The sequence below is a fragment of the Podarcis cretensis genome (genome assembly GCF_951804945.1).
Source record: "Podarcis cretensis genome assembly, chromosome: 10".
Lineage (NCBI taxonomy): Eukaryota > Metazoa > Chordata > Lepidosauria > Squamata > Lacertidae > Podarcis > Podarcis cretensis.
This window is the reverse complement of record NC_137179.1, coordinates 63,978,272-64,050,360: the sequence shown is the minus strand read 5'-3', so window position 1 is coordinate 64,050,360 and position 72,089 is coordinate 63,978,272. Positions and strand designations below refer to the sequence as shown.

General features: G+C 43.7%; 2 long non-coding RNA genes across 3 annotated transcripts in view; one reads left to right on the top strand and one right to left on the bottom strand.

The window, feature by feature from the left end:
* Positions 1–4,726, bottom strand: part of LOC307226065 — a 6,393-nt gene extending 1,667 nt beyond the window's left edge. The window contains exon 1 of the long non-coding RNA XR_013843309.1: positions 3,866–4,726. This is a non-coding gene — a long non-coding RNA (uncharacterized lncRNA). The remainder of the gene's footprint in view (positions 1–3,865) is intronic.
* Positions 4,727–18,770: 14,044 nt separating this feature from the next.
* LOC307226044 lies at positions 18,771–57,027 on the top strand. 2 transcript variants are annotated; one of them, XR_013843288.1, is made up of 4 exons: positions 18,771–19,007; positions 30,890–30,995; positions 31,941–31,988; positions 34,348–34,445. It is a non-coding gene; the product is annotated as an uncharacterized lncRNA (long non-coding RNA). The 2 variants fall into 2 exon arrangements; XR_013843287.1 differs by lacking the exons at positions 31,941–31,988; positions 34,348–34,445 and adding an exon at positions 56,962–57,027.
* The last annotated feature ends 15,062 nt before the right edge of the window (positions 57,028–72,089 follow it).

Below are 72,089 nucleotides of genomic sequence, written 5' to 3'. Positions count from 1 at the left end.
CCATCAGCCACCAGCCCAGTCCCCCTTGCCAAGCAGGAAACATCATTAGAGCACATATGGTTGTCAGGCCTTTGTTTTAAAGACCTTCAAGAGAAGGAGATCTTTCAATAATGATGTGAACTCAAGATCCTTGACATCTGTTTAAGATAAAAATTTAAGATTAAACCATCTGTTTTCGAGGGCAATAGGGCAAGGTGAGCTGGTAATTACGGTTCCTTGTTGAGACATATGTAAGATATATTACTACTTATTTGTCATTTATAGATAGAAGAATATATAGCTTTTTGATTCCCATAAAAGGGCAAGAGGAAATGGGTGTATCTTTTGTGATTGGTTCTAGCAAACAGCCAATAGGAATTTCAACCAGGCTGATTGGACAGAGGCAGCCACAGGAGGAGCAAGGGGGCTGGATTAAGGAAATATAAGTGCTGGCCAGAATGGCAGGAGGCCAGGCCAGAGCTTGGTAACCATATACCACTGTGCCTCATATTTATTTGTCTGACAAATAAATTATTATTTTAATTTCTCTATTGCTGCGTTGAATATTTCATTCCAGCTAAGCGTTAACCACAAGCAGGGTGCTACAATAGGACCACAGGAAGCATACTCTCCAACATTTCTCCAATGAAAATAGGGCTGTCCTATCCAACAACAACAGCAACATTTATATTTATACCCCACCCATTAGACTGGGTTGCCCCCAGCCACTCTGGGCGACTTCCAACATTTATTAAAACATAATAAAACATTAAACATTTAAAAACTTCCCTATACAGAGCTGCCTTCAGATGTCCTCTAAAGGCTGTATAGTTACTTATTTGCCTGGCTCACATAACTCCATACCCTCCAGCATTGTCCTAATGAAAAGTGAGATATTCCAGGATCAGATCCGAAACTAGGATGGCTTCTGTAAATCCAGTACTGTCCCTATAAAATAGGGAAAGTTAGAGGGTCTGCTTGTAGCTTTGTATTGTCTATATCAGGGGTCAGCAAACTTTTTCAGCAGGGGGCCGTTCCACTGTCCCTCAGACCTTGTGGGGGGCCGGACTATATTTTGGAAAAAAAAATATGAACGGTTTTCGCCCACCTGCAAAGAGGCCTGAAGATGCTTCGCTTTACCTGTCCCAGTTGTTGTCCCAGTAGCCACAGTTGGGCTTCTCCAGCCAGCCAGCTGCCGTGGCAGGGTAGGAGGCTGTGTTGGCCAGTGAAGACAGAAGCAGCAGCGCCGGTGGAGGAGCCGCGGATGGAGGTAGGGGAACCGGGGTGTCACCGGAGCTTTTACCCACTACCTGCTGCTGCTGCTTCCTGAGAGGCACCGTGGAGAAGAAGACAGAGCCGCCCGCCAACCTGCAAGCGGCTACCTTGGCCTCCGCAACAACCCACCTGAATGTCATGGGAGGAATGAAGGAAGGAGGGAGGGAGGCGGGCAGTGACGAAGGAAGTGTGCAAGGAAGCGGTGCAGGAAACAGGCACGGAGAAGGAAGGAAGGGCGGACTGAGGGAGAGGGAGGAGCAGGAAGAAAATGCAGCAGCAGTTGGCAGCCGACGTCACATGCCCCCTTCACGGTGCTGCCCTGCTGAGGCGGGCAGGTGGGCAAGCCAACTCCTACCGTCAAGGGAGCCTGGCATGGGACAAGATTGCTCTGTCCCTGAGGAGAAAAGTACCGCCATGTGAGGGAGAGGGAGAGGGAAAGAACGCATGCGCTGGCGATCCACGCAATGGCGATCCAAGCAGCGATTCCTGGACCATCTGCAGGCCGGATCTATTGGGCCTCATCCACGGACCTTAGTTTGCTGACCCATGGTCTATATTCTAGTTGGCAGTGGTTCTCCAAGATTTTGAGCAGGGTTTTCTGGCAGCCATACTTTAAAATCCCATTAAAATAAAAGTCCCCCTCTCCCTCCGCTCAAAGAACTTTGGCCAAAGTCAAGCAAAGAAGCAGCCCAATGATTTTTAACTAGGCAGAACCTCCCAGCACTGGGGAATTGACACAGAGAAGGCTCCGTCTCTCGTGCTCATGTCTCAAATCTCCAAAGATGGTACTGAGAGCAAAGTCTCTAATTTGCAGACACTAGTCTTCCGTCGAAATGGTAGAGCTCAGATCCAATTTTATTGTGTCAGCAAGACCTAGGAGCAGGCAGTAAGAGGCCCTGCAAACTTTCCCGGTGAAAAGCTATCATGGCCCAGCTTTCTGCCACCTTTGCAAATGTTAAACAGAACTGAAGCACTAAGCTCTTAAGACTAGCACAAAAGGCACATCATGTGGGGACGTTGACTGCAGTTCATTTTGTTATCTCTGCTGTGCTTTAGGATCACATTAGTCTTGATCAGCTTTCAGGACAGTGGCACTTGCTTAACTGTAGCTGCAAAGTCATTAGTGCATATGAAATGGATTTAAGGTTTCAGGAAAGCTCGAACGATAGCATTCCAAGGGCAAAAATGTAATTTCCTCCCAAACGTCTGCTCCTTTTCCTCTGCCATTGTCCATTGCATGAAACAATACAGGATTTGACGCCGATACTGTGCTTTGCAAGCATAGGAGGATCTCAAAATTGATCATATCAGAGTGTGACAAACAATTCACGAGTCATGACTCTGGTCAGATATGCACCAGAAACCGCAAAAAAACCTCACAAGTACAACAAAATCACAAGCACAGGGCGGAGGGGAGCTAGAAACACAGCTTGCACTCCTTTTAACCTTTAGATAGTTGCATTTTCAGTCCGGTTCAAATAAGAATTATAGAGAAAAAGCATCACTAAAAATCGCTTGGAGCAAATGATTTTTTTAAAAACAGTCATAATAAGCAATTTCATTTACTAAAGGCACACTTGGGAATGCCACAGAAACAGCTCAACATATTGTCCAGTTCTCTGAATTGCTGCTGCTAATCGAAGCTACAAAAGCATTTATTTGCTTCTAAAATTTCTCAGTGTGCCACAAATTACTATTGTGCCGATTTCCTTTCTCTCCCTTCCCTGCCTTGTACCCAGATATTTCACTGACCACATGAACGCTGCACTTGCCAACTCACTTTTAAAATTATTATTCTGAAGACTGGGTCATGGAATTTATATAGACATAGCTCAGCTGCTTGAGGATAAATATCAGCTACAAACAAACTAGAAGGTTTCTGCTGGAAATCAGATGTCCCTGTGTTAAGAAAAGCTATTCAAAATCAGGCTGTTGCCTTTTCTGCCATTAGTAAAGCTCACCAATCTTCTTATTCTTTGGCGATCACTTATAGGCGAGTAAGATTGTCTTCTACAAACATGATATTAACAGTGAGTTTGTAAGTGACTGTGGAGGCCAATTCTGGATCCACACGTCCTTCCACAGTGAGGACCTAGGTTTCTGGGTGGGAGTTGATCACGGTGAGGGTTTGCCAAATGTGCCTTCCTCTTAGCTCGTTACTCCCTTTTGTCCCGAGTTCGAGTGTCTTCAAAGCCCATGACACCTTTGGTAAAGGCTGTTCTCCAATTGGAGCACTCACAGGCCAGTGTTTCCCAGTTGTTGGTGTTTATACTATATTTTTCTAGATTTCCTTGAAAGAGTCTTTAAACCTCTTTTGTTGACGCTTTCTATTTTTAAGTTTGGAATAAATTATAGTCTCCCCAAAAGAGGTCATCTTATACATGGGGGGGTCTTATAGATAGAAAAGTACGGTAATTTTGTCACTACCACCACCGTGATGACACCCGGGGTGGACCGCCCCCCCTTCCTCTGCCCCTGGCAGGGAGCCAGGCGCCTGCTGATATCTCTGTTTTCTTTTCGTGGAAGGAGCCTTTTCCCAACGTTTACCTTATTCTAGCCAAATCCCTGGAGAGACGTGACAAACCTCCGGCACTGGGGCATGGGGAAATACCTTTTGGGAGTCATAGGAACACTCTCCCCACCTGCGGCTTCTTACAACTTCTTTCAGAAACATTGCTCCCCCAAACCGAGGAAGCTGAGCGTAGCCATCACGGCTAGTTGCCTTGGATAGGCCTCTAAATGTTTGGTGTGGCTGAGGCAGCTGAATGTGCGTCTGAGCTGACGTTCTGTCTGTAGTTTTTGGCCATTCACAGCCCATTCCCTGCTTCGTCCACAGGGCCACGACTCCAGGGATCAGGCTCCAGCTCCAGTTCCCAGGATGAAGAATCAGAGGGCATCCCAGCGGTTCCCAGCTGCCACCCCTCGCGCCTCTTCCCCACTGCCCCTTATCCATGCAGGAAATCTGTGCACTAGAGAACATTTTAAACAAAAGCGAAACTCCATCATCCGTGGCATCCCAGGCTCTCCTTTCTGGATTGTATTGTCCTTCTAAGTCGCTGGAGGAATTCCATGCTGCTCAGTGCCTTGCATGTCTTCTGGGATGTTCCGCTTGCCAGTCCCTGACAAGAGGAGAACGGCGTCACTGGCATATGTTAAAACTCAATATAGAAAGTGGAGGAACTGGTTGCTTTCGATATCCCAAGGATTACTAATAAATATTTCTTAATAAACATTCTTATAATGAAAAAAGCACTTTTCTTTCCTTCTCTGACTGCTGCTGGGAGATCTGCTTCAGAAGGCTAAAGCCAGCTGGATGTGTGCTGGCTTTCAGGGAGCAGGACATTGGAAGTGTTGGACCAAACGGGGGGGGGGGGGGGGAGAGCATGGACATGGCATCTTTCCATGAGGATTTTCTATGAAGTCCATGTCCATGACATTGGCTGTAGCCCCCAATTTCTTTCTTTCATAGCCTAGGCCTCAATTGCCTCCCCACTCCAACATTCAAACTCCCTTTCAAAGCCTCCTCCAGTCTTTTCTCTCCACCAGAATTCCATGTTCTCTCTTCCCCCCTCCCTTCCTGCTTAACGTTCCCTTTGGAATTCTAATAGAATTACCTTAGTTACAACAACAACAACAACAACAATTTATTATTTATACCCCGCCCATCTGGCTGGGCTTCCCCAGCCACTCTGTGCGGCTTCCAACAAAATATTAAAATGCAGGTAATGCATCAAACATTAAAAGCTTCCCTAAACAGTGCTGCCTTCAGATGTCTTCTAAAAGTCTGGTAGTTGTTGTTCTGTTTGACATCTGGTGGGAGGACGTTCCACAGGGCGTGTGCCACTACCAAGAAGGCCCTCTGCCTGGTTCCCTGTAACTTGGCTTCTCACAGCCAGGGAACTGCCAGAAGGCCTTTGGCAATGGACCTAAGTGTCTGGGTAGAACGATGGAGGTGGAAACGCTCTTTCAGATATACTGGACCGAGGCTGTTTAGGGCTTTAAAGGTCAGCACCAACACTTTGAATTGTGCTCAGAAATGAAATATTACACACAATATTGTTATTGATTGAGGGAGGATCCCACCAAACCTTAGAAATTAATAGATGCTAGGATTTGGGATTAGTTGGGTTTTGAAGGGAGAAATACAAGCTGCAGAGGAATTCCTGGGCTTGCCTATACAGAAGGACCTGGCCAAGTGAGGGCCATTAAGAAACAATTCAAGGACAAGGAGAGCCAAACTGGAAATGCCAGAGAACTCCTTCTCCCTTGCCCTGTGGTGTGAACAGAGATGGGATTTGAAAGGGGGCCAGGATAACTGGGTGAGAGGCGGCAGGAAAAGAGAGGTTTTGAGCAAGGGGTACTAGGAAGGAGGAGAAGGAGAAGACGAAAGAGAGTCTGGAATCCAACTTGGGAAGGCTGGCTGCCCTGCTGTGGGGGACAAGCCCCTCTTGAAAGGATTCTGCTGTAAGATCTGGACTCTCCCCACACAGAGTGAAGGTGTAAAGTGAATAAACTGTATTTCTGAAAGGTACGACAGCCTCTGCCAAGTCTCAATTCTCCAGAGGTGAGAGCCTGGAACCCCATGGGGTCTTGCCATAGCTCAGCAGAGAGAGGGGAGGCACCCAACTTTTGGAACAATCTTTTATACACCCTGCTCCCTGAAAGCATCCTGTTAGAAGCACTTGAGCTTCCCATTCCTGGTTCCTAGGAAATCGGAGAAGCTCCTCATTCCTGTTCTAAAAAGCAGGTGTCTTCCCCTAAACGATCCAGGGAATTGTAGTTTGTTAGAGGTTCTGGGAATTGTAGGTCTGTGAGAAGGAAGCACTTTAAAACATAGGATGATAGAATTGTAGAGTTGGAAGGGACCCGAGGGTCATCTAGTCCAACCTCTGCAATGATTGCAACTGTTTTATTGATATGCTATTACTGATGTGCTATTATGTTTTATTATGTTATGGTTATTTATAGGTTGTAAACCGCTTTGAGATTCATTTGAATGAAAAGCGGCATAGAAATACAATCAATCAATCAATGCAGGAATCTCAGCTAAAGCATCCATAGCTGATGGCCATCCAACCTCTGCAGAAAAACCTCCAAGGAAGGAGAGTCTACCACCTTCTGAGGGACTTCCTCCCACAGTCAAACAGCTCTTGCTGTCAGAACGTTCTTCCTGAAGTTGAGTCGGAATCTCCTTTCTTGTACCTGAAAGCCATGGCTTCAGGTCTTGAGGGCCTCTGGAGCAGGAGAAAACAAGCTTCCTCTCTCCTCCCTGTGACGGCCCTTGAGATTTTGACAGGGCTGCATGGTGTGGCTCTCATATCAATGTCCTGAGGGTCAGAGAGCAAAACGTTTCTCTCTCCCTTTCTCTACCCCATGCAGAATTGCAAGGGGTCAGTGCATCTGGCTGGTAAGAAGGAGGTCAGAATTTGGAGCCCAGCCAGGGCTGGTTGTGGGCAGGATCCTGGCATTGCCAGGGGCTGGACTAGAAGAGTTTGGATTTGATATCCTGCCTTGGGATCCCTTCCAACTCTACCATGCTATGATTCTATCGAGGAGCTAAAGGAACGGGCAGGGGAGCTAGATGCAGAACAAGGGGAGACACAACCACACACCCCAGCAGCACCCTTTGGCCTGACCCACGGTGGCCTCATCCCAGCACAATTTGATCCCTCTGATTTTATTTTTCTTAATTCAGCTGCCTGGCAACCCAGCAGCCTGGCCTTTGTTTGTCATCTGATGTCACAAAGTGCCACTTTGCAAGCAAGCCTTATATTACCCTGCAAGAGGGATGCTGTCAGATGATGGTGAGATCCTTGCCAAGATACTTGCCCATCACTGATCATGAATAGGAGCTGTGAAGGCAGGAGGAGCACAAGGCCAGAGGAGAGGAGTGGCATAGAATTATTATTATTATTTATTATTATTATTATTATTATTATTATTATTATCATCACCCATCACTGGCGCCTGTGGCTTGGCTCCCTGGCTTGGCTTGTTGACAGCTGTAGATATCTTGCCAGGTCCCTGCCTCCCAGCAATGCAGCTCTGTGGACTTAGCCCCTTTTCATTCTGCAGGGGCCCCCAATGGATAATGTGTACACAGCCTTTGATTTTAAGGGAAAGGCTTCTAGCGGGCTTCAGCTTGCACGGGGCAGGAGCGCAGTGAGATTTATTCTGTCTTATTTGTTTGCACCATCGCTGCGTGTGACCCTTGAGAAAGAGGTTCGTGCCCTGAGCGGTTTACAATCTTTAGTTTGACACAGGGAGGGAACAGGGAAAGGTTGAGGTCCAGGGTGGATCCTAAGTCCTCCCATGAGGCATAAGTCAGGGTCTGTGAGTTTAGATTTTGGGATTCCCGGACATTTCCCATCTGTAACCTCTTCCTCTGTTTTTGCAATACGGTAATTAAGGTGATTCTATTAGAATTCCCAAGTGAATGTCAAGCAGGGAGGGAGGGGGAAAGAGAGAGAGTGGAATTCTGGTAGAGACGGAAGGTTGGAGGAGCCTTGGAAAGGGAGCGTGAATGTTGGGGGAGGCAGTTGAGAGTCGGTTGAGAGTGGTGGATTCTAGAATGACGGAAACCAGCCGTCATAAAATGGTGCACAGCATAGAAAAAAGACACAGAGAGACAGCAGTATTTTCAGGGTGGAGGGCAGCTCATTTTGCTTTCTCTCCTCTCCGGTAATTTTTTTATCCTTTGTCTCACAGCCTGCATGGTCATCTGCCAATGTCTCACGTTACATCGCCCGACCATGGCTTTACAACACCCATCACCATATAAGGTAATTACTGCCCAGAGGGAACACAACTCCATATAAGGTAATACATCCAATACACTGCAAAACACAGACATGCCGGTCCGATGTCAGCGAGGCACCAGGCAGCATTTACAAACCTCTGCCATGGCTTCATGGCTCCCACACTAGAAGGGGGGCACTTGGTGGGGGACCTGAAGCTGGGCTGGGCAGCTCTTTGGGATCAGTAGTCCAGTAATAGGATCAAGTGTGCCCATCAATGCGCATGAGAAGGAACTCTGAAGGTAGGAGGAGCTCCAAGGCCCAGAGGAGATGAGTGGCATAGAAATACTGTTGTTGTTGTTGTTGTTGTTAATAATAATAATAATAATAATAATAATAATAATAATGTTTAGTCGTTTAGTCGTGTCTGACTCTTCGTGACCCCATGGACCAGAGCATGCCAGGCACTCCTGTCTTCATTAATAATAATAATAGCATCACCTGTCACTGGTGCAAGTGGCTTGGCTCCCTGGCTTGACTTGTCCACAGATGTTGTCAGCTTGGCAGGTCCTCAGCTGTGGTCCCCAGATTATATTTACTGTTGTGAATAACTGGTTGGTTACAAGTGCCCCCCACCCTCCTGCCCCAGATGGGTGCTAGCATGGCTGGGAGCCAGGCACCTGCTGATGTCTTCATTTTCTTTGCAGGAAGGGAGCCTTTCCCCAACATATATTTTGTTCTGGCCAAATCCCTGGAAAGATGTGACGACCCTCAGGTAGTGGGGCAGAGGGAAGGAAGGGGTCCTTCTGAAACAGCTTTTGGAGGGTCATAGGAACCCTGTCCCCACCTGTGGCTTCCAGCAAGTGCTTTTCAGAAGTGTTGCTCTGGAAGCTGAGCATAGCCATCACTGCTCCTTGCCTTGGATGGGCCTCTCCTCCATGTGATTGTCTCACCCTCTTTGATTGTCTCACCTCATCCAAGATGCTCTTGTGGGGCATCTGATTCTCCTAGGCTTCCATATTCCTGCAAGGAGGCAGATCTTGCAAAATCAGCAGTGGGATCTTGTTCTCTCACCTTACAAAAGTTCCACCTGGTTCGCTATTGCATATGTACATCATTCCTTGACAATTACAGAAAGCCTGCAACATTGGCGCATCTCACTTATGTGCATTTGGCTTTATGTTCTTGGCCAAAAAACCCAAAGAATCAAAAAGGGGGGCAGAAAGCAGGCAGGTGTCCAGGAAAAAAGACTTTGGCTATCCCACCCAGCCCTGAACCCCATGTGTTTTGCCCATACAGTCATACCTCGGGTTGAAGTAGCTTCGGGATAAGTATTTGGGGGGTTGTGCGCTGCGGTGACCTGGAAGTAACGGAGTGCATTAGTTTCTGGTTTTGCCGCTTGCGCATGCGCAGATGGTCAAAATGACGTCACATGCATGCGCAGAAGCAGCGAATCATGACCCGCACACGTGCAGATGCGCAGACGCAGGTTGCATTCGCTTCAGGGTGTGAACGGGGCTCCGGAACGGATCCCGTTCACATCCAGAGGTACCACTGTATGTGATTCTGGTTGGAGGCACAATCCCCAGAACATAATCCCCATGAAAGTGGCAGGCTTCCTGTTGAGAGCATCTACCATACCAGACATTTTCTACCACTTTCACAGTCTTGGCTTCCACCTAATTCAGCCTAAGTTATACTTAGAGTAGGTCCATTGAGACTAATGGTCCTTACTTAGTCAAGTTCATTAATTTCAATAGGTTTACTGTTGGTAAAATTTAGTTGACTTCTATCTCAACATTTCTAAACCCAGCTAAACAGATTGCAAAGAAAAGTCTACTTTTGGATTTTTTACCCACGAAGCACTCATTTCCCATACTTTTACCAGAAAATAGATAGTAAATCTTCTTTATTGCTTAAAAAAAAAAAGAACACCACTATTTAACTTAGATTTGCTTCTAGCAATCCTTAATTACATTCTTATCATTTCAAATTAATCTGGGAGCATTTGCTATGTGTCTAAGAGATTCCTTCAATAACCTTTCCCTATGACTAAAGGGGTTGGGAAAATAGAATATAATCAGACTGATTTACTTTGAAGGCTTACAAAAACTTGTGCAGAACTCTAGCCTAACCAGCTATAAAACCAGACAGACTAAGATAATTTTTATGATCAGTCAGCTATGGTTTAAATTATGTATTTGTCAAGTGACAGTGATAGAAAATTTGCATGTGCTTAAATAAATGAACATATGCAAATAAATAGTGGTGGTCAACTGTTCTTTCCAAGAGAAATGGAACCCTAGACTCAGAGAGAAGAGATCTCTCAATACATGGCCCAAAGTGGGCATGGCCCTTCTGATCATTGTTTTTCTGACGGCTATTAAATTTATGCTAAAAATAAACATATGGTAAGCTGGACAGGCTCTGAAATCATGTCTAGAATCCAGTTCTTCCATCCAGGGTCATTCTCCAACAGAGAGGCAATGCAGTATGTGAAATAACACATTATATTATCTCTCCCACAAAAGCCTGTTCAAATGAACTGGATATTTTTGGACCCATAGGCTTGCCATACGTCAGGAATATTCCTGACATGTTCTGGTTTTCGGGTGTAAAAATGAATGAATGAATGAATCTTTATTTGCATCAGCCATCGGCCATAACAATAAAACAACAATACGATATACAAAGAGTAGAACTAAAAAGTCAATTATATAAATAGCAATAAAATAATATACAAAGAATAGAAATAAAAAGTCAATTATATAAAATACATTTTAGGGTTTTGAATCAATAGTCAAATAATGGATATTATTCTGATTGCCCCAGCTAAAAACCTTGCAACCTTTGCTGTCACCTGCTCATCTTGATCTGCCAAGGGAAAGGACACTGCGGCAGTGGTTGAGCGACCTAGAATGGACACTAAAAGAGGGGTGATAATCTCATTCCTCAAGTCTTTATAAAGAGTGCATGCCAGAAAGGCATGCGCCACCGATTCAGTACTGCCATCTACACAGGGAAATAAGCATTTTTTGTGTGAAATCTGTTGGAATCAGGTGCAAAAATTATGTCGGGGGGGATTTTGCAAAATCAGTAAAATGTCAGGGAAAACCGAGATGTATGGCAACGTAATGGAAAGCTCCAAAAGCTTAAACTCACTATTTTGGGGGGAGGTTCCTCCCCCAAAGCTCAGCAATTTGGATTTGTTCCCCCCAAAAAAACTCAACAAATTTTGGTGGGTTTCTAAAAAAAAAAAAAAAAAAAAAGCAGGTGTCAGGAACTTTACTTTTTGAAATATGGTGACCCTATGGATCTATTATGTATGCAAAGCTATGTTAAATTCCATCATGCTCTGAGAATGCTATGGGTACTGGACAAAGAAGTAACCATATATGCAACATACAGTTCTTGTAAGTAGCCACTGACTTTGCTTTTTCCAGTACAATGAGCTACAAATTCAATTCTCTTATGACTACACATGTCTATTTCCTTGGAGCCCTGTGTTTAGGAAGGTCAACTGCATACAACTTGGAACTGAATTTGTGTATTTCATATTGGGGTGTAACTGCTATCATAAGCACTCTTAGATTTTGTTTACAAATGAACTTTGTGCATATGTAGTAGGGTTGCAAATGGGGCCCAAGATTTTCCCTGCACCTGCCCCTTTTTAAAATAATAATAATAATAATATCAGATTGGTTTCTGAGTCACTCTCTGCTCTGTGTTCTTTTTTTGACCACTGAAGCATTCTGTGTACAACAAAGCTCTGACTTCCCTAATCACTCTTATTTGTAACATTTCCCCTTTTGGGGCAGAAGCAGATGAAATTTGCAGGCACAAAGCCCTTCCAGAGTGGGTTAAAATGGTGAAATTGCAGGCCCAGGGGCTTTTGTGGGGGAAGTAAAACAGATTCACTTTCCTCCATCATCCATATTAGGACGATACTTTTATTAGGCCAACAAAAACTTCAAAATCCATACATTTAAAAATATTTTTGAAGGAAGAAGAAGAGTTCATCTCTTACTGTAAAACAATTAAGTGATGTGTATTCTTGCTTGTACATTGAGAAAAAGAAATAGCAACTTCAGGGTAGCCAGTTTAGATATCTAGTGCTTGTTTTGTTGAGAGAGAATATTCTCCATTTGACATTACAGGGTGAGGCTGTGCTTAAAGATTTGAATTCATTTAAAGTAGCTAGGTGTTCCCTTACCTCTTTTCCTGTCTTGAGCTACATCTTCTTCCTTGCATTGTTTATTCCATTATCACTAGGTTGGGCACTTCTTTCGTTTTGAATAAAGACAGAGGCAAAGCAGGTGTTGAGCATTTCCACCTTCTCTCTGTCACCCAAGAGCATTTCTGTGTCTTCCCCACGCTGAGGACTTCGTACCTGCTTGCTCTTCCTCTTGCTTTGCGCATAATCAAGGAAACCTTTTATATTATTTTTAACCTCTCTTGCAAGCCTGAGATCATTCTGAGCCCACCTGACCTCCCCTCCTGCAGCTGTTGACTACTTCATGATTACCCCATACTTCCATTCCTTATACATGTCCTACTTAAAGCTCAGCTTTAAGGGGGCTTTGGCTATTGTGCTGTAACTTAGGATGGGGGAGAGATTCTCAAATACCCTTTTATTCAGCCCCAAAACAGAGGCAATGCACACTTCTAGTGGATTCTTCCTGCCTAAAGGTAAAGGGACCCCTGACCATTAGGTCCAATCGTGACCGACTCTGGGGTTGCAGCGCTCATCTCGCTTTATTGGCCGAGGGAGCCGGCATACAGCTTCCGGGTCATGTGGCCAGCATGACTAAGCTGCATCTGGCGAACCAGAGCAGCACACAGAAATGCCGTTTACCTTCCCGCTGGAGCAGTACCTATTTATCTACTTGCACTTTGATGTGCTTTTGAACTGCTAGGTTGGCAGGAGCAGGGACCGAGCAACGGGAGCTCACCCCGTCGCGGGGATTCAAACCGCCGACCTTCTGATCGGCAAGTCCTAGGCTCTGTGGTTTAACCCACAGCGCCACCAGCGTCCCTACAGCTTCTCAAATAAGCAGCACATCATTCGGAAGGATAAGAAAAACCTCCTGTCCCTTTACTGAGTTCCTTTAATCCATGAGAGACTTTCCTTAATTCAGAGAAAGTGTTTTTGCTCACCTTCCTGTTCCATTCCATGCCTCATCCCATAGGAAACTTTTCAGTATTTGACTCCTGTGAATAGTTATGTTATCAGCCCTAGCAATTCAAGCAGGTAATCTAATAAGCACAGATGTTGCCTTGTGAAATCAGTTTTTACCTACCTCGACCAGATGTAATGTATTCATTAGTGCCTTTGGGTAATGTAATATTGATTTTTTTTTTTTTTTTGGTAGTATAGACTATGAACTTCAAACTTGGAGTTTCTTAACATTAAAATACAAAATTAATTTAGCTAAGGCACAGGTGATTACATTGTTCCATTAAGAATGCAGTTAAATCACATATTTATTGTTGCTTGACTTCCTCTTTTTTCCTTCTTTTTATTACCCAAGCCTCCAATATTAAATCATGGTGGTGAATGGTTTTACTGACATGGCATTCATTGGCACCACTTTCAGATCTTAAGAAACTGCAAGTTAACAACTGCTAAAAATAAGTTAGTCCTACTTACAATGCCATGGACTTGAGAGGTCCTTAATACTTTCATACTGGTTTAGAGGTTGATGTTGTTTTTCCTGACAGGCAGAAATTCAGGGGTTTTTTTGCTTCCATTAAGCTAAATAGTGGAGGCCTTAGCTTTGAATTTCTTCCTCGCCATATAACTCTTAAAGGCATAGGAAGCCTGCCAAACAAAAGATGGCAACCTTCATCTATTAACCAGCTAGTGAAGAATGGGAAACAAATGTAAAATAAAATAATAATGATGTGTTCTTATTCATGCCGCCCAAAACACTATATCCTGTCTCAGGCAGCCAGTGTTGTATAGCTGGACCTGGAAGAACAGAATTCAAATCCCCACTCAGCCATGAAACTCATTGGGTGACCTTGGGCCAGTTAATCACTCTCAACCTAACCTCTCTCACAGGGTTGCTGTTGTGGGGACTAAATGAGGAAGGAGGAGCACCATTTGTGGCATCTTGAGTTCACTGAGGAAATAAATAAATGACCAGTCCAATACTCACTTGGAAATAAGCCCCATTGAATCCAGCAGTTACTTTTCTCAGAAGCAAGCGGCCAGGAAAGACCCTGCCACTCTTGGTATTTTGCCTGCACCAGTTGCAGCAAACCGCTTGAGAGTAGGAGAGGCTAAGACATTTGTGGCCAATTCACTACAGTGGTGCCTCGGGTTACATACGCTTCAGGTTACATACGCTTCAGGTTACAGACTCCGCTAACCCAGAAATAGTACCTCGGGTTAAGAACTTTGCTTCAGGATGAGAACAGAAATTGTGATTTAGCGGCACGGCGGCAGCAGGAGGCCCCATTAGCTAAAGTGGTGCTTCAGAACAGTTTCAGGTTAAGAATGGACCTCCAGAACGAATTAAGTACTTAACCCGAGGTACCACTGTATTTCCATCACTGTAGGACCAGGGTGATACCCTTGAGCGTACAATAGATCTGATTGTTAGATTGCTCTGAGGGCTGTTCCTAGATGGTCATCTGAGATAGCTCAGTCAGTAGAGCATGAGGCTCTTAATCTCAGGGCCATGTGTTTAAGCCCCACCTTGGGCAAAAGATTCATGCTTTGCAAGGGGTTGGGTTAGATTATTTTTGGGGTCTCTTCCACCTCTACAATTCTATAGCTGAGAAATGGGTGGGTTGACTCTAAGTGTCCCTATTTTCCAGGCCATCCCGACTTCTTTTGATCCCCGAATGTCCCACTTTTCCTTAAAGGTAAAGGTAAAGGGACCCCTGACCATTAGGTCCAGTCCTGACCGACTCTGGGGTTGTGGCGCTCATCTCGCTTTATTGGCCAAGGGAGTCGGTGTACAGCTTCCAGGTCATGTGGCCAGCATGACTAAGCCACTTCTGGTGAACCAGAGCAATGCACGGAAACGCCATTTACCTACCCGCCGGAGCGGTACCTATTTATCTACATGCACTTTTGAACTGCTAGGTTGGCAGGAGCAGGGGAGCTCACCCCGTTGCGGGGATTCGAACCGCCGACCTTCTGATTTGCAAGTCCTAGGCTCTGTGGTTTAACCCACAGCGTCACCTGACGTCCCTATTTTCACTCGAGAAATGTTGGAGGCTATGGAGTTATCCAACCCCCGAGCCATCTGAAGGCAATCCTGTATAGGGAGTTTTTTAAAACAAACAAACAAACAAACAAACAATGTTTTACTATGTTTTTATATATGTTGGAAGCTGCCCAGAGTGGCTGGGCCAACCCAGTAAGATGTATGGGGTATAAATAGCAAAATTATCATTGTGGAATGGGACGTCCCTATTTTCATTGGAGAAATGTTGGGGGGTATGTGACTGGCTATGACAGGGGTGGTCAACTTCAAGCCTACAGGCCTAATGAGCCCCACCAGGCCTTTCTATCTCGCTTAGGAGACCATTTCAGCCAAGCTTTCGCCACCTGCCCTGCACCTGACAAGTGCTGTATGATGCTAGATGCAGCACAGATAAAGGCAGGGCTTGGGTGAAAGTTGCATTTCAGGTACCACCAATCAGTGTGCAATTTCACTGTGCTGAGAATCAGCTGGTTTTTGACACTGAGGAAGCCCTGTCCCCAGCGCTTCCCAAGCATTGATGATCAACTGACTGGGAACACGGCATCCTTTTTAAATCATACTGTTGGATTTCAAACTAGATGACCAGAATTGGTCACCTGGCAACACCGCAGCAGCAATAATAGATGGCCAACCCTGTATCCTATGTGTGTTGAGATCTGGGAGTCTAGCACTCTCCAATGCAGGCATAGGCAAACTCGGCCCTCCAGATGTTTTGGGACTACAACTTCCATCATTCCAGTTAGCTAGGGATGATGGGAGTTGTAGTCCCAAAACATCTGGAGGCCGAGTTTGTCTATGCTTGCTCCAATGCTTTTGGGGAAGCTAAATTTCAAGTGGCTTTTAGGTATGCAATGAAATTCAGCTGTTGAGATTTTATATTGCCTTTTTTTTTGTTTGGATGATGTATTGTGCTTTATAAACTTTTCTTTTTAATACAGAAGTTTCAAGGGGTTATTTCATTCAGTAGCGAGTGGCATGTTCTTATCTTAATGTGGAAGCTGCCTTGGAGGATTTTTAATTCAGAAAGGTGGCATGAAAAGTTTTAAAATAAATAAAAGCACCACAAATAGAAGGATAGATAAATATAACTCATTACAGGAGACAATTAAATGAAATAAAGCACACTGCAACAGCAGCAGCGTATAAACCAGATGGCAGGCAAGTTGGGTCCAGATTCACTGACAGCCTGCCTAATTGAAATGGGCATATGGATGGGAGAGAAAGGAAATAAGGAACTGACAGGTATGGTCAGGGACCAACACTGTAGCCTCACAAAGCCCTGGAAAGCTACTCAGCTGGCAAGTTTGTCCTAAAGCCTAATGTGCAATGACGCATTCCATTTCCCCATGTTAGAAACAGCATTTGCTGCCCTAAACCATTTCAACAGACTAGGGGTTGTATCCAGTGAGGGCACACAGGGTGCTGCAGGCAAAAGGAGAGGAGAATTCCATTGTGCAAGTGGAGGAGGTCTGTCGCACAAATGGAACAGCAGTGTTGAATACAACCGTAGGGCTGCAATCCTATTACCTATTACCCCAAATTTCACTGGATTGAGCACTATTTAGTTCTAAGTAAACATGGATGGGGATGCGGGTGGCGCTGTGTTAAACCACAGAGCCTAGGACTTGCTGATCAGAAGGTTGGCAGTTCGAATCCCCGCGATGGGGTGAGCTTCCGTTGCTCAGTCCCCGCCAACCTAGCAGTTCGAAAGTGCGTCAAAGTGCAAGTAGATAAATAGGTACCGCTCCAGCAGGAAGGTAAACGGCGTTTCCGTGCGCTGCTCTGGTTGGCCAGAAGCGGCTTAGTCATGCTGGCCATATGACCCGGAAGCTGTACGCCGGCTCCCTCGGCCAATAAAACGAGATGAGCGCCGCAACCCCAGAGTCTGTCACAACTGGACCTAATGGTCAGGGGTCCCTTTACCATTTACCGTAAACATGGATGGCATTGGAAATTCAGAATTGCAATCCCAGTGCCATTTTCTAGGAAATTAGTACTGTTTAACTCAACAGTGTTTGCTTCTGCATCAACATGCATAGATTATTCAACATCAGGGCCCCTCCTGTGAATATTCTGTCATCAATCTGTCTATGGGAGGAACTTTTTGTTTTTGTGATAAAGCCACTTCCGCCCTGCAGAGGAGGTAGGGTTGCGGGCTTCACGGCCCCACCATGTGCGCGTCCCATCCCCCCCCCCCCCCGCTTGAGCCCAAAAGAGGGTTTATTCTCTTTGCTTTCAAAACTCCCTCATAGCAGTGCATAAGTTATTAATCCATAGCTTGGCTGTCCTCACAAACTCCTCCAGACAGTGCCTGGAGTCACCATGCTCCCATGTTCTCAGTCAAAGAATCAACTAACAGAATAACCAGCCAACTCCTTTCCCCATTACTGTGTATTCTTTGTGAAATACATTTACAATGCAAATATTAATAGGAACCTCCCCAGCCTGGAGGTACTTTTCTCCTAGATTTCATCAAGGGGAGAGCAGATGTTCCTGAGAAGAGGTTAATCACTGCCACACTGTCAAAGCCAAGACACCACTACATTAATTGCCGATTTGGTACCCTCCAGATGTAGTGGATTAGAACTCCCATCAGCCCTAGTGAACATTGCCAATTGTCAGGAATGATGGGAGTTGTTGTCTAACAGCATCTAGAAGGAACTGAATTGGCCACCCCAGGAACAGAACATGAGTAGGCATCAAGCACAAGTTAAGAGAGACTGTTCCAGTATTCTAGGGTGGTATATCTATAAGTAGTGATTTGCTCTAAATGTAAGAAACTTCATTCAAACATGCTGGAAAGCATAAATTGTAAAAAGGCAGGCTGGAACTATGTTAAGTCAACAACAACAACAATTATGTGTCTGTTTCTTTAAAAAGAGTTAATTTTGAGAGGACATTATGAGGAAGAAAAATGGCCAATGTGAAGGATATCAACCCACTCCCTTTCAAATCGTAGTCAGTATTTGCAAATATGTAAGTTTATAGGTAAGACTACACTGCAATGGATTTTTATTGAAACCAATGAACGTTGAATAAGTCATAAAAAGATTTATTTTAGCTCTGACACTTTTATATATCATTTGGCCATTCTGTTCACAGTGGAACACTCATACCCATGGCAGTGAAAGCACTTGAAATACTTTAAAACAAAATGAAGTAAGCTTTCTTTATTATCTATTTAAATGCCGCACATACACTTTTCTAGGAAAGAAAAGAAATCACTCCCTCACTGTCCAGTTTCCCCAAAAGAAAAGAAAAAAAAAAACCATGAAACATCTGCCAGCGTTGTTGAAACAGATGAACACGCTTGTTCAATCTGATTGTACAAGTGTGACCTTTTCATTGAGAGGTTGTTAAGAAAGTCTCGAGTAAAGTACTGTTTCCACCCCTCTCTCTACATTCTCATCTTTTTAGACAATCCTTTTCAATTATATGGTTGAAGAGGCATGTTCCTGACATTCTTTTTATCTGAATTCTCCTTAGCTGAGACCCCAAAGTTCCAAATTTCCCAGGCTTGTTTTGGAAAGCTTTGAGAATCCTCCATTTCTCTGTTTAGTTCTATTCAGGCTTTGTTACTCACCTTATTAGAATTGTGGGGGTGGGCAGCAGGGTCAAACTTCCTGCCCTTCTGTTGTTCCCTGATGTCATAATGTATAAGCTTGCTCCTCTATTACTCTCCGCTCCCTCCACCTCATCCCGCATCGTTCAGTGGGGACCCCAACCAAGCCATCACCTATTCCTTTCAGATTGGGCTACATCAACTGCAGATTACCTGGGGTACCCAACAGAGCAGGTATTCAGACCTTGGGCCACTGGAAATTAGGGGCATCCTGGTCTTCTGTTATGTCCCCAAAGAAGTCAACATGATTCTATGATACATACATTGTCAAAATATTGTTTCCTGTGGCCAGAGTATGGCTGCATGGGCCATCACAAAATCCTATTAGCACTGGGTTTGCAATAGTTCAGTAACTGAGCAGGTGTAAAATACCTTTTTTCAACATGGTTCAACCTTCATCTCCTGAGGAAGACCACTCACCTGTTAGTGGTTCATTAATGTGGTAACCATTTGGGTATCTTGAAGGGCAAATGCTTGGATTTTGTGCTTTTCGGCATTATTGGCTGGAAGTGACCATAATTTGGTCAGATATTTTGCCCAGGAGGGTGTGGAGGGGAAATTGTGTGGCTATTCCCTCCCCCCCACAGGTGGAATAAATGAAGACAACGGACACAGGGTTTTAGGTTAATGGGCGAAAAATGGCCACAACTTTATTGATTACAGGAAAGAAGGGTATTGGCTTTAGGCATTGGCCCTAACCGACTATCCGGTCTGACCGGGAAGGGTTAAACACCAACAGGGGGAGCCACCCGAGATGCATATCCCTGGGCGCTCCCCAAGGGGTTACCGCTCGGGGGCGCGCTTTAGGCCCTAGCCTCCGTAGGTTTCGGACGAGGCGTCGCCCCTCGGAGTCCTTTAACGAACTACCCTTCAAGCATTGGGGGAGGTGATGGCGTTCCTCCCCCCCAACCTCATCTGCATGATAATACCCCGGCCAATGCCTACCGCCAAAACCGAGGGAGTTGTGACGATTTGCTACGAGGTAGGCGAAAAAACCAAGTGGCTCACAAAACCAGCCAATTAGCCAAATGGAAAAACTCCTACCAGGCCCCTTGCGGCGACCAGCCGAAGCCCATAGCAAGGTCAGTGGCAAAACCTAAAGGGCGGGTGGGTGGGAAACTGCGTCGTCTCCAGGGAAGAAAGGGGGTGAGCCAGGGGCTGCCCTGACCTTAAGTGGCCCTAGGAAGGCCCGCCCCTGCCGCCAGCCAATTGGCTGGCGCCACAGGGTATGCTAATTGGGTGAATCCCTGTCTCCTGCGAGGCTGACGCCAGCCTCGCAGAGTGTGGGCGGGGTCGTGATCCCACAACCCCCCCTCCTCCTGAAGGTCGGAAGGGGCATTGTGACTCTAAATGACGTAATTAGGCAAGGGTGAAAGTGAATGGGGAGATCTGTATCAATCTGCCTAGCAATGAGGGCGACACTATGCATTATCCTGAGATGAAATATACAAGGACTGGTTCCTATAAGCTGGGTGAAATTCACTTGTCCAGTTGGAGCAATGATATTTTCTTGGCAGAATGACCTGTACAACTTTACTCACAGCAGGTAGGGGGTGAGGGGCTAAGCTTTTCCTCTTCAGTGGCAGGTAATGTGGGAATCCAACAGGTAGATTAAGGGTAGGAGAGCATCCTTTTTTAAAAAAAATTACATATCATTCCCAACAATCATATAACATATTTTCTTATCTTATACAATGTTTTGGACATCCATCAACTACATCTGAAGATTTTTCAGTCTTTATTACTTAGTCTACATTTCTTAATTTCCCTATTACTTTTAATTGTCCTTAACTCTTCATAATCTTCTTCTCTGCAATATTTCACATAATCCTCCTTACAAAACTTCTTGCAGTCGTACTAGCGTAATCTGTTTATTACAATTGCTTTTCAAATAGTTCAAATATTTACTCCAGTCCCCTGAGAATCTCTGGTCCCTCAGGCTTCAGATCCTTCCTGTCATCTTGTCTAATTCTGCATAGTCCATTAATTTCATCTGCCATTCTTCTTTCAGTGGTAATTCTTCTTGTTTCCATAGGAGAGCATCCTTAGGCACATTTAGAGGCAGAAATCCTGATGCTTCCTTCCAATGTTGGGAGGCCTTTTGGCATGGTAAGGATCACCTTGGGGAACAGTATTGTAGGAAAGGTACTACATGATCAAGAAAGCCACCCTACTCACACAAATGAGTGCTGCTTAAGGGAGAGGGCATGTTTCACTTGGATTGGTAGTTGATTAGTTACATGCACAAAATGTCCCCCTGGAGATGATGTTGTTTAGTCAATTAGTCATGTCTAACTCTTCGTGACCCCATGGACCAGAGCACGCCAGGCACTCCTGTCTTCCACTGCCTCCCGCTGTTTGGTCAAACTCATGTTAGTAGCTTCGAGAACACTGTCCAACCATCTCGTCTTCTGTCGTCCCCTTCTCCTTGTGCCCTCCATCTTTCCCAACATCAGGGGCTTTTCATTTGTTTATAATTTGAATAAAATGTCCTTCATTTTAACACACTTCACCTTGTGTCACATCTTCTTATTTCCATGGTTACACTTGCAACGCAACTAGTTTGCTTGCAGTTTAATGAGAACAATATTGCAAATGCTGATTAACTTTGGAAAGCGTCCCAAATTATTTTTGCATTCATGCCCATAAGGCCAAATTGGTTAGAGTAGACGTTATAGCTGTTACCTTAAGCTTTGTATTATTAGTGTGCAAAAATAGTCTGCTCCTTTTTATGTTTGTAAGCAATAATATCACCTCAAGCAAACATAGTGATTTCAATTATCCTTAAGGCAAACTTTCATGTTACAACTTAATTATGGCCTCAGCAGCAGCTTTTCAGTACCATCTTCACATTAGCAAAATATCTACCCTGTCCTAATCCTGTTGTGCCATTGCTACACCTTATGCACAAGTCTCTGTGTTACCCACAATCAAAGAATAATGAAAATAGTGATGGGCAGTCAATGACTTTCCACCTAGTTTATAACTGAGCCATTTTAAAGCATTTTCATTTTGAGCAATTTCACCAGAAATACCAAATCTCTCTCTCTCTCTCTCTCTCTCTCTCTCTCTCTCTCTCTCTCTCTGTGTGTGTGTGTGTGTGTGATGAAGATCAAACCAAAGTTTGCAAGATGTGTAGATCCCAAAATATTTGAGTAGATCTTCAGAAGCAGAGCATGGACTAGAACGCTTTGGCTCGTTTCCATGATTAATTGTCCCCAATACCCAGCCCCAACAATCTCTACAGAGATTGCAGCCCTCTGTAGTTTAAAAAAATGTTTTTAGTGTTTAATGTTTTGTTATGTTTTTATATATGCTGTGAGCCGCTCAGAGTGGCTGTGGCAACCCAGTCATATAGATGGAGTACAAACAAGAAAATTATTATTATTAAATATCATGGTGTTATCAAAACCATGACAGATCCTAAGGTGCATCAGACTTTAGCATTCACAGTCCTTAAGAAATGAACTCCAAAAATAGGACCACAAAAGGGGATCCTTCAAATTGAATAGATGGACCTGATTTGAATCTATTCCATCAATATCTGGGCAAGGACATTGCCTTGTGCTCAGGGTGTGGGGCGCTGTTTCCAAATCTACAGCTCCAAATGCTATCCCATTGCCTGAACTATGACAATGACCTTAGGGGGTGGGACATACCAGATCTGATGAGTCAAGAAGAGCAGTTAATTGATGCAGGTGCCAGGAACTATTCGAGGAATAAGCAGTGAACAAAGTGTAACCATTTGTGTGGTGAGTTCCCGCCTCCCCCCTCAGAAATAAAGACTCAAGACACCAGAGTTTAAGGTTAATGGGTCAAATTAGGCCACAACTTAATTGATTACAGGAACTGAGCGGTATTGGCTTAGACACTGGTCCTATCAGCTAACCGGCTTCAGCCCGCTTGGTTGAAGATGGGCAAGGGTTAACCACCAGTAGGGGGAGTCCTGCTGATGCACATCAACTAGGAGCTCCCCCGGGGTCACCGCTCGGGGGCGTGCCTTAGGCCCACACCTCCATAGGCTTAGGACAAGGCCACGCCCCCGGAATCCTTTACCAGACTACCCTTCGATTTGGGGGGAAGGTGATGGTGCTTCCTTCCCCCCACCCTTGTTATCTGCATAACAACACCCCTACCAATGCCTAACCACCAATGCCCAGGAAGTTGTGACGTTTGCTACGAGGCAGGCAAAAAACCAAATGGCTGGTGCCAATTTGCCAAATGGCAAAAATTCCTACCAGGCCCCTTGACAGCGACCAACCAAAGTCCATAGCAATGTCATAAAGCCTAACCTAACGGGTGGGTGGGATGGGAAAACCCGATCAGCTGGAGCATGGCGAGGAAAGAGGGAGATCCTCAGCCGCGCCGGCACTAAGTAGGGCGGGCCACGCCCCCTGGGCCAGCCGATTGGCTGGCCAGGGGGATGACGGGTTCGAGGATTCCCCAGTATCGCGGGGGCTGTACGCCAGCCCCCGCGTGCGTGGAGGAGGGGCGTGAAGCCCGCACCGCACCTCCTCTCCAGCTCGGAAGTGGCTTTACTGACTTTATTGAGGACAACCATGCACGCCACTTTCCAAGCTTCCTCTTCATCTGGAATGTTTAATTTTATGGTGAGAGAATGCATTCTCGCATTTCAAAGCTCTATTGTTCCACAACAGATGTTTATGAAAATCTTCTCTCTTGTAGTTACATTGCAAAACAATTATATCTGTGTGCAAAGGAAAAGCCTCGCTGCTAGGGAACTGTCAGTCTCAGAGTAGGTTTCGTCTCACTGCATTGAAGACTGAAATGGCTGGGCCTCCCCAGCCACTCTGGGCGGCTTCCATAAAAAGCAAAAATACAATAAAATATCACACGTTAAAAACTTCCCTGAACAGGGCTGCCTTAAGATGTCTTCTGAATGTCAGGTAGTTGTTAATCGCTTTGACATCTGCTGGAAGGGCGTTCCACAGGGCGGGCGCCACTACCGAGAAGGCCCTCTGCCTGGTTCCCTGTAGCTTTACTTCTCGCAGTGAGGGAACCGCCAGAAGGCCCTCGGCGCTAGACCTCAGCGTCCGGGCAGAATGATGGGGGTGGAGACGCTCCTTCAGGTATACTGGACCGAGGCCGTTTAGGGCTTTAAAGGTCAGCACCAACACTTTGAATTGTGCTCGGAAACGTACTGGGAGCCAATGTAGGTCTTTCAAGACCGGTGTTATATGGTCTCGGCGGCCGCTCCCAGTCACCAGTCTAGCTGCCGCATTCTGGATTAGTTGTAGTTTCCGAGTCACCTTCAAAGGTAGCCCCACGTAGAGTGCATTGCAGTAGTCCAAGCGGGAGATAACCAGAGCATGCACCACTCTGGCGAGACAGTCCACAGGCAGATAGGGTCTCAGCCTACGTACCAGATGGAGCTGGTAAACAGCTGCCCTGGACACAGATTTGATCTGTGCCTCCATGGACAGCTGTGAGTCCAAAATGACTCCCAGGCTGCGCACCTGGTCCTTCAGGGGCACAGTTACCCCATTCAGGACCAGGGAATTCTCCACACCTGCCCGCCTCCTGTCCCCCAAAAACAGCACTTCTGTCTTGTCAGGATTCAACCTCAATCTGTTAGCCGCCATCCATCCTCCAACCGCCTCCAGACACTCACACAGGACCTCCACCGCCTTCACTGGTTCTGATTTAAAGGAGAGGTAGAGCTGGGTATCATCCGCATACTGATGAACACCCAGCCCAAACCTCCTGATGATCTCTCCCAGCGGCTGCATGTAAATGTTGAAAAGCATGGGGGATAGGACAGAACCCTGAGGCACCCCACAAGTGAGAGCCCAGGGGTCTGAACACTCATCCCCCAACACCACTTTCTGAACACGGCCCAGGAGGAAGGAGCGGAACCACTGTAGGACAGTGCCCCCAGCTCCCAGCCCCTCAAGACGGTCCAGAAGGATGTTATGGTCGATGGTATCAAACGCCGCTGAGAGATCCAGCAGAACTAGGAAACAGCTCTCACCTTTGTCCCTAGCCCGCCGAAGATCATCAACCAGTGCGACCAAGGCAGTTTCAGTCCCATGATGAGGCCTGAATCCCGACTGGAAGGGATCCAAATGGTCCGCTTCTTCCAGGCGTGCCTGGAGTTGTTCGGCCACCGCTCGCTCAATCACCTTGCCCAAGAATGGAAGATTTGAAACTGGGCGATAGTTGGCCATCGTGGCCGCATCTAAAGATGGTTTTTTAAGAAGCGGTTTAATAACCGCCTCTTTCAGCGGGTCTGGGAAGGCTCCCTCACGGAGGGAAGCATTCACCACCCCACGAAGCCCATCGCCCAGTCCTTCCCGGCTAGCTTTTATAAGCCAGGATGGGCAAGGATCCAGGAGACAGGTGGTTGGCTTCACTCGTCCAAGCAGCCTGTCCACATCCTCGGAGGTAACAGATTGGAATTGATCCCACTCAACTTGACTAGACAGAACTCTAGCACTCTCCCGCCCCGGCCCTGCTCCCACGGTGGAGTCTACTTCTTCCCGAATCTGAGCGATTTTATCTGCAAAAAACTTTGCAAAATCATTGCAGGAGAACATGTGGCCCGTACTGGGCCCCGATGTTGCAGGTGGTTCCACTAAATTGTGAACCACCTGAAAAAGTCTCCTGCTGCTGTTTTCTGCAGATGCAATAGAGGCGGTGAAGAAATTCTTCTTCGCCGTCGCTATCGCCACTTGGTAGGCTCGACGTTGAGCTCTAACCTGTGTCCGGTCAGATTCGGAATGAGTTATCCGCCACCGGCGCTCTAGCCGTCTCAACGATTGTTTCATTGCCCTCAGATCCGTGGAAAACCACGGGGCTGTCCGGGCTCCATGCAATCGGAGAGGGCGCTTCGGAGCCAAACAGTCAATAGCCCTGGTTAACTCCACATTCCAGCGGGCCACCAGGGAATCGGCTGAAAGGCCATCAACATGGGATAAAGCATCCCCTACCACTCTCTGGAAACCATTTGGATCCATTAAGTGGCGGGGGCGGACCATCCGAATTGGTCCCACCTCCCTGCAGAGGGGATGGGTCGCAGAGAAGTCCAGTTGCACCAGGAAGTGATCTGACCATGGCACTTCTTTCGTTTCGCTTTTACTTAGTGTCAGATCACCAACATCCATAGAGGTAAACACCAGGTCCAAGGCATGTTCGCGGCTATGGGTTGGGCCAGACTTATTCAGGGACAGCCCCATGGAGGCCATGCTTTCCACGAAGTCCCGAGCGGCCCCTTGTAAGGTCGTGTCGGCATAGATGTTAAAATCCCCTAGGACGACCAAGCTAGGTGTCTCCAGGAGCATATCCGCCACGACCTGAAGCAGCTCGGGCAGGGAATCCTTGGTGCAGCGGGGAGGTCGGTACACCAGTAGGAATCCTGTACTGCCCCTATTGCCCAACTTCCAGAACATGCACTCGGAAAACTGGGTCTTCCCAATAGGACGCCTGGTGCAAACTAATGACTTCCTAAAAATCACTGCAACCCCCCCTCCCCGCCCACATGACCTGGGTTGCTGTGCGTAAGAGAAACCTGGTGGACAAGCAGCGGCAAGGACAGGCCCATCTGCTTCATCCAACCAAGTCTCTGTTACACATGCCAGGTCAAGTCCTCCATCCATGATCAAGTCATGATCAACTATCCTTTAAGCAGGATAGTTTGTTTAATATCAATGGGCATGTCTGGATGCAACTGGAACCCTGATGGATCTCTCCCCAGGCAACAGCCTATAGCCTATAGCCATGATGGCTGCACATTGTTGTTGTTTAGTCATTTAGTCGTGTCCGGCTCTTCATGACCCCATGGGCCAGAGCACGCCAGGCACTCCTGTCTTCCACTGCCTCCCGCAGTTTGGTCAGACTCATGCTGGTAGCTTCGAAAACACTGTCCAACCATCTCGTCCTCTGTCGTCCCCTTCTCCTTGTGCCTTCCATCTTTCCCAACATCAGGGTCTTTTCCAGGGAGTCTTCTCTTCTCATGAGGTGGCCAAAATATTGGAGCCTCAGCTTCAGGATCTGTCCTTCCAGTGAGCACTCAGGGCTGATTTCCTTCAGAATGGATAGGTTGGATCGTCTTGCAGTCCATAGGACTCTCCAGAGTCTCCTCCAGCACCATAATTCAAAAGCATCAATTCTTCGGCGATCAGCCTTCTTTATGGTCCAGCTCCTACTTCCATACATCACTACTGAGAAAACCATGGCTTTAACTATACGGACCTTTTTTGGCAAGGTGATGTCTCTGCTTTTTAAGATGCTGTCTAGGTTTGCCATTACCTTTCTCCCAAGGAGCAGCTGTCTTTTAATTTCGTGACTGCTGTCACCATCTGCAGTGATCACGGAGCCCAAGAAAGTAAAATCTCTCCCTGCCTCCATTTCTTCCCCTTCTATTTGCCATTACCTCCAGTATTTGAGGAGTTTCACCTCTGAATATCAGCAGATGGAATCACACGTGAGGTGAGTGCTGCTGTTTGTGGGCTCCTCATTGGCGTCTAGTTGGCCACTGTGGGAACAGAATGCTGAATAAGTGAGCCTTTGGTCTGATCTTATGTTCACTGCATGATTCATCCAAATATTTATATATTAGCTCACCTATTGCCATGGCAATTTGCTTTCCACAATCCAGAAACATTATGTCTAGCATTTTCCATCCGGAGACTCTGTTTGATGTGAAGGTCACTTGTGACCTTGAGAAAGGAGATACTTTCCAATTCTCAGAAAATAGGATTCCGATTACCAGTTGTACATGCTGCATTTCAGTTGTGTCGTATTAAGAATCTGTTAACCCTACTTCAAGTTATTTCAAAAGAAATTACCTTAAGTGCATTCTCCCCTCTGCTCAGCTGGTCTCGTGGAAGCCGTATATTTCCTTCTCTAGAAAATCGGTATTTTGTCTTGATTTATAAGGCTTCGATGTTATCTCCTCAAAGGTAATTTGATTCCTGTCTAGCCACAAGGTGTAGTCGTTAAGATCACTCTTTTTCATATCTGGCCTCTTAGCACATTTCCACAAACCACCTTTCCTTCCAGCATTGCCACTGCCTCAGCACAATCAGAATGAAAAAGAAAGTAAGAAAGAAAGATGTATTAGAAACCATTCCTTTTCCCTGTCATCCGGATTAAGGCACAAAACATATTTTAATGCTCACCGCCAGCAAAGGCACAGAGATTGACTCAGCCTTTAATTAGGGCTGCCTTGCAAAAGGAACCTTGCTAACACTCAGTGTATTTTCACAAAATATGCTCCATGTCCTGACCACTCAAAGAATGGAACAGTCTCTGGTTATTATTGTAGAATGGAATTGCGGTGAGTAAATGATCACCCCAAAATGACAGCCATAAAACTTCAGCTGGATGTTTTGACTATTTACTAGACACTCATCATTTGTATTATATGTTGCAAACACAGGATTGCCAATACTGTGGTTGCATTGTGACATTGGCAGGGGAGAACTGGTGGTTATGCCTTATATTGGGAGTCAAACCAATGACTTATCTAGCTCAGAATTGGCTAGACCAGACACCCATAAACTGCTGTTATCTTGATGGTTTGGACTGCAGCTCTCATTGGTCATGTATGCTTGGACTGATAAGTGTTGGGATCCAACAACATCTGGAGCAGTGTTTCCTAAACTTGGGTCTCCAGCTGTTTTGGGACTACAGTTCCCATCATCCCTGACCACTAGTCCTGCTAGCTAGGGATGGTGGGAGTTGTAGTTCAAAACAGCTGGAGACCCAACTCCCATTATCCCTAGCTAGCAGGACTAGTGGTCAGGGATGATGGGAATTGTAGTCCAAAAACAGCTGGAGACCCATGTTTGATCTGGAGGGTACCAGATCAGACAAGGCTGGTCTATAATGACTGGCAATGGCTCTCCAGATTTTCAGACATGGATCTGAAAATTGCCAGGATGTTGGGAATTTCTGAATGCAAAGCATGGTCTCTACCTCTATAGTCCTTCCTCTAATTAATGTGGAACATCTCTCCCTTGATTCTCTGTTGCCAATAACCACCAGTCCATCACTACCAGTTCCTCTTCATTCAGACCTGGGGCTGATTCTCTCCTAGAATTCAAACAATCCTCCTTCCCATTGTATTATATCTGGGCAAACCCAGGTTTGGTTTTTCCGAAGGTCACTGTAGTTTCTCTGTTAAAGCCACTCCCGACCTTGGGAGGTGGTGTTGCGGGCTTCACGCCCCCAACACGTGCATGGGGGCTGGCTCTCAGCCTCCACGCGATTAGGGGAATCCTCAGCCGTGTCATCCCCTGGCCAGCCAATGGACTGGCCCAGGGGGTGTGGCCTGCTCCATATAAGGCAGGCGCGGCCAGGGATCTCCCTCTTTAGCCACGCCGACTCTCCGGTTTCCCACCCGCCCACCCTCTAAGTTTCTCTTCCAACCTTGCTATGGACCTCGGTTGGTCACTGTTAAGGGGCCTGGTAGGAATTTTTTTCCACTTGGCAAATTGGCACCAGCCATTTGGTTTTTTGCCTACCTCATAGCAAATCGTCACAACGTCCTCGGTTTTGGCAGTTAGGCATTGGTATGGGTATTGTTATGTAGATGTATGGGGGGGGAGTGCCATCACCTCCCCCGCATATTGAAGGGTAGTCCAATAAAGGATTCCGGGGGGCGTGGCCCTGTCTGAAGCCTATGGAGGTGAGGGCCCAAGGCACGCCCCCAAGCAGTGACCCTGGGGAAGTGCCTAGTTGATGTGCATCAGCAGGGCTCCCCCTGGTGGTGTTAACCCTTCCCGGTCTTCAAGCTAACAGGCTGAAGCCGGATAGTTGGTTAGGACCAATGCCTAAGCCAATACCACTCATCACTTGTAATCAATAAAGTTGTGGCCTAATTTTGCCCAATTTTGCCCACGTGTGTTTATTCCTACTGGGGGGAGGCGGGAACTCGCCACACAAAGGGCAGCTACCATGTTCTCTCCATAAGCACAACAGCTGATCTCTCAACTCTAGGCTTACCTAAACCCCAGAGCTGCCTCAAAAAGAATTTTTTAAAAGATTATCAATATTGGCAATCCATCAATCAGTCCCCGCTGCAATGCTTCCAATATTTATCGTAGATGTTTAGTTTACCAGCAAATAGGGTTTCATCCTCTATCCCAACAACAGTGTTGTTCTGACACTTTTAATATTGGAAATGACAAGAGTTTCTATGTAAAGCTCTCTCGTATTGCGACTGTACTTTAATTTGTTTAACAAACAGTGTAAATGTTGTTGCTGCTGTCAAGACTAAAGAAACTGTTGACCCAGAAAAAAAGAAGAAAAGGGGGGGGGGGAGAAAAGAAAGAAAAGCCATATGCTAAGATGTAAATTTTATCCAAGAGAAATGTGCCATATGGCACTGGATTTGCACCCCTGTCAATGCCGCCTTGAAAGCAACCCATGAAATACGATCATTCGTATCATTGCTCTCGTCACTCCTATTGGAATCTGTGACAGCAAAGAAAGAAAAGTGACAATGACGTGTAATAAGCTTCTGTAGGACAAAAGATACCTTATACTACCAAGAGGAATGAACAACTGGATTTAGAAGTCAATTGCAGGTGGCAATTAAGAGTGCAAATGCTGTTTATTAATTGCCATGTGCTTGTAAGCATGATGTCTTTTCAGAAAAGAGTCATCTTTTCAGAAATGACTCATCGCTCACTTCCCTGGGTGTTCAAAGTGTTTAAATACAATACTGCAGATAATTATCAGCTTCCACCAAATGTGCTTGTTAGTAGCACTGGAATTAATTTAGGTATTAATTATGAATGGTATACCTTTGGGGAAATGCATCAATCTAACTATAACACACCTGTCTTCAGGCATGTTGGTGCTGCATCAAACTCTTTCGCAAAGGTTTGCCTTCCAATAATGCCAGCACCTTGTAAAAGTAACCATAATCATTGAGTGTTAACACAACAGTTCCTGCAGCAAACCTCCACATTTATATATTGCCCTATCCTGTACGTTCAAGGCTCCTGGTAATATATTTTCCTCTTGCTTATTTTATGCCTCCCTCTGATAACTCTTTCCTACACATGATAGATCTTTCTTTTTTAAAGTGATCTGAAGATAAATTGTGAACTTAATGCCCTGCATCTTATTTGGAATAACTTTTTGAGAAGGACGCCAGTTCTTTGTTGAATTACACTAAGTGCATCAGAAAATGTAAGAACTTACAGTACTGAATCTGGATCTTGTTCGTATTTGTACTGGTACTGAATTTATTAGAAATGGGATCCTCCTTAATGAGGGTCCTGGTTGCGTATGGGTCCCTGAGACACCCCCCACTGGATTGTAGGTGGGGGCCATGCCCCAGGCCTTGTCTGTGGGCCCCACAATCACGCCAGGCTGTTTGAGCCAATCCGATGCAGGTGGCGTGATTGAAGGGAGCTTTAAAAGTGGCAGCATGATGTAGCTGAGGCACTTGCTTCGTGCTGCAAAACACCTACTCTCCCGTCCCTATTTGTTGATGTAGCTACTTTGGCCTTGCTTCAGATATTGGTTGGTCACCTGTTTTGGAACAGGGGCCGGGTAGGAATTTTTTTCCATTTGGCAAATTGGCACTGGCCACTTGGTTTTCACCTACCCCCTTAGCAATCGTCACAACTTTGTAAGGTTTGGTGGTTAGGCATTGGCTTAGTGAGGTGTGTGAGAGGGGAGGTGCAGCCATCACCTGCCCCTCCATGAATAAGAGTATTCTGGTAAAGGAATCTGGGGGTCCTGGATCTCGTCCGAAGTCCGCTGGAGGGGCTAGGGCCATGCCAGGACCACAGGAACCCCGGAGTGAGCGGTTGATTTTTGTTGATGTTGCTCCCTCGTTTGGTGTTTACCCTTCCAGACTACCTGCCAGAGAGGCAGGAGTCAGTTATAGTCGGTTGCCAATGCCTAAGCCAGTACCACTCACTTTGCTGTAATCAATAAAATTGTGGCCTAAATTTTGCCCAATAACTTAAACCCAAATTACATATCAGTGTGAAATTATTTACTTGGGGGAAGGGCTTGGGGGCCTCGGAGCGCAAAATGTATTTTGCAAAGAATAAATTGTATTGGGGGAAAGAAAACCCATGCAACATAATGTAACAGCTGCAAAATCTTCTGACTCCGATCTAGGTCACAGAAATGCTGAATTTGTTACCTTTAAAATCATTACCTTTAAATGTGAATATGTGTGTGTGTTAGGTAGTGATAGAAGGGGTGGGAATTAGAGATTGGCTGGTTGTTGCACTGAGTTTGCAGGCTCCAAGAACATGCTGCTCGGAGGAGCTGGTGAGGGCAGACAAGTTATAATTTATGGACTGCTTCAAAGGCGTTTTAAAAGCAAGAAGACCCTCTCTTGGGTTCAAGAGAGTGAATGACATTGCAATGGACTTAGTATATCTGCACAATACTGCTTTTAATAGTTTCCATCCTCTAAGAAAAGAGTCATCTTAAAAGTCTTGTGTGTGGAGTCTACTTCATGATTAGGGCTTCAAGGGTGAAACTGCTGCATCATTCTGCATGACTCAGAAAAAAATAGCTAAGAGATCTGTTTCGGCTTCCCACAATTTCCTGCCTTTGCAAGGTTAGGGGAGTCTCAAATGTGCCACTCCAAATCTCTCTATCTGGCCCTTGGGAGTCTCCCCAGGTCATATTCCTCCCCAGCCACACCCACTTTCCCCAGGCCACACCCTTCACAAACTATGCTTGACACCTTCCTTGAGCATTTTTAGCTGGCTAGAGTGTGTCATTGAACTCTGATAAAGCGTGTTATCCTTCATGGAGAGCACGTGTTGTGGTGGGGGCCAACAGGACACTCCAAAGTTGTGGGGCGGGCTAATTGATCGTTGGCCACTGATGCGATTGGGCTTCCCTTGTTGTTGGGAAGAAGTTAATGTTGCCATTTGTTGATTGACAGCCAGAAATGCTAAAACTCTTTGCACGAGGCTAGGGCTTCCTCTTTTCACCCGTGCATCAGATTGCCCCCGCCCTATATTTAGGGTTGTTCGCTTTGACCTTGCTATGCCTGTCATGGGGTCGTCTGCTTTGGGGGCAGGGGCCCGGTAGGAATTTTGTCCATCTGGCTGATTGGTTGGGGCCATTTGGTTTTTGCCTACTGTGTAGCAAATCGTCACAACTTGTAAGGTTGGCGGTTAGGCATTGGTTTATGGTTTGGTTGGTTGAGGGGCATGGATTGACTGTGCCTTCCCCTCTAATGCTGCTGCTGCAAGGGATTCCGTTAAAGGAATCAGGGGCTAACTATTGCTTGTCCACCCTGAAGATTTATTGCTCAGATAAGCCTTGGCGTCCAGCCCGCTTCGGCTGCGCAGCTACCAGCCAGGCCTCCGGACTTCAAAGGCCACATTCCAAAGGCTCTGAGCAACACGCAGAGATCAGCAGCGGTAAGAGAAAGCTGCAAACATCAGTGCTTTCTTCAGTGTGCTTAAATAAAGTCCACTCAGCTAAAAGCAGTTTTATTTAAGCAGAAACTATCCATTATCTATCACAGCGAACAGCATCGTGAAAACACGTCCTCTCTCTTCAAAAGCGAAAGTAGAGAGAAAGAACAAAGGCTGGAGACTCTCAGATATGACACAATCTCCCCCCTCCCAAATGTAGGCAGGGCGTACACTCTGAGCTGTTTAACCCTGTAAGCTCAAGGGGGCGCGGGCCACTGCAAGAGCTCCTGGCTGCATTTGGGGAGGGCTGAGGGCAGGTTCCCTGCTCCATCGCTTTCCCCCAAGTGTATTCCCCTTTTCTGACTTTTGCAGGTGTGCGGAATGTCAGTCTGTCCCCCATGGTGGGGGCAGATAGTGGCAACCAATGCCTAAGCAACCACTCACATGTTTGTATTTTAATAAAGTTGTGGCCAAAATTATGCCAAAAACCTTAAACAAAAAATTTGGTGTGATGTGTGAGTTATTGGGGTGGCCCTGGGGACCTCGACATGCAATGCCTCTTGCTCATCTGGATGAAGGATAGAGAGGGGTGTCTGAGTGTGTGTAGAAACTAATTGAATGTACTAAGTTAACATTCACATTCATTTGGCTGCCCATTTTTGCTTCCAGCCTCTCTCTCCACTAACATGTGCCCCCTTGAAGATATTGTGGGCCTCGGGCTGAAACAGGGTTGCCCACCCATGGCTTAGGCTTTTCATCATTAAGCAGAGTGAAGGTGGATATTGCGGGCAGCATATTTTGCCATATATATATATTTGTGTGTGTGTGTGTGTGTGTGTGTGTATATATATATATATATATATATATATATATATATATATATAATGCATTCTTCAAATGAAGAATGATATAAGAAATAATCATGAATAATAATTTGGGAACTCCAAATGAGTCAACCATCCACGAGTTTGGTCCTTCTGGTGTATACCACTTCAAATAAAATGGAGATAATTCCTTTAGGAGTTTAGCATTCTCACAATATCATTATTATGCCTGACTTTAACTTTCTGTATGTGTACAGATTTCTGTTGCGGTTCATTTCAAAGCTTTCATGCTAATGATCTGTCTGATTTATTCCCCAGCTCAAAGTATCTTTGCTTCACAAATGGCATTTTTGAAAAATAAATTCTAATCCCAATTGCTCACTAACTATTCGAGAAGAAAGTTGCTTGTGTTCCTGTTCCGGAAGTCTAATTGAAATAATAAATAGTTCTGTTGTTGTTGTTTCTTTGTTTCTTTTTCTTTTTTCTTTTTTAAAAAACCTCTCTCCCTTTACCTCCTAGCCAGGAAATATAAGACAGTAGATGTCATCTTATAAGAGCTTTATAAGTATCACAAATTGCTGATGAGGAAGGGAAAAAATGTGCAATTAAAAACCCCCAAACAAAATTGTGTTTCTCAGTCTATGAAGCTCAGTATACTTCTCTGCTTTCACAATTAAATTAGCAAGCCTTCTCTCACTGACTAAGAGTCTTCTTTCTTTAGTAAAAGCTTTCTTCAAACATTCTGATTCCATACACAGTAAACAACACCCTGGGTGCTGGGGCTAGAGGAAAAAATTCACTGGCTACAGCAATATCTCCATCCCTATAAACGTCCCTGAGCTGGATCTCCCTCACACATGCTAGAACCCTCATTTTCCATTATTGTGATTCTATCAAAATGCATTGAAACATATTGAAATCTGGGTGTACACAATGCAGATTAACAGAACACAGTTCTGGATAAAAATGTGCAAAGTTTATACGGACTTGAAAGAGTCATCCATTACCACGTCAAGATTAAGAAATATCACCCTGCCCCCTTTCAGAGATCAACTGGTCCTCTTCTGTTTTAACGCTAAGACCAGGGTCTGCTTTGGAGGGATTAGAGATCTTGGAGGGCAATGCTTTCTGTCAGATGCCCCACTTGTGGGCTGAAGAGCCACAGTGCCCCTGCCCATCGCCAGTTGAGGTTCACTAGATGCAGTTCACACTGTAGAGGGACCACTTAACTTGGATATCCCCAATTCTTCATCAACGAGCAGGTGAGCTGGTTGATCAATGAATATATGCTCAGTGCCTGCACCAAAGCTTTCTATCTGTAATCAGGTTGTGGCCAGTTTTCCTCCAACACACATCTCTGGGTATTTATTTGCTGTCTGCATACCCCACCATGGACTCACCATTCCTGAGCCCGCAAAAACTTCTCCCTGAGCCAATTTTACACCGTTCAAGCTAGATGCAAGACAAAGGGAAAGCTCAGTCAAAGGTTTGCTTTAGCTTATTAACCAGCAGCTTTTATGTACTGCAACTTGAGATTTGTTGTACATAAACTGCAATGCCGCACTCAAGAGGACATGCACACACAAAGTTGATTGAATGATTGATGGATCCTGGGTCACGTAAGTAGGGCAAGATGAGTCTGGGGATTTGGGGAAGTGTGTAATACTTTATGCTCCTGTCAAGAAACTCCAGAGCTTGAAAGTTGAAAGGCGTGGGCAGAAAGGCAGTGGAACAACAATGGAAAGCCACAAGATGTACTCATCCTCAGTGAGGGAAATTAAGCATTTAATGTTTTGTTTAATGAACTTAGGTGCATTGTTTTGTTTTAAGTAAGAGTGAAAAAAAAAAAACCATTCTCACTTTTACTCAGATTTGGAAAACATTGTCTCATTCCACAACAAGCTCTAAATGAAATTTGTTAAGTTTATTGTACTAGTCATGGCAATTTAATAAACTCTATAGAAAAGTACAGGGACACGGGTGGCGCTATGGGTTAAACCACAGAGCCTATGATTTGCCGATCAGAAGATCAGCAGTTCGAACCCCCGTGACGGGGTGAGCTCCCGTTGCTCGGTCCCTGCTCCTGCCAACCTAGCAGTTCGAAAGCACGTCAAAGTGCAAGTAGATATATAGGTACCGCTCCGGTGGGTAGGTAAATGGCGTTTCCGTGCGTTGCTCTGGTTCACCAGAAGTGGCTTAGTCATGCTGGCCACATGACCCGGAAGCTGTACGCCGGCTCCCTCGGCCAATAAAGCGAGATGAACACCGCAAACCCAGAGTTGGTCAAGACTGGACCTAATAGTCAGGGGTTCCTTTACCTTTTATTGAAAAGTACTCATCCGTTCCTCTATTTATTCTTTTCATCTTTATCATTCAGAATTTGTAAACTATTTAATGGTAAACTATTTAATGGTAAAAATCTCTACGTTGGTGACATGAAATATGTATTAAAACTATCAATAGGAAGAAGAAAAACTACCTTACTGCCAAAGAATCAGAGACCCACTAACTCCATGACTGAATGAGAACTGAAACACAGTTCTGTCCCATCCCAGCACTTAAGTTGCTATTTTGTAGAGTTGTAAGGAAAAAGGCATTGTGACCCTAGGGAAACTAGGCAGAATGACACAACAACTCCTTCAACATCTCCTTCTTCTCCTTCTTCTCCTTCTCCTTCTCCTTCTCCCTCCCTTTTCTTTTTTGCTTTTTGGAGAGGAAACTCTCTTTAAAGCTCTCTCTGTTCTGATTTCTTTTAAAGTCAAGCACCAGCACTATGATTTGAGTTAGAAATCAAACAGGCAGCCAGTGCAGTTATTTCAAAATGGAGGAAATGGACTATGCAAGTCAAAATCTTGGCAGCTGCATTCTGGTCTTATTTAAGTACTGGGGATAGTGGTACATCAACCTGAACTTAGCCACCCCCACCTTCTTACCAGCCTGGATGGTGGCTCTGGCTGTCACCTTGCTCATGCTTATGCTCTGTGTCGCATTTATAGAACTCAATGGAGAGAAGATTATGGGGATAAAACTAAGGTTAGATGGCACTGCATGAAATGGGTTCTTTCTGAGCTTGTCGCTGGTTTCTGGCTCCTCCTACAATTGACCTCCCTGCCTTCTGCCAATGGACAGCAGCTACTACTGAATTTAAACTTCTGAAATAACCAGATTACTAGGTGGTATCTTTTTCCTTTTTTTTTTTTTTTTGCGGGGAACTTGAGAAATGTTAAATTATGGCCGGGGAAAAAAATAGCTCCTCGTGGCAGAGGAGTTGTTGTTGTTTTGAAAGCATTTGTGTGCAATTATTGTCAGTGTTTTCTACCTGAGCAGCGAAGCAGAAAATCCTGCCACTTGTTAATAAATGTGAATCGTGATAGAGAGCCTTGGAACAAAAAGGCCGAAAGCTTACCCTTCATTTGTGATCCCATACTTTGGAATGTTTATTGCTCTGAAACTCAGACGGTGTGCAAGCGGAACTGCTCATTTGCAAAGGAAAATACGAAACAATGCAATGCACCTGTGTGAATGGGTGAAGCTTCGTGAACCAGAACTGAAAGCAGGGTGAAAACATAGCACTGTGGGGGACTTCCGGTCGGCGCCAGCGTTTAATGGCGGTCCGAGCCTCGAGCTCCGAGGCAGGACTGCTTCGCTAGTTCGTGTCTTACCCGCTACGGCGAGCGGGGGACCCCTAAAATCACAGGCGCGGAGCCTGTGAACAAAGGAGATTCGGTGGGCACCTTTTGCGCCCCCCGGCACTGTGAAGGAGCCTTTTTAAAGGCTTCTGAGCGGCATCGGGGTTAGCGCGGTGCTGAGAGTCGTCACCCAGCTAGCGGAGTGAAGCCGCGTCGCCATGAACGGAGAGCGCCGATTCCTTCCTGTAACTGGAAATTGACTACAACACCCGTGAGTAAGACTGGAAATTGACGGGACTTTAAAATAAGAAATTTGGCTGAAAACGGGAAAGGCATAAATTAAGGAAGTCTGCCTCCCCGGAGCTGCAGGAGAAACAAAGCAACGAAAAATCAAGCTGCATTTGAAGGGAACCTTTCTTTTTTTTTTTTAAGCTGTCAAACTGACATCGGACTAAATCTCCCCCCCGAAAGGCAGGAGAAGGGGGGAAGGGATTGGGACATTGTTAATCTGCCGGAAAACGATTGGGAAAATAAGACCTTCCACTGTCAAACCCCCCCCAGGACGGGCTGCCCAAACAAGACACCGGGATATGAACTGTCAAACTCTTTAAAGTGGGGGCTTGTTTGTAACAAAGTTACTGGACCTTAGATTTGCCCTGTTGCATTTTGGTTACATAGAAGACAGAGACTTTATGGTTTGGACTCTGGAAATTACTGGCTACTGTTATACTTTCTTGCTTCTTTGTCTTCTCTCCTTGCCATTTGGATACAATTGAATGCTCCCTCTAGAGGGTCTTAAGTGAAAGTGTTGCATTTGGAAAAGTAACAGTGGGATTTTCCACTTGGAAACTAACTCTGTGAAAACGACCTTGAGGATATGAGTGGCCCTACAGAAGAGATAGTAACAAGGCTTAAAGCAAAACAATCCCAGAAGAAAAGGGGCTCCATATCAGGAACTGCACCAGCTGCACAGGAAAAAACAGCAGCTTCTATGGATCCTATGACACAGGCACTCCTTAAAATAAATCAATCTCTGGAAGCACTGACAAAGCTATCGACAGAGAACTCCAAAAAATTAACAGAGTTGACAACAAGACTAGATGTTAATACAGCCAGCGTAAAGTCTAATACAGATTCTATAAATAGATTAATCCAGGAGAGCTCTGAAACACGAAAGATTGCAGAAAGTGCAAAAACTACGGCTGAGGAGACAAGGGAAAAGTTTGGGCCTATTATTAAAAAAGTGAATGAGCATGATGCAGCCCTCTCTTTATTGGAACTGCAGAGGAAAGAGAGGAATTTAAAACTTAGACTGGTTCCTGAAGGGGAAGGGGACAACCTTGTGGAATTCCTTAAAGAGAACTTTATAGCTTTTTGGCAAGAGGAATGGGCGGAAGATGATGAATTTGAGATAACAACAGCCTTCCGGCTGGGCAGGAGGCAAGACAAGAAACCAAGGGATTGTCTAATTACACTGAGATCAAAAGAAGAAAGAGACAAAATATTGAACTTGCATTATCAAAAAGCACTGGTGATCCAAAACTGTCAAATACAGATTTTTAAGGACATTCCCAAATATATTTTAGAGGTGAGGACCTACTACAAAAGCCTAGCAGACCTGCTGAAGAAAAATACCATACCATTCAGATGGGAGTTCCCACAAGGACTGTCCTTTAACTTTAAAGGAAGAAAGATTAAAATAAAAACAATTCAGGACAAAGAACAATTTCTGGAGAGATATCTGGAGGATTTGCAGAAAGGAACTGCAGAGGAGAAAGAACCACCTGATATAGCAAACTTATCATTTGGACTTTTACCACCACCATCGGAGGAAGAACAGAAGCTTGGAGCAGTTGGAGGAACAGCTACTTAAACTCAAAATGTCTCTGCAACTTCTTAGTTGGAACTGTAATGGCTTGAACCTCCCTCGGAAAAGACGACAAGTTTTTCATATTTTGAAGAGAGAACAATTAGATATAATATGTTTGCAAGAAACCCATATTGCCAGGATACACAGGAAATTATTGATAAATAAGAGACTTGGTCAAGAATTTATCTCATCAGACAAAGTGAAGAAAAGAGGAGTGGTATCTATGCAAAGGAAAAATTGGCCCCAAAATTGATATTTAAAGATGAACAAGGAAGATATCTGGCAAATGAAATACAAATTCAAGGAGAAAAGATTTTGATTGTTGGAGTATATGCCCCAAACGAGGGGAAGGCCGAATTCTTTAAGAAGTTGCATGAGACACTAGTTGATTTCATAGACTACAAAATCGTAATGATGGGAGATATGAATGGAGTTGTCTCAACAAACATGGATAAAGCACAGAGACAAGTGATCTCAAAAGAAGGGAGACTACCAAAGATCTTTTTTGAAATGACTGAAACTATGGACTTGATTGATATTTGGAGAACAAGGAATCCTCTAGAGAGAGAGGGAACTTTCTTCTCTGAGGCAAAAATGACATGGACAAGAATAGACCAAATTTGGATTTCTAGCAGCCTGGCGTCAAGAACAAAAAAAGTAGAAATATGCCCAAAAACTTGCTCCGACCATAATGCGATGAAGATGGAGATGAAACTAACAACAACTGGATCCTTTAGATGGAGAATGAATGACACCCTATTTAAGGATGAAGAGATCCACAAGAAGGCCCTTGAAACATTAAAAGATTACTTTGAGATTAACAGGAAAACAGATGTGGAAAAGAGAATAATTTGGGATGCAAGCAAAGCCGTGATGAGAGGTTTCTTAATTCAACAGAACTCTATAAAGAGGAAACAACAAAATGAGAGGAAGGAAAAGATCCTAGAAAAAATAAAAGAAGGAGAGAAGAAATTGAGGTCCAAACCAAAGTCCCATGAGATCTTGAGAGAAATAAAGTTTTATCAGATGCAGTACATGGAGCTCATGAACCAACAAATAGAATGGAAGATAAAGCAAATGAGACAAAGAACTTTCGAATCAGCGGACAAATGTGGGAAACTTCTGTCATGGCAATTGAAAAAAAGGCAGAAAATGAACACTGTAACAAGTCTAGAAATGGATGGAAAAATTATCCACAAACCTAATGAGATAAACAATTGTTTTCAAAGTTTTTTTAAGAAATTGTATGCACAAGGGCCAATTAATGAACAAGAAATAGAAGAATTCATCAGAAAATACGGCTTACCAAAAATTCCAGAACAAAGTAAAAGGATCTTAAATGAGGAAATAACAGAACAAGAAATAGAGGGTGCCATCCAAAATATGAAATTGGGAAAATCACCAGGACCAGACGACCTTACGGCTAAATATTACAAAATGCTGAAAGAATGGTTGATACAACCATTGAAGGAAGTTTGCAATGAAATCCTGAAGGGGAAAAAGGCACCTGAATCGTGGAAAGAGGCTTTCATCTCACTTATACCGAAGACAGAAACTGAAAAGAACCAGGTTAGAAACTACCGCCCTATATCTTTACTCAATGTGGATTACAAAATTTTTGCAGACATTTTGGCAAAAAGACTGAAAAGAGTGTTGATAGAGGAGATTCATAAGGACCAAACAGGCTTTCTCCCAGGGAGATATATGTCAGACAATGTGAGGAACATTATAGACATTTTGGAGTTGCTAGATGTTGACATTAACAGGAAAGCAGTTCTGATTTTTGTGGACGCGGAGAAAGCCTTTGACAATATCTGCTGGACTTTTATGAAAAAGAATCTCCAAGGGATGGGGGTAGGCCAAGGTTTTGAAAACGGTATAGGTGCAATATATTCCCAACAAAAGGCCAAGTTAATTGTAAACAATGTGGTTACAGAAGAAATACCCATAGAAAAAGGTACACGGCAGGGATGCCCAATATCCCCTTTGCTTTTTATATCAGTCCTGGAGGTTTTGTTAAACATGATTAGAAAGGACCAGTTGGTTAAAGGAGTTCAGGTCGGAGTTAGACATTACAAGTTAAGAGCATTTGCAGATGACCTAGTATTGACCTTGCAACAGCCAGACACTAGTACTAAAAGAGTATTAGAACTAATTGAAATATTTGGTCGAGTAGCAGGTTTTAAATTGAACAAACAAAAAACGAAAGTGTTGGAAAAAAACTTAACAATGGAAGAAAGAGAGAGTTTTCAGAATGAAACAGGCCTGGAAATAACAAAAAGGGTAAAATACCTGGGGTTAAACTTAACATCCAAGAATGTGAATTTATTTAAGGATAATTATGAAAAAAGTTGGGCAGAGGTAAAGAAGGATCTGGAAATATGGTCAAGATTGAAACTTTCCTTGTTAGGCCGAATTGCTACTATTAAGATGAATGTATTGCCTAGAATGCTGTTTTTATTCCAGACGTTGCAGATTTTGGACAAGATGGATTGTTTCAAGAAGTGGCAGAAAGACATATCAAAATTTGTCTGGCAGGGCAAAAAGCCCAGAATTAAATTTAAGATTTTAACTGATGCAAAGGATAGAGGGGGGTTTGCCCTGCCGGACTTAAGACTTTATTATGAATCGGCAGCTTTCTGCTGGTTGAAACACTGGCTACTTCTTGAGAACACTGACATTTTGGACCTGGAAGGGTACGACAATAGCTTTGGTTGGCATGCATACTTATGGTATGACAAGGTAAAGGTGTACAAAAGTTTTAAAAACCATATTGTGAGGAAAGCACTGTATAATGTTTGGATTAGATATAAAGATCTGCTGGAAAGTAAAACCCCTAGGTGGGTGTCACCAATGGAAGCTAGGGAAGTAAAAAAGCTTAATATGGACCCTAAATGGCCAAAATATCATGAAATTTTAGAATATGATGGTGAAAGGGTGAAACTTCAGAGTTATGAGAAACTAAAGCCTAAGGTTCGAGACTGGTTGCATTACCATCAGATAAATGAGACATTTAAACAGGACAGAAAAATAGGATTTCAGAAAGAGAAGTCAAAATTAGAAACAGAACTGTTGGAATCCAATACTAAGAACTTATCAAAAATGTACAACTTGCTGTTGAAATGGAATACACAGGATGAAACGGTGAAATCAGCAATGATTAAATGGGCACAAGATATTGGTCATGATATTATGTTTGCTGACTGGGAACAGTTATGGACCACCGGTACTAAATTTACGGCATGTAATGCTTTAAAAGAAAATATTATGAAAATGATCTATCGGTGGTACATGACCCCAGTCAAGCTTGCAAAAATTTACCACTTGCCTAATAATAAGTGTTGGAAATGTAATGAGACTGAAGGCACTTTCTACCACCTTTGGTGGACCTGCCCAAAGGTTAAAGCTTTCTGGGAAATGATCTATAATGAAATTAAGAAGGTCCTTAAGTGGACTTTTCCTAAGAAACCAGAGGCTTTCCTCTTGGGCATGGTTGGCCAAGTGGTGTTAAGGAAAGACAGGAATTTTTTTATGTATGCCACTACAGCAGCAAGAATTCTACTGGCAAAGTATTGGAAGACGCAAGAACTACCTACTCTGGAAGAATGGCAAACAAAGGTGATTGACTTTATGGGACTGGCCGAGATGACGGGCAGAATCCGTGACCAGGGGAAAGAGACAGTGGAAGAGGACTGGAAGAAATTTAAAATATATCTTAAAAATAACTGTAAAATTGAGGAATGTTAAGATGTCAGGGGGTAAGAGGTAAAGAATTGCAGCAGTAATCAAAAAAAATTAAAGGAATCTTTATGAAAGGGAATTAAGATAATGGACCTAAGGGTTGCTAAAGAACTATTAAACAAGGATGCAGGGATGGGGAGGTATGGGGAAGTCAAAAGAAAGAAGGGTATGAAATGATGAGATTGAAATTATACTGTTTTGTATTGTTTTTGTTATCTATCTGAAAAATGAATAAAAATTATTAAAAAAAAAAAAGAAAACATAGCACTGTGGGTCTGGAGGCTTTGAGGTGATATTTTTAACATTGGAACAGATGAAGTGCCCCATGTAACAGAAATGCAATGAGATGAAATAATCTGTAGGAGTTGAAAATTTCAGGTGTTCAAGGGTTATAAGAAAATACATTTTCCCCATTCCCATGTCCAGCAGTGTTGCTAATGTAGATGCTTCACCTTTCTCTCCATTTAGCGTACACAAATTCATATTCCTATACATATGCTGTCTTCAGTTTACTTTACAGTGGTACCTCGGTTTGCGAACTTAATCTGTTCTGGAAGTCCTTTCTTAAACAGAAATCATTCTTAAACCAAGGTGTGCTTTCCCTAAAGAGGCCTCCTGCTGCCGGTGCCCTTCCACCATTCGGATTCCGTTCTTAGACCGAGGTAAAGTTCACAAACCGGGACACTACTTCCCGTTTTGCAGAGTTTGTAAACCGAATTGTTCATAAACAGGGCTGTTCTTAAACCGAGGTACCACTGTATACTGAAGGGCAGATGTTCAATGGAAAACCGAAGGAGCCTCGGAAAACTCAAGAAGTATCAAGAATATAAGTTGAAGTGAAGCAAACTCATTTTTTAAAAGTAAAGATAAAGGGACCTCTGACCATTAGGTCCAGTCATGGACAGCTCTGGGGTCGCAGTACTCATCTCACTTTACTGACCGAGGGAGCCAGCGTACAGCTTCCGGGTCATGTGGCCAGCATGACTGAGCCACTTCTGGCGAACCAGAGCAGCGCACGGAAGCGCCGTTTACCTTCCCACCGGAGTGGTACCTATTTATCTACTTGCACTTCGTGCTTCGAACTGCTAGGTTGGCAGGAGAAGGGACTGAGCAATGGGAGCTCACCCCATCATGGGGATTCAAACTGCCAACGTTCTGATCGGCAAGCCCTAGGCTCTGTGGTTTAACCCACCTGCACAGCATGGCTATGAGGAGTGTCTGAAAGACATCAAATGTTAAGAAGAGATAAATGGTCTTTGCAGGTTTTGTTAAGGCTTTGCCAATGATCCACTGTGAGTGTTTTCTCTTGGGATAATTTGCCACATGGGTTTGATCTATCAATTGCTCTTTATTGAGAATGGAAATGTAGAGGCCTCTGGAGCCTTTTCTCAGTTCAGGAACTCCACAGCTAGGGAATAGGGAAGGAATCTAATTCAGTTCACATTTAATAGCAAATCAATCAAATCTGCAGTTTCTGAAACAATATGAGAACTTAAACACAGGCATCTTTGGAAATGTGCACTTATCTTGTGATGCAGTTCTCCAACCAAACTATCTATCTATATTGCAGGGAATTGTGCCTGAAAATAATAGATGGGTGAAAATAACAAAGAAAAGGGCAGCATATCAGGGGAAATTGCTTGCATAAATGTGTACATTAGTCAGAACTACATTAAAAATGTGCTTATGGGGAGAAATCCACAGTAAAATGCTGATGAATTTTTTGAGCATTTAAAAAAAAAAAATATGATGCAGTAATGTGGAGAACCAAATTTAAGATTGGAAAAATGAGAAACGGAGAGAACCAGAATTGACAGATCCTCCCAGCTGTGTTCACATCCTCACCAGCTATGTCTCCTCCACCCACTGATGGAGGAACGGGAGTGCGGAGGGAGCGGACTGCCCCCAGCACCACTATTCCGGTAGGAAGCCATTGCGGCACCCCCCCCAACATGCTCCACGCACCTCCCCCATGCATGCCAGGCACCACACCCCCACAGACAGTGCACCATGCCCCCAGAATGCGTGCCACACTCCGTGGATTTATAAGGTTAAAACAAAATAAAAGAAAAAAATTCCTTCCAGTAGCACCTTAAAGACCAACTAAGTTAGTTCTAGGTATGAGCTTTCGTGTGCATGCACACTTCTTCAGATACACTGAAACAGAAGTCACCAGAATTCACCCACCAGGGTCTGGTGACTTCTGTTTCAGTGTATCTGAAGAAGTGTGCATGCACACGAAAGCTCATACCTAGAACTAACTTAGTTGGTCTTTAAGGTGCTACTGGAAGGAATTTTTTTCTTTTATTTTGTTTTGACTATGGCAGACCAACATGGATACCTATCTGTAACTGGATTTATAAGGTTGTTGGTTTCTTTTGCCTTGCTCAGATGCAAAGAAGGACAGGGGTCTTGCACTTTTCACAGTTTGTGTTATTGCTACAGAGAATATAATGGGATGGGTCTTTTCATGGGGTATACAGTAGCCCTATATCATATGGATGGGTTAATATGACAGACTGATTCTAATAACATAATTTGATCAACTTTGTCACCCAACATTCCCATAAAACGAAGTCCCAGGAATTTTGGGAGCCAAATCTTCAGCAAGCAGCAAGAATACATAAATATCTCCATGGTATGAATTCCATTGTTTTAAGACTCTGATTCCCCTTTCCACTCTGTCGATAAAACCCTGATTTGTTTCAAAGTTGTCCGAAGCATCTTAATTACTTGCTCTTCCGTTTATCACTGTAAGATCCAGCGCTGAGGGCCTTCTGGTGGTTCCCTCATTGCGAAAAGTGAGGTTACAGGGAACCAGACAGAGGGCCTTCTCGGTAGTGGCACCTGCCCTGTGGAACACTCTCCCTTCAGATGTGAAGGAAATAAGCAGTTATCCTATCTTTAAAAGACATCTGAAGGCAGCCCTGTTCAGGGAAGTTTTAAATATTTAATGCTGTACTGTTTTTAACATTTGATTGGGAGCTGCCCAGAGTGGCTGGGGAGACTCAGCCAGATGGGCGGGGTATAAATAAAATATTATTATTATAATATAAGTCTGGGTCTATGAAGCTTACAGCTGAGGAGGAGGCTTGGATTGGTAGCCTTTAACCCTAAGCAAAGGAAATTGTGTGAGAAGGCAAGATGCTGCTGTTATGTATGTATTTTGTTATGGAAATACAATGAACTATTGTGCATATTTATGGTAAATCAGTTCTCGGAATTGATTCTAGTCCTGCTTAATGATAGTAACCACACGGTTGCATTCTAAGTGTTCAAGGTAAAAAAGAAAGAAAGGAGATGTCATTTCAAGTGCCTATTTATTACACATTCATTGTTTGCAGTAAATAGCATCTGTGGTTATTACATCAATCTTATCATAAACGCCGGTAATTTGTAGGCAGGCAGAATAGCTCAAACTGTGTTTCGGCAGCTGCGGTGGGGAAGAAAGGGGACGAAACACCATCCCGGTGCATTAAAATTGCATCAAGCATCTCTTCCATTCATGTTTTACACTTTCCCCCCATTCATTTCTTCGTGGGTTTCTTGTTGTTTTTACTGCTGTTGTTCACACGGACGACGTGGAGAAATGATTCATTACATGAGAGAATGCAGCCATCTGTTTACTTGAAGCAGGAGCACAGTGCACAGGTTTTGGATAAGTTCCAGAACCGGACTCAACATAAAAAAGAATGAGATAGTCTCTTGGTGTAGGCAGTTGTTCATTGTAAACATAGTTTTAAGTGTTCTTATTATTACTGTCAGTTAATCTTTTTTCCTGTCTGTGGATTGTCTCGGGCACTGGCATCTAGGCTTTGCTGCATCCCACATGAAATCTGGACTTAGTCATGGCATATGTTAAGGGGCCTCTTCCTTCATGAAGCAGAAACTGAGGAGACGAGGGCTGGTCCAGCTAAGACTGTGTTAGCCCCTTGATTCCAAAATTGCTCCCTTCACTCCCTCGCCAACCCATATATTGTGGAGCTCTTATTTCCCCCTGCTTCAGAGTTTATTACTGGAAGGAGTATCTCTCCTAGTTTCAGAATGGTAAACGCTCAGAACTTTAGTCAGAAATGTCATACTGATTCATAATATAAACAGTGGTTTTCATTGCCGGGTAATAAATATGAGCTATAAAAACCTAAATGAGAGTAACAGCGCCATAAATTATCAGTATGTTATGTTATAAATGTGGAATAGTCTTTGAAGGGTTTTTTATTGCTGAGACACAGCGTATACACTAAAAAAAAGGGGGCCTTTTGTTAACAGTACTATAAAATAGCAGTGGAAAGGAATGTAAGCCCAAAGAAAACTTTCTAGACAGAAATAAGCAAGACCCCCTTTCTCACAGCCTTATTGTACTGTGCTTATGGGGTAGAGAGTGTGCTGAGGCAAATTTTTACGTTAAAAATTCTGAAAATGTTCTTTTGCAGGTGGGACTTTGAAAGAGGACAATTTTGCACACACACACAAACACACACACAATTATCTGAATATTCTCCAACATCTGTGAGGTGGCTTCCATTTTTCCTCTACAGTTCCATGGGGGAAAGTTATGTTTGCTGTTGCTACTATTAGTTTGCAGAAAAACCACCCCCACTGAGGGAAAAATACTTAAAAGTATTGATGCCACCACTGCTGATTATTATGAGCTTCTCACAACAAACTGTTGGAGAGTTTCACCTCCTTCCCTTGAAGAATATTTGAAAAAAATCCCAATTTCACTGCCTCTGAATAGGATTGAAATTCTCATCCCTTTCATTCTCCCCCCCCCCAAAAAAAAAGAAGTATCCCCCCCTTTGATAAAATAGGGACAACTTTCTACTACTTTCTTAGAGTGGACAGAAATCTCTTTGAAATGCTCAGGGAAAGGGTTGATTGTAAGTTTCCCAGATAATTAACATTCAAATAAAATATAAGGGGCTTTCCTCACTGAGAAAACTATTATAACTGGAAAGAACAGGTCTTGGGTTTATTCTGATGCTTATTGTGAGTCTGTCTAAGAAGGCAAATTCTATTCTTTCTCTTGGTATTGAAACTACCCATGTGATATTGCAATGTGCTTTTCAAATTAGTTTGGTGCTGTTTGACTAGCTCAAGCAAAAGTTGGATGTATGGAATTAATTGCATGGATCTTTGGACTGAGGCATTAAAATAGCATTTGCTGCCATAAGCTTCACTGGCAGGAAAATACCTCTGTTGTTGTTGTTGTTGTTGTTGTTGTTGTTGTTATTTTAAAAAGTATTAGCATTTTATTTGTCTTGCCATTTTATCACATTTTAAGTTCTTTTACAGGTTTAACAATAGAGAACTGTTAGTATACTTTCTGAAATATAGTTTTGATGATGTTTCAAACTTCTTGGACATAAATGAGGTTGGGTTAGAGTACTGCTTTGCCACCATTCTTATGGGTTAATTATTTGGCATGGCATGCGCTTGTTCCTCGTTTCTTCCCCTCCCCCTATTTTGAATTAAATTTGCAATAGCTTTCTATTAATCCAAAATATACAAAGTCAGTTACAAATCATTTTGCTGCATATAAGGAAAATAAAACAGAATATAAAAGTTACAGATCTTGAGAGGATATGGTAATAATAACAAGTTTCACCAGTACAAGAAAGTAGGATAGTCAGGTTGAAGCAGGTAAGTAATTCTGATTGCTAATGCCCTCTTGATCTCTGTCCCTGTGATCTAGAAATGCATCAGTCCATGGCCCAAAATGACAATGCAGTTTCTCTCCTCTGGGTCCAGGTGGCATCTGAGCAAAGGCTCCTAAAAAATACTGCTGTTGATGACCTGTTGAAAAGCTCTCTGTAGCTATGATTTTTATTCATTTGGTGATGATGAATCAGAGGAATGTGGGAAGTTGCCTTATACTGAGATAACACATTGTCCCATTGTGTTCAGTGTTGTTCTGGAAGGTTTTTTCACCTGATCAGATTAGATCAAGAGACAAAGCTGTTGTGGGGTTGCCATGGCACATTCTGCAACTTGGCAACCAACCCATGGGTCACATTTTGACTTTGATCTACGCACTGACTCATAGCTTATAGACTAGGCACATGAGATGATCACAGAGTTGGAAGGGGTTTTTTGGCACTTCCTGCAACTTGGCGGGCTGCATCGAACCCATGGATCATGGGTTAACCTTGGGCTACATACTGACTCATAGCTTGTAGACTAGGCATAGTGGATGATGATCTTATAGAATCATAGAGTTGGAAGGGAATCTGATGATCATCTAATCCAGGCGTAGGCAAACTTGACCCTCCAGATGTTTTGGGACTACAACTCCCATCATCCCTAGCTAAGAAGCCCAGTGGTCGGGGATGATGGGAGTTGTAGTCCCAAAACATCTGGAGGACCAAGTTTGGCTATGCCTAATCTAATCCAACCTCCTGCAATGCAATAATAATAATACATTATTTATAACCCGCCCATCTGGCTGGGCTTCCCAGCCACTCTGGGTGGCTTCCAACAAAATATTAAAATGCAGTAATGCATCAAACATTTAAAAAATCCCTAAACAGAGCTGACTTCAGATGTCTTCTAAAAGGCTGGTAGTTGTTGTTGTCTTTGACATCTGGTGGGAGGGTGTTCCACAGGGTGGGTGTCACTACCGAGAAGCCCCTCTGCCTGGTTCCCTGTAACTTGGCTTCTTGCAGTAAGGGAACTGCCAGCAGGCCCTCAGCGCTGGACCTCAGTGTCCGGGTAGAATGATGGGAGTGGAAATGCTCCTTCAGATATACTGGACCGAGGCCGTTTAGGGCTTTAAAGGTCAGCACCAACACTTTGAATTGTACTCGGAAATGTACTGGGAGCCAATGTAGGTATTTCAAGACCGGTGTTATAAGGTCTCGGTGGCCGCTCCCAGTCACCAGTCTAGCTGCCACATTCTGGATTAGTTGTAGTTTCTAGTTCACCTTCAAAGATAGCTCCACATAGAGTGCATTGCAGTAGTCCAAGAGAGAAGAAACAGAGCATGCACCACTCTGGCGAGACAGTCTGCGGGCAGGCAGGGGCTCAGCCTGCGTACCAGATGGAGCTGGTAGACAGCTGCCCTGGACACAGAATTGACCTGTGCCTCCATGGACAGCTGCGAGCCCAAAATGACTCCCAGGCTGCGCACCTGATCTTTCAGGGGCACAGTTACCCCATTCAGGACCAGGAGGACTGCCTCCTGTCCCCCCAAAACAGTACTTCTGTCTTGTCCTTATGAGGATTGAACCTGAAACCTTGGTGTTATCTAACCAACTGAGCTCTTTTGTGCCAACTGCTGTTGAGGGTCTCCAGAAGAGGTCCCTGAGATGCAAAGGAATGCACCTGGAACTTTTGCACACAAAGAATGTGAGCCATATCACATTCTCCAAAGGGAAGCTGCTGTACCCATGACATCTCCCTGCAGGACATCTAGAAACCCAAGGCAGAATGTTGAGAAGTTACCTGAGCGTGAATGATAACTAATTTGTGGCTAAGGGGGGAAAGAACCTTGGCTAACATTTACAAGGCAGCTGCCTGGCACTTCTGGAATATCTCTCAAGCCATTTAAAGGTACGATAAGGCAGCCTTAGCCAATGCTGTGCTTGGCAGGGCAGTACTGGAAGCAATCTGTATTACTCCTCTCCTTTTCTATCTTTGGCACAGTTTTGATTTTATATGCATTTCCACCCATTTCCACACTTTGTTAAACAAAGTCATACTTGGATGAGCATTTTGGTTTTGATTTACATGTCAAATAGTGCTGATTCCGAGAGTCGGCAATTATAATTTAAACACAAGCAAACAATAACACACGTCTAAATGTGTCACCTTTGAATGGCTTCTGAAAGATGCTTAGCACACATTCAAACACTCAGAAACCAGCAAAAGCCCCCTAGAGTCAGTTTAATAATTTCAGAAGGTAAGTAAGAAGAGGGTCAAATATTATGTCTGCTCTCTCACATGGAAAGTTATCACATCAACAGAGTGTTTGGGGTCAGTGAGTATTGAAACCTGCAGTTTCAAGTGGAACAGACCTAGGAAGACTGTAATGTGTATGAATGAATCCGAGGTTCTTCTGAGTAGAAGAAGAGTCTGGATTTGATATCCCGCTTTATCACTACCCTAAGGAGTCTCAAAGTGGCTAACATTCTCCTTTCCCTTCCTCCCCCACAGCAAACACTGTGAGGTGAGTGGGGCTGAGAGACTTCAAAGACGTGTGACTAGCCCAAGGTCACTCAGCAGCTGCATGTGGAGGAGCGGGGAAGCGAACCCGGTTCACCAGATTACGAGTCCACCACTCTTAACCACTACACCACACTGGCTCTCTGGAAGAGAGTCTTGTGGATAGCTGGGACAACCATGAATGTAGACATCCATGACACCCCTTAAGGCCACCAAACGCTGCCCCTAAACTAATTTATGAGCTGCCATCACTGTATGTTGCTGGTTGTGCTTAGGTATCCTCTATCAAAACAAAAACAAACAGTGGACTCCAAGATGTGTGGTGAAGTCCATCCACTTGAATTTAATAAAGAACTCTCCAGCTATTCAGTTACAAACTATGCAGAAAAAAAGTCTTTAAAAGTGAATTCCACTAAGGAAATCAGAAACTTATAGACATTTGAAATATGAGGAAAGGACAAAATAATCCTAAGGTATTGCTAAGGTTGGTTTTGTTTTTTTTGTTTTTGCCTGGCTTCTTGATTTGAGAAAGGACACACCCATTTTTTTTAGTTCCAGAGAAAACATAATTTAAGTTCCTAAGCGATCTTCTAAAAAGTCCTAATGGCTCTGAACAGTGGCATAGCATAGGTTGCCAGTGCCTGGGGCAGGGGCTCATGTGTGCCAGGTGAGGGGGGGCTGCTAGCTTAGCTCTCTCCGCCAACACCGCTGGAGGGAGGCTATCCCCACTGGGAGGGAGGCAGGTGCCATCTTGTCACCCCTCCCAGAGTGGCACCAGGGCGGCCCGCCCCCCCCCCCGCCCCCTTCCTATGCCACTGACGATATAATGTCCTTTTTAAAGTTAGGAAACTAAGCCAACAGAACTTACTCTTTCACTCACTCAGACCTACTATCCTCTCCCAATCAAATGCAAATAATGTTTTGCCCAATCCATGTGAGCACTGGAAAGCAGTGTCAATAGGAACAGGAGATTGCCCTCCAATCTGTGAACAGGCAAACTGATGTCACCACTTTCTTTGTTACTACCCCTCATATATGTGACTCAGGGCATTTCGTACCTGAAGCACGTAGGGAGAGTGAATCTATTCCCACCTGTTTTCAGGAGATCTTATACGTGATTAAATGGAAGGTGTAAGACTCCAAATCGTACAGGAGGAAATTCCATGAATTTGGTCGTGGGCAATCTGGCCACAGAGAAAGCTTCTGTTCACAAGGGGAGAAATGTGAGGTTTTTGTGACCTTTAGAGAAAAGGGATTTTCACAGGTGGTTCCAAACCTAGTAATTAGCTATGGTGAGTTCTCATCTGCAGACCCCCTACCCTTCAGGAAATTAGGCAAGGAACACAACCCCAAAGACAACTCTATCTACTGCACCTTGTAATGTGGACTTGAAACACTGGGAAGAAGTTTGTTTCAATTCCCCAGCTCTTTTAAAACTATATTCTTGAATCAGGCACAGTAACTTATGAAAAGCCCAGTGTTGCATCACTTTGCAGAACTTGCATAATGAACTGCTGAGTTGCATATGACGGGAGGCCGATAGCTGCTTTCTGAACCTGCTGAAGAGTTCAAATATAGTCTAGGGTAGGCTGACAAAGGCATGGAATATAACTGATAACTGCAAGATCTGAAGCTGTGCAAAAGTGCTGCCCCGTTCTCACAAGAAAGGGATGATGAACCGTGTTTGCATGTCCGGAGGCTTTCAAAACTATCACACAAAAGCTGTGTGCTTCCGCCTTTTCCTGAGATCCATGACAGGATATTATCTGCATCCTTTGCTGTGTGTAGGTAGTCAGAAGGCAGAATTTATGAGGGGAATGCTTCATTCTGGAGACATCTCTGGTTTTTTCCTGAGGACATTTGGGTCATTATTAATAAAGATCTATTAGACACATTGATTGCCACTGTCTGCTTTTGGCAGCTAGTTAGATGGTCCTCCTTTCCCTCATAAATAGTGTTGCTTCGGGCCTCTGGTATGAATAAGCAACGGGCACATTATTTAGGAGTTGGCTTTGTTAAGCTGTGTCATATCTTATTAAAAGCAAGTCCCAGCAAATGAATGCTGAAGCCTCGGCACTGCCAATGACTCAATGGCTAGTGCCAATCACCGTCAAAGCAACCTATGGGTCCTCAGCACATCTTTCCTCATCAGAGAACAGCTTGATTGCTATTCTTATGAGAGCCACTTACTTCCCCTCCCCATTTCCACTCCAGCTACAATACGAAACCCCATAGGTATCTGCTACACCACAAATGAATGATGGATTAATTCCCCTGCAGTAGAAATATCTTACAAAAAACGGGTTCCCCAGGCTTATATTGAACTTTCAGGCTACCAGTCTTGCTTTGTAGAGATTCGCTGGAAAGACTTCACCATGGCATGATAAGGTACGGTGTGCTGAGGGAAAGCCTAATTAGATCTGACATTTTAATTGGAGAATGATAAATGTCCTTCACCAAACTTTCTTGAAACTGTTCACAGGTGACTGATTATGGAGTAGCATTAATCCACTGTAGCCTCTAGGTATCCTGTGGAAATCTTCTTAGCTACAAGTTAGAGAACATAAAACTTTTTTCATCTACTTTTTGCATCAGCATGGAAGGCACAATTTTGTCCGCACTATTGTTGCTACTTAACATGATGATTAAAGTAGATTTGTTCTCCACCATACAAGGTCTTGTTATATCTTCCTTATTTTATAAGACCTACAGAGAATCCTGTGCACATGGTGTAGCAATTTGTTCTCCCAGCCACCTAATGCATTGCCAAGCGCAAAGGAGATTTGAACTATGATTCTCACATCAAAAGCAAACCCTTTGCTTATCCTAATGCATTACACTGATGTCTGTACCACAGGGTGATTTTTCATACTTCATCAGACTTGGAACTGAAAGGAACACATAGTGGCTAAAGGTCTATGAGGCACAGGGAGCTTGTACAGTGGTACCTTGGTTCTCAAACTTAATCTGTTCCGGAAGTCCATTCCAAAACCAAAGCGTTCCAAAACCAAGGCACTCTTTCCCATAGAAAGTAATGCAAAACGGATTAATGTTGCTTTGGACTTTGGAAAAATCAACCCCTAAAACAGCAATTTAACATGAATTTTACTCTCTAACGAGACCATTGATCCATAAATGAAAGCAATAATCAATGAACTGTACTATAAAATAAAGAAGACAGTATTGTAGATGATAAAATTTGAAATTAATTGATAGTCATTGTTTGGATGGGGTTTTTATCCATTTCCGCAGTCACACAATCAATCAATCAATCAATAGCTGAACTGGGTTCCATTTCGGAAGTCAAACAGATAAAGTTTGGTGCTCTTTTTTTTTGCTATTTATTTTGCGTTTTTGTTTTTGAGGCTTTTTCGGTTAATTTGTTTTGTTTTGTCTTGAGCAGACAAGACCATTGTGGGGTCCAAAAGTCAAGAAGGTGGTTTCTGCACGAGCTGTAAAGGAATGTGAGAGATTTGGTCAAATCCAGCAAATTGGCCTGTTGTTGTCATTTAGTCGTTTAGTTGTGTCCAACTCTTCGTGACCCCATGGACCAGAGCACGCCAGGCACTCCTGTCTTCCACTGCCTCCCACAGTTTGGTCAAACTCATGCTGGTAGCTTCGAGAACAGTGTCCAACCATCTCGTCCTCTGTCGTCCCCTTCTCCTTGTGCCCTCCATCTTTCCCAACATCAGGGTCTTTTCCAGGAAGTCTTCTCTTCTCATGAGGTGCCTCAGCTTCAGGATCTGTCCTTCCAGTGAGCACTTAGGGTTGATTTCCTTCAGAATGGATAGGTTTGAACTTCTTGCAGTCCATGGGACTCTCAAGAGTCTCCTCCAGCACCATAATTCAAAAGCATCAATTCTTCGGCGATCAACCTTCTTTATGGTCCAGCTTTCACTTCCATGCATCACTACTGGGAAAACCATAGCTTTAACTATACGGACCTTTGTTGGCAAGGTGATGTCTCTGCTTTTTAAGATGCTATCTAGGTTTGTCATTGCTTTTCTCCCAAGAAGCAGGCATCTCATATCAGGAGGGTGCTGTCATGGCTCCAATCCACCACACCTGGAATAACATCCTAGCAAGGGGGAGGCCTTGCCTCATCCATTAGCCAGAAAAGCAGTAGCCGCAGGGAGTTTGCTTTACTCCTCCCTGCCAGAAAGTGCCTGTATTGGAACATATTCTGGAAGATCTTTGTATTTTGAGGTTAGGAATGATGCAGAGCAATTTCCCTTTTAATGCCCAAGCACAGTTATAGTAATGTAGGCTTGTAGACTGAAAAACTAGGAGCATTGTCAGAAAATCTGCAGGCTATGGGGGCAACCCCCTCCAATTCTGTTAAAGAATTTAACTGAGGGAAAGAAAAAAAGAATCCAATTGAGGCTGACAATAGCAATTATCCTGTTTATCAGTGAAGTGTGAAACATGCCCATATTGAGAGGCCTTTGGTGTGAACTACAGTATACATACCAATGCTTTAGATATTCAGAAACATCACCAGTTGTTAGCCAGCTAAACTGCTTGATGTAAATTTTCAACAGATAACACCCACTTCAGTTTATATATAAATTATGATACTCACAAAACCAGCTGACGTAGCCAAACACACACATTTATTTATTTTAAAGCATCTTTCAAGTGAAATCATGTTCTCCTCCAGAAACAAAATTGTAAAATATGTGAACGCTATGTTTTATTCATTACTTTCTCGTAATCCCCTTATCAACAGCCTAAAATAATGAGAAAGCAGATCTATGAAATACAATAGACCAGTCTTAACCGAAGTAAAGATCTTATATCGCCATTACTAAACATTGCTAAAATGACAAATCATCTGCTATCTCCGGGATGGATTGCCGCTTTTTCTACAGGGTGTATTGTGCCGAAATGCCCCTTAGTCATTTGCTATTTTTATCTTCTGTTCTCCACTCAGTGTTTTCTAAAGAAAACAAAACAGGCTTAACCTTCATAATCTAACATTCTAACAGGAAAAAAGAGAAAACTGTTAACACATACTACCTTTTCTAGCAGCACAGAAGGAATGGGGAGAACACCTTTCTAGTTTTTGGTTAACTGGCTTCTTCTTCAGGTTGGCAAATGATCAACACAGCATAGTCTTCATCATGTTTACTCAGAAGTAAGTCCCACTGAGTTCACTAAAGTTTACACCCAGGCAAGCAATGCAGCCAGAATCTCCAGAAGGAAGCTGTCTCTTCAGAGAGGTCCTAGCAATAAATTAACTATAAATTATCATCATCATCACCACCATCACCATCATCTAATTTTATATATATATATATATACACACACACCACTCATCTGGCTGGGTTTCCCCAGCCACTCTGGGCAGATGGAGTCCAGTTTCATTACATCCTGAAAGGGTCTTGAGATGACTAATCACCAGTTAGGAACTGCACAATATATGTGTACAATTATATTGCAATTTATTTATTCATTGTCAACTGAAAAGGAAGCTCACTTTGTCTTCTTATGGTATTTTTAAAGACATGATTTTATTTTTTTCTACAGCAGAAAAAGAGAAACATGGCTTCTCAAGCTGGACCCTTTTTGGAAGAGAGGTTGCCTCTATCAAGCCACATGGTAAGAGTTACAGCCTCCCCCCACACACACACTTTTGCAACACCCACCCATCACCGGATGCAGCCCCTGAAATGTTCCCCACTGAAGAACTTGATCTTCAGACTTAAAATGGGTCCCCAGTCTTGAATTTCTAATCCAGTGCAGGTAATCAAGAAACACCGGTTTAGGAAAAGACCAATTAAGATGGCACTCATGCGATTGTACATAACTGGGATTACTGTCTGGTTAGGATCCCATTTTGGTTGAGCTAACTGGTGTTTCCATGTGAGGGCATACAACCACTGTCATTTGTGCAACCCCGAAAACTTCAAATAGGGCTGCCAATGACACCAGCATATGTCTCTCCACCTCACAGCAGCAATGGTTCATACTGCCAATGCTGGAACAAGGTCTCAGCTAGGAAAGCATTGTGCCAGTACCCCATGGAACTCAACAAGTGTTGGTCCTGACCTTTAAAACCTTTAAAGCCCTAAATGGCATCTCCACCCCTATTGTTCAGCCCAGACACTGAAGTCCACTTGCAAGTTTCTCACTGCAAGAAGTGAAGTTGCAGAGAACCAGGCAGAGAGCCTTCTTGGTAGTGGCACCCACCCTGTGGAACACCCTCCCATCATATATCAAGGAGATAAAGAACTACACAACTTTTAGAAGACATCTGAAGCCAGCCCTGTATCAGGAAGCTTTTAATATTTGATGTTTTATTATGTTTTAATATGCTGGAAGTCACCCAGAGTGGCTGGGGGGAAACCAGCAAGATGGGTGGAGTATTATTATTATCATTTATTATTATTATTATTATTATTATTATTATTATTATTATTAAGCAACCACACTGGGCCAAAGGGTGTGTGTGTGGAACCAGTTTTACAAAGAGAAATCTGCAGCCTGCTGCAATCTACTTCTTCTGCTTGTGTTCATTCCCATAATCTTAAAAAAAACACAACACAACACATCTTCCCAAATTTCAGTTTCATCGCATTATTTATGGTAGAATAATGAATGCAATGCAGTTAAAACTCCTACCTACGGGAGGTTTGTTTTTTGTTTTTAATGCACAAACACTTTATCTTTGTGTTTTTCAAAAACCATCAGGTTAAGGGTGTGTAAGTGAACATAAAAATTGTTTGTCAGCATTCAGCGAATGCTATGATATTAATCTCACTTTAATGTGGTAGTGTAAATCGACCCTAACAAGCTGATCCAGCTGTTAAATACAAATTGGCATATAAATGCTTACTCAGAAACTATAAGACTTTTTATTATTTTGACTAATGACTACTAATTTGGGGTACTTGTCCTCTTGACCTTCATGTTATATATCAACATGCCAGTTCTGGTCCAATGTTTTTTTCAATATTCATACCAGTTACTCTGGTGTATATTAAGATTATAAAAATCACCAGTCTCACACGGTGTTCTTGTTCCATGCATGGAAGGGCCACTGTGTGCTTGAAACAACCATTGGTACACTCACAATACCCTGTGGAGTTCTGGGTATGGTGCCAATCTAACCATCAGTGTCTCACCTTGGTTGGGGGAGCATGGCCTGGTGATAGGGTGAATGGGGAAAGTTTCAAGGGACAAACAGAAACTCTTGGGGCACATATTTGACCCTAGGCCTGAGATTCCTCACCCTGAGCCACCCTGAGCCAAGACCTTTGGAATTGTGTCCAGGAATGATTTGAAGGTGGATTCAGATGAGACAATGTGATGCATTCGCTATAAACCCAGACACAAGCATTGAGCACCTGGTAAATTTCCAAATGTTTTTTCAAAGTTAAGGCTTGGCCAAATCGCCCACCTCATTTCCCCCAAAGTATTATCCTCCTGGAAAAACAAGAGCTATCCCCCCTCCTGCTAGTTTTTTGAAGGATGGGGAAAATATCTCAGAAACAGTTCAGGAGCTTAGGCTGCCGTTTACCATCTTGAATGTGACTAGGAAGTGTGGCTGCAGGAAGCAGTGGCGAGAACCACATTCCATTTCCCAAAATGCCTTGGGGTTGGTTTCATGTGAGGTGAGGTGGTGTGGTGTCATGCCCTGGCCTTCCATGAAGCTGTGGAGAGAGTCTTGTATCACTGTAAGTAGTGTGGGGCTGCGCCTCCTTTTTAAGACAAGGGTTGGAGAATGGAAAGCCCTAGGCCACCTCATAAGGCTAAGTAAAGCAAGGAGCAACATCTTCCAGGAAATGTTCAGATAATTTCTTCCCAACTGCCCTCCGTTCTTTTTTTCAGAAGGGTTTCATTTTGCCCCTAGTAGCTCAACAAATGGATAAAAGGTCCCCTCTCAAAATGATCAGCAGATGCCTCCAGTACTCTAACCATTTGATCATGACAATCATGAACTAGGGAAGATCTGCCTTTTCCCGGAAGAGTAGTAGCAGGAGCAGGTCTGCAGCAGTGCAAAAGCAACATGTTTGCTAAGTAGCCAAGTCTCCGCTGAAAAAGATATAATGGACAGTGAGAATTGGGTCCATACATAGGAAAGAAATACAGATAGGTACATTGACCCTGAATCTGTTGTGTGCACAAGAGAGGTGTGATGCATGCAGTAACCAAAGAGGAGGAGGAGGAGGAGGAGGAGGAGGAGGAGGAGGAGGAGAAGAAGAAGAAGAAGAAGAAGAAGAAGAAGAAGAAGAAGAAGAAGGTGGTGGTGATAAAGGACCCCTGGACAGTTAAGTCCAGTTGAATTCAACTATGGGGTGCAGTGCTCATCTCGCTTTCAGGCCAAGGGAGCCAGCGTTTGTCCGCAGACAGCTTTCCGGGTCAAATGGCCAGCATGCTTAAACCACTTCTGGCTCAATGGGACACTGTGACAGAAGCCAGAGCGCACAGAAATAATAATATTTGTACCGTGCCCATCTGACTGGGTTACCCCGGCCCCTCTGGGCAGCTTCCAACACATATAAAAATATAATAAAATATTACACATTAAAAAGTTTCCCTATAAAGGGCTGCCTTCAGATGTCCTCTAAATCTCAGAAGGCTTATGGGAACTTGCCACAGGTGGAATGCAGTGTGTATCCTGAGGACCGTGGTGAACACTTTTAGTTAGGTGACCTATACATTTATAAGTGAGGATATATTTACTGTTATTAGTAGCGTGTGAAGCAATCTGGAAAATGATGTTCCAGAAAGTCTTGATTGGGCTAAAAGAGATGGCTTCTGGGGCAAGTGACTATATAAACTATTTAGCTTTGGGGAAGGGAACTACAAACTACTGACCACTTGTTAAGTGGATATGTTTACCAGCAAGTGGATGTGTGAGTTCTTGTCAGGGTGATTCTTAACCTTGCAGTGGTGCAATTTAGCAAGATAACATGCAAAGAGTAGTAATTAGAGCCTCTACCTGGAAATATCCTTCCCTGCTACCGAATGAAAATTGAAATTTCTGTCCAGAGCCATCATTACATCCTTGTTGTGGTAAATCCAAGGCTTTGAATCCATTAACCTTTCATTGTATGGTGCTACCATCCAGTGCTAAAGATTAGCTACTGACACATTTATCAAAGGATGATAAATGAGCTGTCCTTTTAGGTGTCTGATTATTTGACCTTTATTCAGTTAAAAGCAAAAGGAGCTGACGATGTTAAGTGGCTGCCAGTTTAGAATGAAATTGAAACCTAGGAAATGAATGCTTGGAATTGTCTTCAGTGGTGTGAAGTTAGGCCATCAATTTAAGTTTAAATTAAACAAAACAAAATCAGATGTAAACTGTTATTTCATTAATGCGGTTGTTATGGAGAAAAACAGAAGTGCCATGTTATTTTAGACGTCCTTTCTCTTTCGCAGAGAACCAAATCCATTAATGTTACTGACTATCACTTGGCAAGTCCTGAGTTCTAAAAACAACCTTAGGAAGAAAGTAATTCCCCTCCCTGCCATTATGCACTTAATAAGAGCTGTCAGACGAGAGAAGCACATGAAACCATAACATAATAGTTTGTCGTTTTTAACCAGAATGGAAAATGCTAGAGCGTGTTCTCCCTTCTAGAGAGCATGTGTTGTGGTGGGGTCCACCAGGCCACCCCTCTGTTGCCAGGCAGGGTTATTAAGGAGGCCTAAGGCAACAATTGGATGGCTGGGTTGCTGGGGTAAAAGTTATGTTGCAATTTTGGTGGGAGGGATCAATGGTTTTAAATGCTTTGCACGCAGCTTGGAGCTTCCTCTTTTGCTGTGTGCAACGGATCACCCGCCCACCCGCCCTATAATTTAGGGCTTTTGCATTGACCTTGCTATGCCTGTCATGGGGTCATCTGCCATTGGGGCAGGGGCCTAGGAGGAATTATGTCCATCTGGCTGATTGGCTGGTGCCATTTGGTTTTTTCCTACTGCATAGCAAATCGTCACAACTTGTAAGGTTGCGGTTAGGCATTGGTTATCAATTGGTTGGTGGAGGGGTTAGGATAGGCTGGGCCTGCCCCTCCAAGGTTGCGGCGGAAAGGGAATTCCATTAAAGGAATCCAGGGGCTTGCCATCTTTTCATCTGAATCCCTGGAATGGGGCTAGGGCTAACAAGCCCTGGGGAGCATGCGGGGAGAGGTGAGGGCCTGTGACTCAGCTCCATTTCTCCCCAATATTGTTTTCCCTTACTGGCTTTCAGTGGTGCCCGGAAGTCAGTTCTGTCCCCGGGGGGGGGGGGGGGACAGATAGTCTTTAACCAATGCCTAAACAACCACTCACATGATGTATTTCAATAAAGTTGTGGCCAAAATTATGCCAAAAACCTTAAACAAAAATTACGTGTGTGTTGTGAGTTATTTGAGGGGTGGCTTAGGGACCTCGACACGCAACTGGCTCCATGCTTGATGCAGTTAAACATCTCACACCATATTATCCATCTTGCTTTAAGACTTGATCGCATTTCTATTGACTGAATCAATTTCATACACTTTCATGGCAATGGCCAAGGTTAATCCAATTAATAAATAAGAAGAACACTTTAATTCTGTTTATAGAGATGAAAGCATGTTGAATAAATAGTCAATAATTATGAAAAGCCTGTAGGACCTTTATTATTAGCTAGAGATAATAACACAAAACACAGACCTTCCCCCCCCCTAAAAAAAATCTATGTAGCTTTTTTACGTTAAAATAATTATCTATGTTCTCACCATTCCAGAAGCATACTGTAATATGCCCAGAGGAAGAAAGGCATGGCCAATGCAAATGTGCAGGTTTTCATTAAGATACATCTATTCCCTGCCTAGATGAGTATTTTATCTAAATGAACTACAGTGCATACAGAAATTCTATCAAGTTTAATTTAAAATGCTATTATGAAACTGATATGCAGCATTGTTGCTAACCCAGGTGGTTAGCTAAAGCAGAGTATCTCTGCATTAAGATACCGGCTTTATTCAGAAGGAAAGAAAAAAAATAAATCAAAAACAGGAAAGATAACAAGGTCCAATTTCACTCTTCATGAGAACCTCAGATGGAACATAGCTCATGGAATTGTTGACCACTACTCATGGTTTGTTGGACGTAATTAATGATGATCTGTTTAGCTTGTTTCTGTTCTGGAAAGAAGCGATACCTAGTAGTGATGGTGGTGTTGGTGAATAACTTTATTTTAGAGATTTATAACCAGTCTTTCAATAAGGACTATCAGACCAAGTTCAAGATCCTTGTATTAATGTACAAATCCCTGAGCAACTTAGGTCCATAATACCTTAAAGGTAAAGGGACCCCTGACTGTTAAGTCCAGTCACGGACGACTCTGGGGTTGCGGCGCTCATCTCGCTTTACTGGCCGAGGGAGCCAGTGTTTGTCCGCAGATAAATAGGTACCCCTCCGGCAGGAAGGTAAACGGTGTTTCTGTGTGCTGCTCTGGTTTGCCAGTAGCGGCTTAGTCATGCTGGCCACCACTGGTGGAGGAAGAGGAGTGTGGGGGGTGCACACTGCCCCCGGTAGTGCGATCCGGGTAGGGTGCCATCGCAACTGCCCCTGCCTGCGTTGGGCGCCATGCCCCTGCAGGTGGCATGCCCCACCCCAGGACACACGCCCCACCCCACCCCCACCTGCTGTCCCCCCCAGTGCCAGAGCATTAAGCTCCACCACTGCTGACCACATGATTTTCTTTTATGCAAATCTAAACCCTTTACCTCTTCCATTATGTCCAGAATTTAGCCTTAAACTACTAGTGATATTCCAATCCTACTAATGATTTTAACTGTTTACAATGGTCTTTATGATAAGTTGTAAAATTTCCCCATTTCTTGTTAAAATTTTGGTCTTCCTGATTTCTGACTCTTCCGGTCATTTTAGCCATTTCAGCATAGACCATCAACTTCATCTGCCATTCTTCTCTGGTAGGAACTTTATCTTCTTTCCATCTCTGGACCAGTAACATCGGTGCAGCCGTGGTCACATATGGAGGAATCTCTTCTGACATGAAATGGTTTCATGTTAGCTGCTAGAAAAACAAAAACTATTGATGAACCTTGAAGTGCAAATCTGCCTTCTGAGCAGTTTCAGGTCGAAACGCAGAGCAACTGCCTATTGGCCTTCTCCAGTCCAAGCCAAGATACACAGTCCTGAGAATGAATGGTGGTGTGAGGGAATATGTGATGGTCAAAATTGGCATTCTAGATCTTGCACCCCCAAAGAAAAACATCAATTGACACTTAATTTTTGTTTAAGGTTTTTGGCATAATTTTGGACACAACTTTATTCAGATTACAGCAATGTGAGTGGTTGCTTAGGCATTGGTACCACTAACTGACCCCGCCCGGGGACAGCTCTGACATTCGCACCCTCCGCGAAGTCAGCAAGGGTAAGTCACCTGGGGAGAGAGACAGGACTGGGAACCATGCCTCACCTCTCCCCAGAATGCTCCCAGGGGCTTGCGTGGCCCTAGCCCCTTGCCAGGGGGTTTCAGACAAAAGCATGGGGAGCCCCTGGGTTCCTTTAATGGAAAACCCTTGCAGCAGCAGCAGCAGCATTTTGGAGGGGCAGGCACAGCCAAATCCATACCCTTCTACCAACCAATTCCCAGACCAATGCCTAACCGCAACCTTACAAGTTGTGGCGATTTGCTACGCAGTAGGCAAAAACCAAATGGCACACACTAATCAGCCAAATGGACAAAATTCCTACCAGGCCCCTGCCCCAAAGCAGACGACCCCATGACAGGCATAGCAAGGTCAAGCAAACAGCCTAAAATTAGGGAAGGGAGGGCGGGTGATCCGAAGTAAGCAGCGAAAAGAGTAAGTTCGTCGCTGCGTGCATTGTATTTAACAAATAGAGCTGTCAATCAACAAATGGCAGCATCTAGATTTCCCCAGTAACAGCCCGCCCCTGCTTAAAGGATGGTCAAACCATTTGCCTAGCAACAGTGAGGGAGAACACGCTTTGTGGGAATTTCATTTCCACCCAAACTTGGAGAACTCAGAAGAAATCACACGAAGAGAAATCCGACTTCTGCACACAAACTGCACATATTTTAAAAAGTGTCATTCCACAGAGACAATTCAGGCCTGATTCGTGCGCTACTCAATGTGGGTTCCATTTCTCCATGTTATGTAAGAAACATATAAAGTAAGGAATTTATATGTGCCAGGGGTGCTGGTGGACTGTGGTAGCATGAAAGAAGATTGCCATCAGTGTCACCCAAGCTGACATGGGAACTTCCTATGGGATCAGTTCTTCTCATACAATTGCCTCATGTATTAACCCAGTACTGTAATTTTCATGCAAAGGCCTTGCCTTACAAGTGTCTCTGTTTTCCAGGGAAAGTCCTGGATTTACAGAAGCCACCCTGGTTTCTGATTTGATCCTGGAACGTCCCACTATCCCTTAGGATGTCCCTGTTTTCATTGGAGAAATGTTGGAGGCTATGGTAGGGAGTCCCTAGTTTCCTGGGAGAAATGTTGGAGGGTATGGATATATGCGACCCTCTGAACCAAGGAGATTCAGTAAGTATACAACTTTTAGAAGACATCTAAAGAAAGCCCTGAATACTGAAGTTTTTAAAAGTTAATGTTTTGCTTTGTTTTTATATCTGCCCAGTCAGATGGGCAGGATATACCATAAATAATAAAATTATTATTATCATGGAATAGGACATGGGTAGCCAAACTAAGGCCTGGGGGCCAGATCTGGCCCAATCGCCTTCTAAATATGGCCTGCGGATGGTCCGGGAATCAGCGTGTTTGTATATGAGTAGAATGCGTTCTTTTATTTAAAATGCATCTCTGGGTTATTTGTGGGGCATAGGAATTCGTTCATTTTTTTCCTTCAAAATATACCCCCCCCCACAAGGTCTGAGGGACAGTGGACTGGTCCCTTGCTGAAAAAGTTTGCTGACCCCTGGAATAGGACATCCTTATTTTCATTGGAGAAATGTTGGAGGGTATGTATTCACAATGTTTTACTTAAAAAATGAGATCATACAGTGATGACATGGAGACTATACCATTGTACAACCATAGATCTGAATTAGCCAACAAGAGACATGCACATAAAATTAAAAATGAAGGTGGCATTTTCAGTGAAGCGGGGAGAATCAAGCAATCCAAATACAGACAACAAAGTATAACCCCCAGAAGCAAAACGCTAATATAAATCATCAATAGCGTGGAAGCCATAAAAGAAGTTATGGCAAGTATTATTGATGAAAGGAACAAACTGTCATAGAGAGTAAATGCCATGTGAAAACCTACCCTACCATTTAGCCCTAAAACAAAGAACAAATATATAATAGGTGGTGTCCATTGCTGATTTATGACTGTTATAACTGACATACTGCAGCACAGTTGGGGGGAAAAGAAGTTTACCCTAGGTGCTGTTGCTAAGATTCCATCTTCTGCGGTATATTCTTTTAGGCAAAGATTTTAAAATCTTTGCCTGCTGAAATTATTCACTTTTACAAAATACCAATGGCTTTATCTGGCAACAACAAAACAAACTGGCGCCTGTGTTTAGATAGTTTGGCATCAACAAATGATACCATGTCTTACATGATCAAGATAGCAATCTATAACATCAGCTCCAGGCACACTTCTCATAGAAGAATAAATAACCCAAAACGATTCCAGGCAGGAACCACGGGGGTTTGAAAGTCTCTTCCATTGCTTATTTTCTTTTCCCCAATTAGAACTCTGTTATGAACAAAACAAAAACAAAAAACACCCTAAAGTCAGAGAACTAAATTGCAAAAGAATAATTGCCAATAACTTGATCTCTGTTCAGAGCTGGGAGATGACTAATAAGATATTCCAAATGCATAAATATTTGGAATTTTGGAATTCCAATTTTGTTGCTGGTTATTAATTGCCTGGAATAAAGAAATGGTTTCCTGAGTCATTATTGTGGCTCTCCGGGAAACAGGAAAAGGGAGAGTCAAAGAATTTCAAGCAGCTGCAAATTATATTGAAAACGCCAACCCCCTATTTCTCTGAGATTTGCAACACCAGTTTGGAATGAGATTGCTATATTTAGGACATCAATCATAGAGAATGATTGAGTTGTAGCATTGGAAAGGACCCTAAGGATCATCTAGTCCACCCCCCCCCCCCCTGAAATGTGGGAATACGCAACTGTCCCATCCTCAAGTTTGAGGATGACCCATTTAAGGATGGAGACAAAATCACTCACCAATCCTGTCCAGCGCCAGTATGTTTAGAATCAGAGTCCACCAGAAACAGATGGTCAAGTTGTAGCTAAGCCATGTATGAAGGACTAGTTGATGGAGAAATGTGGTTCTCCTTTGACATTTCAAAAGTCCCAGACATCTAAAGGTGAATCTACCTAACTTTCATATCCCCAAACAATCCATCTTTTGAAATTTGCTCTTCCCGAAATTTTGTGATGCACTTTTCCAGCCAAGTTATGTGTACTAAAATTACATTACTAGGGTAAGGTATAGAAATGTGCATATTAGTGAAAATAACATAAGAATGTGAGGGGCAACGCTTTTGTAAAAATGTGTATATTTGGCAAAAGTGCATACAAAATATTGGAAGAAATTTGCGTTAAATTGTTGATAAATTTTCACGATGATTTTTTTTAAAAGGCGAACTGATGTGGAAATGCAGAGAATTGAAAGTAAGACTGGGAAACTAAGTAACTGAGTGTGTGTACTCAGGCACTCATGGACCTACAGAAGATTCCATTGTTTCCCTTCTTAAAGTGAATATATTTTTTTTGTAGGTGAAAGCCACACACCAAGTGGTACAAAGCCATTACTCTAGCTTCCTGGCAACTGAGCCACTGTTGCTTCTTGCGGCGGGTGGGAAGACAGTGGGGAGGTTGATGCCGCAGGATCCAATCTCTTGCCATTGCAGGAGTACCACACTAACCTCTGAACAATGTAGTCATTCATGCATGCAAGTCACTGCTTGATTCAGCCCTTAGCTGCCTGCTTTAAGTGAGATTGGGTAAAGCTGTAAGGTAAAAAGGTAAAGGACCCCTGCCAGTTAAGTCCAGTCGCGAACGACTCTGGGGTTGCGGCACTCATCTCGCTTTACTGGCCGAGGGAGCCGACGTTTGTCCACAGACAGTTTTTCTGGGTCATGTGGCCAGCATGACTAAGCTGCTTCTGGTGAAACCAGAGCAGTGCACGGAAACGCTGTTTACCTTCCCGCCGGAGTGGTACCTATTTATCTACTTGGACTTTGGCATGCTTTTGAACTGCTAGGCTGGCAGGAGCTGGGACTGAGCAACCGGAGCTCACCCCGTCGCAGGGATTCGAACTGCTGACCTTCTGATCAGCAAGCCCTAGGCTCTGTGGTTTAGACCACAGTGCCACCCGTGCTGTAAACGACTGCTTAATAAACACTTCCTATTTATTTGTGGTTAATTGCTACCCTCCTCTCAAAACTAGAGTATCAGAGAGCTGTGGTGGTTACCGGCGGAGTTTATTTCATTAACCAAACTGAAAAGATGTAACAAGGGCTCAAAAGTCCAGTGGTTATCATTAAATAATTGGGATTCTTTTCTTTCAAAAAACACTAATTTGGAGTTGGCGTGTCATGCACAAATGTCCCATTAATAACATTTCCCAATCAGTATTTATGCCAGTTGTCAGTTCTGTGCTCAGGGGCATTTCAGAGATTGGAGATTAATATGTCAGAGAACCCTACTTTCCTCTTTGTATATACATGCCCCAGGAAATCAGTATTTAATCTGGAATCATCTACAGCAAAGGATGGTATAGTGTTTTTTTAAAAATAATAATAATAATAATATTAATATGTCTCTCATGTGTTATGGGGAATATCATTAGTACACAAGCCTGTGGTTCCTAGTTCCCATTGCATATAAAATGGCTCTGGATAAGAGATGTTATTGAATAGCTAAAAAGGTAAAGGTAAAGGTAGAGTCACTGTCTAGCTTTTAACAAATTACATCATTCGGCATTCAGTCTTTAGGCATCTTAGGTTTGGCAAGCACATGCCTGAATGAAAGGGGAAGCCAATGGAGGTGAGATTATCCTATACATGTTAAACAGCTGTACAGTGGTACCTCGGGTTAAGTACTTAATTCATTCCGGAGGTCTGTTCTTAACCTGAAACTGTTCTTTACCTGAAGCACCACTTTAGCTAATGGGGCCTCCCGCTTCTGCCGCGCCGCCAGAGAACGATTTCGGTTCTCATCCTGAAGCAAAGTTCTTAACCCGAGGTACTATTTCTGGGTTAGCGGAGTCTGTAACCTGAAGCATATGTAACCCGAGGTACCACTGTAATCCTTCTTCTGGGAAACCTGAAGTAATAGAATCATTCAAACAGGCAAACCAGTATAATTCAGTCTTGAACACGTGAGGCCCTTTTTTGTGTGCCCCCTCCGCAAGAGATCAGGAGGGTGGCAACACGAGAAAGGGACTTTTCTGCAGTGGCTCCTGATTTGTGGGGTGCTATCCCCAGGGAAGATCAGTTGATGCCTTCATTATACACCTTTTGGTGACAGGTGGAAATATTCCTCTTCAACTAGGCCTTTGGTTGATTAACATCCTATACTCTTTTAAATGTGCTTGTGGGAAGGGAAGGGGGAAGGGGGTTTATTAGGAGGGAGTCTGCATTTTTATCTTATATTCTTCTGTTGTAAACTGCCCTAAGATCTACGGAGGAAGTGCTGTAAAATGAATGAATGAATGAATGAATGGATGAATGAATAAAAATGCATTTCTCTCTCATTTTTGCAAGTTTCATCCAAATTGTTTGTGGCTAGATGATGCTCTTGGTTTCTCCTACTTCGGAGACTACCACAACCAAATTCATAGATCACGATAATGATCTTATCTCTCTCTTTAAAGGCATTGTTTAAGAGCAGATGGCAATGGCAATGCTTAGTGGGGAATATTGTCTTCTAGAATTCATTTTGGATTCTGTCAGTAATTCTAAAGTGTAACATTCCCTGCTATCAATGCCTCTGCAGAGCATTAAGCTTTTATGAAAGTAAAAGTTAATTACATATGATGACTAAACTCCAGGGATCATAATTAGCTAGAGTGAATGACTGCACATCGGTAATTAAATGTCATTCCACTTCATCGTACCAATCTTGAAACCCAGCCCTTAAAATGTCATAGGTTCTGGCTTCAGCTATATCTATAGGTCTGCCTCCTAAAGAATCACAAATGTTAAACACTGGGCAGACCTTTGTTAAGTAGAAGCAATAATTAATAATTATGTGTCCGGGGCATCACTTACACAGTAGACAGATCAAACATTTTTCTAGGGTTGTCGGGGGCGGGAGGGAAGGCATGGCTGAGATAGATCTGTTTTGGGTTGCCTTTTCAAATTTATGCATGAGTCCCCCCCCCCCTTCTGATTATTTTCTGCATGACAGGGTGGCTGAATTGCTGCCACAGTATTTGACCACTGAAATCTCTAAAAATAAATCACCACACGTAAAGCACTGATTAATGGTATGCGGGGCTGAGGATTCCATACAAACAAAGAATCATTTGCGACAGTGCACAGACAATTTGCCTCAGTGAAGCAAACATGCGCCAGCGTGGCTGAAAAAGACCTGTGTGGCGTCATTCACTGCGCATTGTTTATAGAAGTACTGACACACAAACTGGCCCCACTGAACCTACCGATGCTCCAAGTTCCTTCTTATTTAATCAATGCCTTCTTGTTGAAGGTCCTTGTGGATTAAAAAAAGGTAAAGGACCCCTGACAGTTAAGTCCAGTCACAAACAACTCTGGGGTTGCAGCGCTCATCTCCGCTTTACTGACCGAGGGAGCCGACGTTTATCCGCAGACAGTTTTTCCAGGTCATATGGCCAGCAGGACTAAGCCACTTCTGGTGAAACCAGAATGCCATTTACCGTATTTTTTGCTCTATAAGACTCACTTTTTCCCTTCTAAAAAGTAAGGGGAAATGTGTGTGCGTCTTATGGAGCGAATGCAGGCTGCGCAGCTATCCCAGAAGCCAGACCAGCAAGAGGGATTGCTGCTTTCACTGTGCAGTGATCCCTCTTGCTGTTCTGGCTTCTGAGATTCAGAATTTTTTTCTTCTTGTTTTCCTCCTCCAAAAACTAGGTGCGTCTTGTGGTCTGGTGCGTCTTATAGAGCGAAAAAAATACGGTACCTTCCTGCCAGAGCGGTACCTATTTATCTATTTGCACTTGACGTGCTTTTGAACTGCTAGGTGGACAGGAGCTGGGACCAAGCAATGGAAAGTCACCCCATCGCAGGGATTCGAACTGCTGACCTTCCAATCGGCAAGCCCTGCCTGCTGCTATCAATAAAATTGGGCCTGATTTTATCCCATCACTGTTGTACAGTCTGATTATTTTGCTGCTCTCATGGGTCACATAATGCACCAGCCTGGGCAAAGTTGAAGACATTCCCCTTTTACCTGGCCTTTGTCACCTGAGATATATGTTTTAGACTCCATTATTCTGTTTGTAGATTGTGTTAACTGATGTTAATACTTTTTTTACATTCTCATACTCCTTCTTTGGAGATGTGGGTGGCGCTGTGGGTTAAACCAAAGAGCCTAGGACCCAGAAGCTGTACGCCGGCTCCCTTGGCCAATAAAGCGAGATGAGCACCGCAACCCCAGAGTTGGTCACAACTGGACCTAATGGTCAGGGGTCCCTTTACCTTTACTCCTTCTTTGAAGGAGAGTTGCAGTGTGATAAATTTGCCCCCACACTAAAGGATGAGAATAGCATTCTCAAGTTGTGGGTCAACCTAGATTTTATCTATTACCATAGCATAGATTCATTTCACAGATTTCAACATTTCCCTTAGTCATAGAAGGTTTTTTTTTTTCCTTTTCAAAATACCATTTGGCATATTGATTGAATAAGTGAAACTATAATTGCCACGATGAAATGCATTCCACTTTCATTTTGCTGGATTAAGTAGCCTACTACCATATGTCATCATTTCTTCTCTTTCAACTCACCACCTGAGACAATCCTGTCCGGTGCCAGTATGGTCAGAATCAGAGTCCAACAGGAACAGATGGTCTAGTTGTAGCTAAGCCAAGTGTGGAGGACTAGTTGAAGGAGAAATGTGGTTCTCCTTTGACATTTCGAAAATCCTAGAAGCCAATGTCAAGTTGGACCTTAAAGACTGAAAAGTTCTGAGCTTTTCCACCAATGTTATTCTCTTTTCCACCGATGAGGGGAAGGCATAATAATGGATCAACCAAGTTTGTGTGTGTATTTGTGGCTTATACAGCATGACTGAAGTTGCTATTACTATAATGTGCCCAGCTCTGTTCTCAAAAGACCTGTATGGACAATTAATCGATAAACTATTGAAAGATTTATTGCAGAAGTCTGGAATCTCAATTCTAAATATTCAGGTGTGCCTGCAACACTGTTATGAAGCTGTGTTTTAAAGCATTCGATTGGCAAAGCTATTGGGAAACAATAATGAGAGGAGAGAAATTGTCTTACTAGGTAACCCCACGTGACAAACAGTCTAGAAGAAGAAACAGAGCTATGCGACATGCCTGTGTTTTCAATACCCCGTGGCCAGATTGCCAGTCTGGAACAAAAGGCAGGACTTTGTTATACCCCAGTTTTCTTGACACTCTCAGATAAGAACATTAGGTATCCTTGCTGGATCAAGCTCACTGCCACCAAAAAT